Here is a 72,089-nt window from a genome sequence, read left to right on the forward strand (position 1 = left end):
AGCTATTTAACCCTTCTCTTTTGTCAAGTTGTCATGAATAGTCCTTGAGTAAATTTGTAGCAAATGAGTACGCTAGGCGTACTAGAAAGTACGCCGTGCGTACTCATGCACTTAATTTGGACGTGGACTCGCCTAGGTACGCTGGGTGTAGCAGGCCTAGATGCAAACCCTAATATTTGACTTGTGCACTATATAAGGAATGCTAAGGCTTTATCCTCAGCCACCATATCAGAGAGTGAAACCCTAAGAGAGCCTTCCCTTCATCCTTAAGCTTGTGTGTGAGTGTTTTGAGCTAAAAGTGCCTTGGTGTGTTAGTGAAGAAGAAGGAGAGGAGCTTGTGGAGGTTAGGGCTTGAAGTGCAAGTTTGGATCTGAGATCTTCAGAGGAAGGAGCTTCATCTAGAGGTATAAAGCTCAAAACTTTCCTCTTTATTTGGTATGGTGTTGCACGGACCATTTCTAGGGTTAAAAGTCCCAAAGGTGGAGACTTTATGAGTGAAAAGGACTCCATGGACCTAGATCTGTCCCATTTCAGTGATATTTGTTATATAGATCCATAAAAATCCCAACTTGATCGTTGTTATGGGGTCATGCTTGAGTTATGAGCTTTTCTAGGATTGGAAATGGAATGTTATGGGTGTTAGTGACTTGTCCAGCCATGCAAAGGCTTAAAGTCACCAACTTTATGGATTAAGCGGCTTTGAAATGGTCAGATCTAGAAGTTGGACGTGTGTCTTAACTGTTTACGACCCCAAGAGCTAAGGAGTTTGAAACTGGGAGTTACGCGGGATGTAATCCCAGTACGTGCGGCGTAGGGGATCGCGTTCCCCGTTTCTGTGAGGTCGCCGGGTACGCCCAGCGTACAGGTTTGGTACGCACAGCGTAACCCGAAGGGTTGACATTTGTTGACTTTTAGGGTTTGGTCAACTTTAGGGTCCTTGATCCATTAGAGGGGTAAAATGGTCTTTTACCCTTCTGAGAGTGCTAAGAGAGGGAGTAGTCTAGCCTTGAGAGTTGTATTGATTAAGAGTGTTTATTCCATGTGATTAGGCGGAGGCTAGGCTAGATTTTTATTGAGTTCGAGATTACCGAGTTACCCGAGGTGAGTCTTCTCACTATACTTTACCAGGGTGTAGTAATTAGAGTTATGTGACAGAGTATATTGTATGTTTTGTATGGTGTGATTTCTAAGTGATTTGTGCTATGTATGATGCAGAGTTTACAGAGTTAGGACCGAAGGTTCACAGAGTTAGGACCAGAGGGTCCATAGAGATATGGGACTGGAGGGTCCCACTGAGACACACTGACCTGAGGGTCGACCAGAGTTATAGCCTCGAGTGGCTAATGTGTGTTGTATGTAGTATTTTGGGGAACTCACTAAGCATTTCTGCTTACAGTGTTGTGTTATGTGTTTCAGGTACCAGTGAGAATCGCGGGAAGGCGCCGACATGATCAGTACACATAAGAGGGTTTTTTTTACACATTATGATCTTGGGTCGTGTTTCTATGAATTGAGATGTGATACAATGACATTTTTTATAATATTTATGAATGAAAGTGTGTTTTTAAATTGTGAAAAATTATTTGAAAATTTGGGTGTTACAAAAAAGTCCTAAACTAAATTTTATTTACAGAAAAGCACAGAATACCAGTTAAAACATCGAAAAAACCCTTTTCGGCCGGTTTCGCAGATGTTGCCGGTATTCTCTCCGTTTTCGTTAGTTTGCTCAAAATTTTGGGACTTTTCCAAAAATTACATAATAGCTAAAATATTTGGACTTTTTTGAAAATTACCATGAGATTAATAGATATTTTTATTAACAAATCATTTAGAAACATAAAAATTATTTTTATTATAAAAAAAAGAAATACATTTGTTGCTAATTTATAGGAATAAATTTGTGGTCTAAGTACTCTATTGCTTCCTGACCACTCAAACTCTCTACGTTCTTCCTCTGCATTGTTGTAGGTATGATGGTGAGATGAACTTAGTTAGCATTCCTTTAATGTTGGTGTTCCTCTTATATTGTTTAACCTAACTACAAACCAACATTCAAACCTTAAATGTTAACAACCATCGACTAACATATATCTATAAAATGTGAAAAGTAAACCGTGAATGATAATTTATATAGAAACAAGTGAACGGTTATTATCTATTTAAATTTTCATTCAAAGTTTACTTTTCACTCTCGATAGATGTGTGTAATTTTATGGTTATTACCGGGTAATGTTTGGAGGTTAGGTGATACTTAGGTTAAAGAACATAATGAAAGATCTATATGTTCGAGTAATGATATTTTCTAATAACACGTGATCATATAGCATCATGCCTAATAGCAAGTAGACTCTTATATTGGTCACGTCTAACAGAGTACTTCTCATTATGACACCACAACGATACATAGGAAGAACATAGACACTTTGAAGTGGTCAACAAATAATAGAGAAGTACATAGTCGACTATTCTATTTCTAGAAATTAGCAACAAATGTATTTGCTTTGTTTATAATAAAAAATTATGTTTATAAATGATTTGTTAATAATAATATCCATTAATTTCATAGTGATTTTCAAAAAAGTCTCAATATTTTGGTTATCGGGTAATCTTCAGAAAGTCCTAATATTTTGAGCAAACTAACGAAAAAGGACAGAATACTGGCTAAATCTACGAAACTGGCCAAAAAGGGTTTTTTCAAAGTTTTAGCCGGTATTATGTGTTTTTCTGTAAACAAAAATTAGTTCGGGATTTTTTCATAAATTAGACTAAAATTTTACGACTTTTCTGAAGATTTCTCATATATTTATGAAGAACATAAAAAAAATGGTCCATCTCTTTTTGATTTATCTAAATAATCATCATGTATATATTTTATTTTGTTTTAATTTTGTTTCATACTAAATGTATATCATATAAAAAAAATTATTCTCACTGAAAAGTACATATTGGATCCGGATTTTCAAACTAAACATTACAGATGAAGTCCAAAATGATGTATCATGAAATTTCAGAAAAACGTTTTAAATCTGAAGAACAAATTTTAAACTAAGAAAAGGTTTATTTTTATTAGAATTTAATAAAAAAAAAATAGATTTACAAAAGAACCAAGTATATTACATGACATGGACATAAAAATGTGCATCTTAATTGAAAAACGGATGGCAGAAAAGTATTACGAATTTAAGGAGTAGATAATTTTTTTATAAATGTTTAATGGAAATGAAAGAAAATACATATTATGTACCATACGATAACCCAAAATGCCATATTTTGAATTTTGTGTTTATTTTGAAAAAATGTATAAATATATGGTCCTTTACATTAATTGTCTATAATTATGAGGTTATTATTATAAATATCCCTAAAAGTTAGCTATTTATAACCACCTACCACAAGAAACACCAACCACATCCCACAATATAGAAATATGAGAAACGTATTGATGACACCCACCAATTCCTACATTGAAAAGCAATCGAATCACCAAAAAATACCGTTTTCTAACGTGGTTATCACAAGAACAAGGAACTGTTTTTGGGGTAGAGAATGGAATACGGTAGACATCCAAATAGCATTATCGTACGCTTTTCTTCATTTACTTGCCCTTTTTGCACCATTTGCATTCACTTGGGATGCTTTTTGGATTGCATTTATTGGCAATTTGCTGACAGGAATGCTAGGCATAACTCTCAGTTATCATCGACTTTTGTCCCACCGTAGTCTCAAACTCCCCAAATTGCTCGAATATACGTTTGTTTATTTTGGGCTCCTTGCTGCTCAGGTTCGTATTTGGCTTCACCATTACACTTAATCTAGTTTTGCTCAAGTTTATTAATAGCATATTATGTTGGATGTAACGTGTTGATGAATAAATGAAATACACAGGGTAGAGTTGGTTTATATTTACGATCATTTTGGACGGTCATGAATGTGACTTCAGTTAATATGTAATTTTATATGTTTATATTTCTCCTGTATATAAATAATGTCTAGTTTTAGTTCTACTTATATTATATAAGAATAACTAACTAATTGTTTATTTTATAAAAAACTTATATTCCAGTTAGTTTTAGGAAATAAAATCAAATTTGATATATATATATATATATATATATATATATATATATATATATATATATATATATATATATATATATATATAAGTCAGATCGGATGATGACTTCAATTCCGGTGAGAAGCTGTGACAACAAATCTAAGCCATTTTTTTTGGAATCGGCGGAATTTATTAAAACCACGGCTTAAATGAAAGACCAGGCACAAAAGAAAAAACAAAAACAAAACTTACAAAATGTCAAAAGGGGAACAAACCCAACAATCCCATCTACAATTTCCAAAATTATCCCTATATTTCAGCCAACTAAAAACCATAGAAATCACATTATCCGCCAACTTTGAAGAGTTCACTTGGATTTTGTTAAACCAAACATCGTTCCTTGCTTTCCACATACACCATAGAAACCCATAGCAGATAGCAATAAATATTTTTTTCTTTTTTGGACAGTTCCCCCATGAGGCAGCAAAATTAACAAAATCTGAAATCGAAAGGAACTTTTGAATAGAAACTTCACACCAATTGAAAATTCAGCGTAGAGAATCAAAAGCAATCGGACAGTCCAAGAGAATATGATCTGCAGTGTCCACACCACTAAAACACATTTGACAGGAAATAGAAGGCATGTTGATACCTCTCCTGGCAAGAGCTACTGCAGTAGGAATACGCCCCATACAAGCCCTCCAAACAAAGCTAATGCACTTGATAGGAACTAAGTGAAGCCAAACCGTGGGGTTATTTATCGGGATAGTCAATTTACTGTCAATGAGGGCCCTAAGATCGCAAACACGAAATTAAAAACCATCATCAATTAACCTTAATCTCCAAGGGCCCATTGGATCTAACAACCATCCTTATAACATCCAAAATAGATTTCAATTCCAGCAACTCCTGAGAATTGTTGGGTTTCCGCTTCCAAGCCCACGATAAAACGTCATTCACCCATCTGTCACCTAAAATACAAGTTTTCCTCTTGTCTAATGCATATAAAGAAGGGAATTTCAACCGGGAACCAGCAAGGTTACCGGTTTTTTAAGGGCTAAAAACCGCTTGTAAGCCGAACCGGTAAAAACCAGCGATTTTCTTAAGAACCGGAAAAAACCGGAGTGGTTCAACCAGAAACAAAACCGGTTTTTTAAAAATTTGGCTTACTCACGACATAGAACAAGCCGGCTCAAAGGAGCCATCCTATTCACTTAGCTATGTTGTGGAATACTCTTTTTATAAGTAAACATAGCCCTCTATTTCTATTAACCTATCGATGTGGGATGTATTTCATATTCAAACTTTATATTACCACTTCCTTTACAAGCAATTTGCACACATACTGTATTAAATATATTTGCATTATCTATTTTTTACACAACTAACATACGTATTATGTATATTTAGATATTTAGATATTTAGACTTTTTATTTTTGGAATTACTACTTTTTTTTTTCACCAATTTGAAACTGTCAATTTAATTACTACGTATTTTATATATGAACTTCATAATTATAATATAAATATATAAATCATACACATATATTTAATATACATATATACATATATAAAACACACAAACAATATATATATATATATATATATATATATATATATATATATATATATATATATATATGGTTTTTCCGGTTTTTGGGACCGGTCCAACCGGTCGGACCAGTTGAACCATCGAACCGGTAAGATAGCCGGTTCGATGTCCGGTCCGATTTTCAAAACCTTGTTCTTAGGCACAAAAAAAAAGACAATTATTGTAATTTTTGAGGATAAGATGTAAATTGAAAAGAGAGCCCAAGTCGCATAATCTGAAGACACGCGTCTGGACGCGCGAACGCCCCACTCATCAGGACACGTGTCCATTTATGAGGAAGTGGTTTTTTTTTTTTTTTTTTTTTTTTTTTTTTTTTATAGTTTTACTGACATAACTTTTTTTGTTGTTTGAAAAAAAAATCAAAAAAAACTAAAATTCTTAAAATTTAATTTTCTACGAAATAAGAACAATTATAAAAAAATAAAAAAATATATTTATTTTTTTTATATTAAAAACCCAAAAAAAAATTCCAAAAATCCTAAAATTTTAAAGGATACTTCTATTCAATATACTAGTGATTTTATTAAAAGAATTTTTTAAAAATAAGTTTTTAAAGTATTTATCCATTTTATTAGTTTAATTAAAAAAAAATATTAAACATAATTTGATCTAAAATGTAATTATTCTAAATATTTATGATTCAAAACAAACTTTTGATTCAGCTTGTTTCTGATCATTATTTTGTTATGATCTAAAAATATTTAGAATCAAATATTTTATAATCTTTAACTATATATTTTATGATTCAAAATTAAATGATTCAAATATATATATATATATATATATATATATATATATATATATATATATATATATATATATATATATATATATATAATTTTATTTAACACAAACTATATTTAATTGAATATATTATTGAACCAAAATCATATGATTAAAAAGACAATTAGATTCAAATTTTTAGTATCCAACAAAAATATGATTAAAAAAGAGTATGAATGGAAAATATTATAATCCTTAATACTCTTCTTTTTTAAAATTTTATAATTGTTCAACATTAAAAAACTCAAAACAATCTTTAGTTTAAAAAATCAAAAAGTAAAAACAAAAATAAAGAAAAACACTAGTATCTACAAGTATGTAGTAAATATATTAAAATAACAAAAAGACATAAAAAAATAATAATTAAAAAAAACAATAATAAATTAAAAACATTAAAACCGAGCATATATATGTTTAAAAAATTGAATTTTTTAATGAAAAAAAAAAAAGAATAAACCAAAATAAACCAAAATAAACGAAAAATAAATAATAAAACCCACTGAAATGACGTTTCATGGATGTTCGCCGCACGTGATGAAATCTTCGAGTTCATATTAGTTACCATGAACGTGGGTCGCATGCTAATGCACCACAGTAAAGTATTTGGGTTTGACATTTGTGCCCTTGATGAAATGGGTGGTGGAAAATTATCCTTGCAGTCCTCACCATTTTTTGAGTCCTCACCGGAACCGGACCATATAAGCACCTTAACACATGCATGGTCCATTCTTAAACATCAAACAAGCATTTTTATGAACTAACAACATCAGAAGGGGAAAGATCTATCACTCCAAGCTCCTAGAGTGGCTCAAACTCATAAGGGAACTTAATACAACACAAAAGCTATTAATCTTGCCCTAAACTCAAACCAGCATAAGAAGAAGTCAAGATAATAACTTTTTACCCCCTAAAGCTTCCTAAGAGCGTGAAGGTTCTGGATCTACAACCCCAAGGCTACACCAAGCTTGATCACCAAGATCTACTTCCTTGAAATAACACCACGAACCCTTCAAAATCACCTCCAACCTCAAGAATACACCACCAAGGGAATTAGGGTTAGAAATGAGGCTCTAATATCATTAGAGGCTGAGAAATGAGAGAGACTTGAGCTTATAAGGGTGTTTAAATAGAGCACAAGCCCCAAGAATTAGGGTTTGGCACTCTGCCAAGTACATTGGGCGTACACACCGAAGCACATGCCACTTACCATGCACACATGTGACTTATCTTGCAAACCTTTTCAACTAAGGACCATTTCTACCATTATTTCAAATTGTCCTAACTTCTTCGTCTTAGGTCCGTTTCCAACGAACCTTATATCCACGGAAAGGTAGCGAGAAGCCCTATACTTCTAACAACTCGCCATATCCTTAAAATTACCCGAAAAAACCCAAAATTCATAAAGGATCGAGTTATCAAATTACAATTATACCCTTAGGCTCCGAAAACACCATCGAACACTTGGATCACTTAAACCATAACACACACACATCTTAAAAGGGCCAACTCCTTTCTTCTCCATGGCCCTAAGCCTCATGACAACTGATGATTGGGCTGCAGCCTCGAATAATGAAGCAAATCCAAAATCGAGTGTTACAACTCTCCCCCACTTAAATTATATTTTGTCCTCGAAATTGCTCCTTACTAACACTCAGATCATACCTAACAACCCGAGGAACGTAACCAAAAATTCTGAGCATAAAACAACCTTACAAAGACAACCAGACCCAAACAGATACTTCCAACTCGAAGAAGAACAAGTCCTTATCCCCTGCAGAAAACCACTTCTACCTTTCTGAAACCTAAAATCTACATTGGTCCGACTCCCCGACAGACCGTCCACGCTAAGTCATTACTATGCAAATTCCTCATCGAATAACAGACTAAGCAAAACACTTCCAACCCCGATTGTATTGATGCTACCAAGGGAAACAAAGTCACTGACCATAAACAGCTGCAGAACACTTATACTTGATAGAAGGCTCAGATAATCCTTCGACTAGAAGGTTCATCCCTGCAACGGTTAGACTTAAAGGAAAGTTGCGCAACAGAGTCAAATCAATTACTCTAATATTACTTAATCCAAACCGTAAGTGACTTAGCATTTCCCGAACAAAAAGCTACTCCACACACACGAATCCCAAATCGCTAATACTACCCGAAACATCACACTGCCTCCTAGCTAATTTACAAGAGCAATCGAGACCTCCCTAGTCCCAAATTGTCTGCTAACTATCTGAAATACCAGATTCCTGCCCGGTTGTTGAGCCAAAAGACACCCACACAGTCACCTCACGTGACTCCCGAAAAAAATCCTTAACTGGCAATAATTACCCAAACCATCTCGTCACCAAACCCAATGTTAAATTGAATGTTACAAGACTAAATTTAGTCTTACATTATACCTGGTCTCCAACTACCTACTATTTCCTGATTCCAATTATGTTGTGGCCCTCCCACAACCTTGCGAACTGACCCATCCTGGCCTAAACCATCTGAAGAAATTTGTGAGCAAATCATAGATTTGCCACACTCTCACCGCTGCACATGGATCGGTGAAGCTACGTGTCACCCCACAGTCTTACAACACTCCCACACTAACTGTCCACTAGTGAATGCTACGAGCCACGCCGCAGTCTTACAACACTTCTACAATATCTGCTAACTAGCGAATGTTACGGGCCACCCCGTAGTCTTACAACACTTCCAATTTTCCACAGTCGCCGCCCATGGTCTTACCGCTAATCTATCAACCCGAACACATCTAGAGTCGAGCATGCACTTGACCAAACACCCAATCCGAACTCGAGTCATGACTGTAATCCTAACCCAGGTCCACCAAAAGCCTGTTATCCATCGCCAAGAAGGTGCTAACCAAATGTTGGTAAGTTCCCGAACTCCCAACTCACACAATCTTCAATCCAGACGGCCACTTGGGCCGCCTTCCTCCCCGATGGGGATGCAAAACTCATCCTAGTTTCATGCCTGCTTCTGTTCCTGAATACCTGAATAGTTCTCTCCCACCTTGATTTGACTCATCTTTTACATCACACAAGACTTGAAGGATTCCCAATCCTTCTTACCCTCTAATGATCGAATTGCTGACAACCCACACTTACCAATGCTAGTGATCCATCACTAGCCAAACCCAAAAGGTCGCACCACCCTTGAAGACCAGGTGAACACTTCTCGAAATCCCAAAAAAAATAAACCCGATAACCCCAGAAGCTTTTTGAAACATCCAAAAATCTGGTCCCAAAAATTTCAATTTAATAATAGATAAAATAGTATTTTCCCATAACATCCAAACATTTGAATGAAACCAATGTATCAATTTTCCATAAATCAGAGTAAAACATCATAGCAGAATCTCAATGGTGTGTGCGATGTAGTCATCCCGAGCTCTTCCCTTTACAAACGGAAGTACCTGAAACATAGACTAAAAACCGTAAACACAAAAGTGACTTTCCCTAAAATACCTCATACTTTACATATAATAAGCATATAATGGGCCCCGCCTAGTCATCCGGCCCTACTTGGTCATCGAGCTGAGCTCGGAAGTGAATCGGCCCCCACCCAACATGCATATAACATATATCTATTAAACACCTACACATATATCATAGATACATAGCATACAAATAGTCATCGGGCCCCGCCCAACGTCGGACCTTAGCCCAGAAAGCATATAAACATAGACACATGCAAGAGTCACAAAGACAATTAGCATACTAGCAACATAACGATAACATGGGCCGACATTGGTGCCTTCGAACCGCTAAAACCGCTAAGTAAAACTCACCTCGAATGCAGAAAGGTAGCTGAACAGATCCCGTCTCTGAATATCGACTCTATTCAACCCCCTAAACATAAAAGATTTTCTTAAGTACAACACAAAATACCCAAAAGCCCCTTATAGGTCAAACATGGTCAAAGACTAAAGTCAAAGTTAAAGTCAACGATCCGATTTGTCCTTCAACTCGCCGCATTTATCCATTAGTCTAAAAATTTAGGAGGAAACCGATCCAACTCGCCGAGTTCATCCATAACCACGCCAAGTTCGCCAGAAATCCAACATCTTAATTTATTAAGCCGACCTCCTTGAAACTAAGAGCTTTATAACTCAGCTTTAACTGAAATGGTGTCAAGAAGGGTAAAGTTTCCCAATTTACCCCTAAGAACCACCAAAATGGGTTCAAAACCCAAACCTTAGGCTTAAAATGGTAAGGACTTAATCATTAAGAACTAAATCACCAAAGGCATAGCCCCAAACTATAGATCTGGCCCTAAAAGCTAAATGAATACGTAAAGTTTCCAACTTTACACTCATGCATAACTAGGTGAGGCTCAAATGCTCAAACGAGTCCAAAAGAAGGAGTTAATGAATGCATGAAGCCCTTAAGACCATAAACTTGGCACCTTTATGCCAAAAGAGCTCATGAAGATCATAGATCTGAAAGATGAAAACACTTGGGACTTCTATTTCCCTAACAACCACCCATCCATGGCTAAAAGCATACAATCTAACCCAAGAAGAGATCTAAGAAAATACTAAGCAATGTTAGAACTCATACCCGAAATGTGATGGAAATGAAGCAAAGAATCAAGATCTGAAAGCTCCTACTTGAACCACCACCTTGCACCAAGCTTTTCTTCCTTCAATGAGCTTCAACACACCAAAAACACACCCATAATCAGCTCACAACACTCAAGGAGGGTCTAGGGTTTCGAGATTAGGGTTAGGGGCTATGGAGGCTGGGAATGAGGCCAACACCTAGGACTTAAGGTGTTTAAATAGGGTGTAAAACCCTAAAATTAGGGTTTCCTTCCCAGATGCCAACTCGTAGAGTTGAGGCACCTCAACTCGTTGAGTTGACTCATTAAAATTTGCGGCCAAAACAACTTCGACACATTGAGTTAAGGCTTCCAACTCGATGAGTCCTCCAAGAAAAAATGCAAATAATTGGAAATAAATTCATACCAGAAACTAGGCATTACAATTCTTCCCCACTTGAATTAGACTTCATCCTCGAAGCCTACTTTCTCGAACAATCCTGGGTAATGCTCCCTCATCTCCTCCTCGGGCTCCCAAGTCCACTCCGACCCCTTGAGATGCAACCACTACATCTTCACTAGCTCCACTACCTTGTTCCTCAAGTTTTTTGTCTTCCAATCTAATATTGCCATTGGTTTCTCAACATAATTCAGGAGGTCATCCACATGAATATCCTCCATGAGTACAACTGCAGAATCATCCACCAAAATCTAGTACGCATGCACGCATCATATCCTCAAGAGTCTAAATCGTCTGCTCACTCTGCTCGTCGGTCTATGGATGAAAAGTCATACTGAAATGGAGACGAGTACCCATCTCGTCATGAAACTGCTTCCAAATCTGGAAGTAAAGTGAACATCCCGGTCTAAAACTACTGATACCGGCACCCCATGGAGTGCTACCACCTCCTGAACATAAATATTGACTAGCTTCTCTGCAGAAATACTCTCCTGGATCAGAATGAAATGTGTGCTCTTGGTCAATCGATCCATAATAACCAAAATAGAATCCATTCTGCGTGCAATCATGGGAAGTTTAGTGATAAAATCCATCGTGATGTCTTACCATTTCCATACAGGAATCTCCAACGACTGCATATTTCCGTGAAGTCGCTAATGCCCGGCCTTGACTTTCCTGCAAGTCAAACACTGCTCAACAAACCATGCTATATCTCGCTTCATGCAGGGACACCAATAATCAGGGGAAGATCCATATACATCATTGTCGCCCCGGGATGAATGGAGAATCTCAACTTGTGAGCCTCCTCCATTAGAACTTGGCGCACCCTGTCCAAATACGGAACCCAAACCCTCCTGTGCAAAGTCACCAATCCGCGGATATCATAATCGAAGGAAGCGACCTGCCTCACAATCCGCTCACACTTCTGGCGCTTTTCCTTCATAGCCCCAACCTGTGCCTCACGAATCCGTTCCAGCAACGATGTAATCACTGCCATCCTAAAGCATATACCACGAATCAGAGCCGCGACAACCTTGCGGCTGAGAGCATCGGCCACCATATTGGCCTTCCCCGGGTGGTACAAGATCTCACAATCATAATCCTTCACCACATCTAACCAACGACACGACCTCATGTTCAGGTTCGGCTGATCCATCAAATACCTCAAGCTCTTGTGGTATGTGTAAATAGTACAGCGAACCTCATAGAGGTAATGCCTCGAAATCTTGAGGGCGAAAACCACAACCCCTAGCTCTAAATCATGCGTTGGATAAATCGCCTCATGAGGCTTCAGCTGCCTCGAAGCGTATACGATCATGCAACCCTGCTGCATTAATACTACACCCAAACTCATGATCGATGCATCACAATAGACCACAAAATCATCAACACCCTCTGGCAAGGTGAGAATTGTCACCTCATACAGCCGCTGTCTAAGAGTCTAGAAGGCTGCCTGCTGCTCAGGCCCCCAGCGACGTGTCACCGACTTCTTGGTCAGTCGGGTCAATGGAACAATAATCTTGGAGAAATCCAAGATGAATCTCCGATATTACCCGGCCAAACCAAGAAAACTCCAAATCTCAGATGTAGACCTCGGAACCTCCCACCGCATCACGGCCTCGACCTTGGTCAGATCGACTAGAATACCCTTCTGATTGACAAGGTACCCCAGGAACTGCACCTCGCGCAACCAGAAATTTCACTTGGATAACTTCTCAAAAAGTCTCTCCCTCTTCAATGTCTCCAGCACCTCCCTCAAGTTCTCCTTGTGTTGCTCCTGCGTTATGGAATAGACCAAGATATCATCAATAAAGACTATCACAGACCAATCTAGGATCGGTCTGCACACACTGTTCATGAGATACATGAATGCGGCAGGAGCATTGGTGAGCCCAAATGGCATCACAACGAACTCATAATGGCCATAGCGAGTCCGAAAAATTTTCTTCTACACATCCTCATCCCTGACTTGCATCTGATGATTACCCGATCGCAGATCAATCTTGGACAACTAAGATGCACCCTGATGCTGGTCGAAAAGATCATCAATCCTCAGGAGGGGATAACACTTCTTCACCATTGCCTTATTCAACTCCCGGTAGTCGATACACATCCGATGAGACCCATCCTTCTTCCTAAAAAAATGAATCGGGGCTCCCCAAGGAGAACTGATCGGCCTGATAAATCCTTTGTCCAACACCTCCTGCAACTGTATAGACAACTCCTGCATCTCGGGAGGAGCCAACTGATACGTTGCTTTGGCTATCGGAGCCGCACCTGGAATCAAATCAATCTTAAACTCCACCTGTCTCTCCGGAGGTATCCTAGGAAAATCCTCCGAGAACACATCTAGATACTCCTGCATAATCAGTACATCGTCTAAGGTCGCCTTTCCCAAATTCCAAGTATCCTTGACATATACGAAAAAACCCGAACAACCCTGATGAAGATAACGTCTGGATCTCGCTGTTTAACCCTGATGAAAACACTTGGGACTTCTATTTCCCCAAAACCACCCATCCATGGCTAAAAGCATACAATCTAACCCAAGAAGAGATCTAATCAAATACTAAGCAAGGTTAGAACTTTATACCTGAAATGTGCTAGAAATGGAGCAGAGAATCAAGATCTGAAAGCTCCTACTTGAACCACGACCTTGCACCAAGCTTTTCTTCCTTCAATGAACTTCAAACACACCAAAAACACATCCACAATGAGCTCACAACACTCAAGGAGGCTCTAGGGTTTTGTGATGGGTTTCGAGCAATACATTAATCCTATGGTGTACATGCAAACCCTAATAGCTTTGGATCTAGGTTGTCTAATGAACATGCAATTGATTATCCAAAGCCATAAACCATAGATCTAATAAACTATAACTGGAATTAGGGTTTAGATCTTACTTTTGATTGTTATATAGCAATAACAATCAATCCTTGGCTTCAAAAAGCTTAGTGCCTCAAGTGTTGCACCTCTAATGGAGTCACAAACACCACTAAGCAACTTGGATGAAGAGGGAGGAGAGAGGAGGCACCAAAAATGGTTGGAAATCCTAAAGGAATACTTCACCACATTTTTGGGGCATAGGGGCCCTTTATATATATGTAGGCTATTAGGGTTTACAGCTAGGAAACCCTAATCTGACTGCTTAAGCCCTTTATATATATGTAGGCTATTAGGCTATTAGGGTTTATAGATTAGGAAACCCTAATCTGACTGCTTAAGTCCTTTAGATAAGGGATCATATATTCCTCCATTCTCAAGATATCGTATAGACACAAGACATGAATTTCAATCATTCTCTCTATATTGTTTCCCAACTTCCGATTTATGACGACTGACAACAGACTACAATTGAACTCATGAATTTAGTCCCGGCTTGGCCAAGCGCTTAGGTGTCATCACTAAATCATCGAGGGGCCCACATGTATCGCTTTTATCCCACTTTGGGTAAAAGGAATGGATACACTTCGACTCAAATGCTCGCTTGTACTCACTAATCGAATCACACACAACAATAATTTTTATAACACCAACTTACTGGTGCGTTTACTTATCATCAATGTGCAACCGACCAACGAATAACAACTCACACATCTCGGTTTCAAGAATATACAATATTATCGTCTCACAATCACTCGTGATAAAAACCATTGAGTGATTCTCGTGAGCGTGGGTTTAATCCAATACTCTAATATTATCAAAGCACTCATGAACTCTGCAACAAGACTTGTGCTATGTCTAAACTCTTTAGACAATCTATAGACTCTTCATGACAGTCTTGCTTCATACCTACTTCCAAATTATGACCGACTGTAGAGGTTCGAATAACCCAGTTATTCTGGAAGTCAAAACATGCAAACTGAAACACAACAATAATACTTCATCCTATATGGCCCCAAACCCGTGAGAGTAAATAAAACACTTCTATTTAACCACCATATTGATTACTCACTATTTATCATTTAATGTTTCGGATAATCAACTCATTACTTGAATTACAACAACAATTGTCCCATGCTCCAAGCATCCACACTTTGTTTCCTATGGTCCATGAAATAGATCAATTGAAAACTTTTCCAATGATGCTCATTTCACAATTCCTAATCCTCATCGTTAGTGTAAGAACACAAGGTTCTTGCCACTACTAGAATATGTTAGATTCTAACAATTTATGCAACGATCCTTTCGTAAAGTCATAGCACAAAAGTCACCAAGACTTGGCCAATGAAATTACAAGGTTCTTTATCATAAATTGTTACAAAACAATTCTATAGACGTGATGTCTCTCACTCAAAGTACATTCCTTTGAACATCCTTTTTGCACAAAATTTTCTAATCTAGACATGAATTCTTAATTTCCAACTCCCAATATGGAAAAATTTCTATATTTGCCATACGACAACTCATCCTTAATAGAATCTTATCTATTCATAATAATGTCGATATAATCCATCTACTACTATACTTCCAACTACTCACAAACGACCAATCCTCAGCGAACTTTGGATTGTCCTTTGATAGTTGTATAATTATTTTAGTCAAAACCGATTCTAGTCCCTTTTCCCTCTTAATGCACTATGCATTTGGAAAATTTTAGAATGGTCAAACATTATAGCATATGCAATTGATCCTATACCCAAAGAATATGGGACACGATTCATAATGTCTTACATAAAGACGTGATATTTTGATTTTGTAAAGAGTTTAAAAAATGATGAATTTACATATTTTTAATTATTTTTTACGATAGAAGATAAACTCTAAAACAATAATTGAAAAAGTGATCATAATAATCCTAAAATAATGATATTATTTTCACTTTTACATAATTACAAACACATTTTGTATTAATATATGGAAAAAATGAAGAAAGCCAAATTTCTTCTATAGATGGTCAACTCTATTCTATTAGACAAACTCAACAACAATTTTCTTTCTGGTTAAATAATTCATGTTATTTTCTTTCTGGTTCTATCATACAGAAAAATAATTAGAGATGTCAACGGGGGCAAACGGGACGGAGATTGCATCCCCCGCCCCCGCCCCCAAAATTTTCTCGTTCCCCCGCCCCCGCCCCCGAAATCTCCATCCTTTCCACCCCCACCCCCGCCCCCGAATTCCCCTTCTGACCCCCGCCCCCGATTGATTTTTGGCTAACTTATTTGGGTTAAAATAAGTTCTTGTTTGGGTTAAAAGAAACTATTTTTTGGTTAACAAATATATATTTATAACATAATTTTACATGTTACAAACAACTTAAAAACATGTTTTTTGTTGAATTTTTGTACGTAAAAATCATTTTATTGTTTATTATATTTATATAATTAATATATGTCAATTTATATAATTTATTAACGGGGCCCCCACGGGGGTTTCGGGAAGGACTACCAACCCCCGCCCCCTCCCCCGAAATTAAAACGGGGGTTAACCTTGCCCCCGCCCCCGCCCCCGTCCCCGATTTTTTTCAACAAATCCCTCCATACGGGATGGGGCCCCCACGGAATCGGGGTCCCACGTGACTTTTTGACATCCCTAAAAATAATACATACTTTTACATGTAAAAAATAACACATATCTTTATATGCAGGGTGATCCAATTCATTGGGTAAGCATCCACAAATTCCATCATAAATATGTTGATTCAGATAATGATACACATTCACCCATCAACGGGTTCTGGTTTAGTCATATGGGTTGGATTTTTGATAGTGGATACTTACTAGAAAAGGTATCATGGTTCCATGTTTTTATTAAAATTTGAAGATATTATTGCTAAAATTTTTAATTGAATCTTATGTGCTAAAAATAGAAAACGTCCTAAAAAATTTATATTGCTTGATTTAATGCAGTATCCAATACATAAAAACGTGGAAGATTTAACAAATCAGATGTTCTATATGTTTATAAAAAAAACATACATATGGCATTTACTTGGATGTGGTGCTCTCTTGTATACATGGGGTGGATTTACATATCTCGTTTGGGGCATGGTATGATATCTTTATTTGAATTCATTGCTTGGATTTATTTTACATAATGATTTATAATATATTTCATTTGGATACTTCATTTATAAACTTATTGTGTGTGTATATAATAATAATAATAATAATAATAATAATAATAATAAAACATATTCATTAAATCCTGAACTTTAAGAGGTATAAGTTATAAATTTTTTTTTGTATAAATTAATTATGCATAAATAAACCATTAATACTTGTCAAAAATATAAAGACATGAATAAAAAAGATTATTAATAAATTCAGTTTGTAGAAAAATAAAGTCGTATATATATTAATAATTTATATTTACATCAATAATATCAATAAATAATATACATATAAGGTCTAAAAATAAATATTCTACGTCAAAGAAGTAATTTTTTTTATTACTTATTAAGTAACAATAAATTTTAATAATTATTTCCCCATAACAAACTATTAATCAGAAGAGCTATTTATCGTCACTATACACATCTACTATATATATATATATATATATATATATATATATATATATATATATATATATATATATATATATATATATATATATATATATATATATATATATATATATATATAAAAGATCAATAGAAAACCTATAATTAGGTTTAAAATTACAAGAATTCTACTTATGGTTTTGTTAAAATTATGTATTTATTCCTTATAGTTTGACTTCGAATCATTACATGTCATTTTGTGGAATAGTACCACCGTCTTCATAACTGTCAATATCGACGAATTCAACATCGCCTTCTGTAATTGTTGTTAAGTAGTATGTAATGCATGAGCTGTTAATTGTCTTGGTTCTTAGTGAAGAATAGTCATGCCACTAATTAGCAAATACCCGTGTAGTCCTTATTGTTTAATTAATTATGTATTAAATTTTTCGCTTTGAAGTTTATTAATTGATGAATAAGACAGTTAATTGGATTCAAAGTTTAAAGACGAAGAAGAATTGAACGATTATTTTTATGTATAACCGGTGATGCTTGATATTACTACATATGTTTAAAGATCTTTATTAGAGTGACTTCCATTAATTTAGTAATCCTAAATGTTATGTCGTTAATTGTTTTGGTACTTAATGAAGAAGCATTGTGTCATAAATTATAATATTCATGCACTTCTATTGTTCAGTAATTCTCTAATAAGTTTTTGGCCTCAAAGTTTAGAAGAATCATGTTTGTTAATTGTTCCATGTTTCATGTATTCTTTTCTAGAATAAATATGAGGCTTTTAACCAAAGGGCTTCTGGCCCAGCGGTATCCGGTGTTGCCCTCCTTTTTTGAGGTAACGGTTCAAGTCCCGTAAGGGACATAGGTGGAGAATTAGAAGTGGTGTAGGAGTAGATTAGATTTGGTGTTAAAAAAAAATGAGGCTCAGTTATTTTTTCCATGTAACCATAAATAGTGCTTGTGTCATTAATTGTTTTGGTGCTCAACGAAAAAGATTTGTGTTGTTATTGTCTGTCTTATACTCATGCATTCATTAATCTACCATTAATTCACTAGTAAATTTAGATACTCATGTATTAATTTTGGCTTCAAAGTCAAACCATAAGGACTAAATGCATAATTTTAACAAAATCATAAAGATGATTTTTGTAATTTAAATAACTTATAGGATACATTAAGTATGAATAAACAATTTGACATGTGTCATTTTATGATTGGTAGTCACCAATTAATCATAATTATAACTTTCTATTGATCCTAGACCTAACAATTCGAGACACGAATATACGAATCTGTGAGAGACACAACATGAAACGAATCCACGACACAAATACATCTTGAAAATTAAGATAAAATTTATCTCTTATCGTGTAATCGTATCGTGTTAATAATCTCCTTAATAAATGTATTTATATTTAATTATGATAATATTTTTCATAATTAACGCTTTTTATATGTGTCCTTAGTGTTAGAAATTGGGGTATAGTAAGGCTTGGAATTCTGAGAATTGTGTAAAACACTTTCAGATTAAAGCATTTGGGTGGTACTCCTAATATTCTTTAATCCAGGGACGACGCAACTAATTTAGAGGCTCTAAGCAAAACCAAAAAATTGGGGCCCTTTAAGTAAGCAAAGGGTTTTGAACTTGACACCTTTAGTTTTATAAACCAATGCTTTTACAACCAAGTCAAGCTTCAACTTGTCTTTATATCCCCAAAAATACGTATATATACATATGTATAACAGAATAAACTTTGAAATTGGGGGCCCTAAGCCCTTGCTTAATTTTTCATAATGTAGAGCCGACCCTGCTTTAATCGGATAAGACTCAGAGAGACAAGAATTTAGAATGTTTTGATGATAGTTTCGTCTGTACCAGAAAAATGAGACCAAAACCGAATTTATGATCTTTGTTTGAAAACTGTCATATGACAATTTCAAACTGTCATAAACTATAAAAACCGAAATAAAATGGAATTTTGGATAAGGGTCAAACAATATTTATCAAGATCACCTTTGGTCAACAAAGTAATCCCATTACACTTAAATAATATTGATGAGAACAAATCACCAACACTTAGGACACATATTGGAAAAATGATAGTTATATTTCCACGGATCCTTTTGATACATGTTTGGCTGTCAAACCAACAAATGATGGGATAAAATAATATTAATAAAACTCAAATCACTGCTATTTCTAATACTAAAGATAGTATAGAGTAAGCAGGGTCGGTCCACAGGAATACAAGACTTCTTATCTTGCCATATTTTCACACATAATACAAATAATATTAAAATGGGGGATTGTGTTTGAACTTGAATTAAACTTCATAGATAAGAAAGATTGATAACAAATGCAGTAAAAGTACATTTCGGATTCTGACCCTTATACATGTATTATGTTGAAAGATGTAATATGATTATAACTCATGTTCAATCTAGGTTAGTAAGTTGGATATTAATAAACTCTAATATCCAAATTGGCAAAAGTATTTTATTCAAAACAAGCTCTTCAAATAAAACTTCATTTAATTGATTCGATTCAAATAAGCTCTTGCATCAAATCATTAAATGACATTAAATTCTTGTACTAATTACCAACAATGTTTAACATTCCTCTTAAGCTTGGGAATATAAACATTTAATCTTTGATTGCACTAATTTTGATCTAATTACAACCAAGTAAGTGTGTGTTACTAACATCAAATCATAAAACATATACGAATTTCATAATTTGATTAACTAGATTGACTAGAACCCTAATTCATTGATCAAGTGAAAAAGAGAACCAAACAAACACATGATTAAGATCAAATCAAAGATTACGAGATGTTAAACACAAGTCAAATTCAAGTTACAACCTAACAACACATACTTAAGAATTCAGATTCGGAAATGATAATGAAATCAACCACACATGTCTAGGTTGAACTACAAATCAAACAAGTTTAAACTTCAAATTAACTTACAAAAAGGGAATTAAAGTGTTTCCAAGTGTTAATCTACTTGCCAAAGTTCTGAAAATCGCCTTCTTCCCTCCCAAAATTCGACCTAACTCCTCACAAAACCGATTGTCTGAATTATAAGAGGATAAAACCACTTTAAAACTGTCGAGACGTTTACACGGCCCGTGTAAATTAAAGGGTGCCATTTACACGGCCGTGTAAACAATAAAAGTAGAATGCTTAATCCTTCAAGGTCTTCGAAGTAGACTGCCCTTGCTAGTACGTTTACACGGCCCGTGTAAATTAAAGGGGAGCATTTACACGACCGTGTAAACTTCTGAGAAACCAAATTCTTCATTCTCTTTCTTCTGAGCTCCAAAACTTCTGTAACTTTGTCTCCAGTTCTTTTAAACTTCCTCCAGCGATTTCCAACCTTCAAAAAGTTCCTGAAATATCATAAAAGTGTGTGAATGGAATTGCATCATGAAAAATCCCAAAAAATATGCAAAATGCATGAGTTTAAACCTAAATGCAATGCACTTTTATGAACTAAAACTACAAAATGAATGCATGAAATGCACCTAACAAATCTCCCCAAGCTTGAACTTTCTTGTCCTCAAGAAAGAACAAGGAATTTAAACCGTAGAAAATAAAATAAAATAGAAGAAAAGAAATTAAAGTTAAAACTATTTGAAACTTAATGCATGAAATTAAAACAAACATGAAAAGATCCAACCCAATTACCCTGTTTTGTACCATAGTTGAGAATGTACCTGTCATGCCTTGAGTTAACTTGGCTTTAATCTCAAAATATTATATGATAATAAAGACAAGACTTTGGCCACTCCCTAGTACAACTCAACAGAATCAAAGATCACAACACTTATTCCTTTTTGATATCATCAAGTCAATTCTTGGAACAAATTATGGTCTTACTCTCATGAAATTATATGTGACAAAACATGCTCAACCATCTTTGTTTCATAAAATGTAACAATGTCCGATTCCAGCTATTTGTTGGTTAACAACAATCTTTTTCTGAAAAATATTTTCTAAAAATTCCCTAATATTTATCCATATTGGTTACAAACTTCAAACCACTTACACCAGTCGAAGTAATTAACATTCAGTCCAATGTCATAAATTCAAATCCAAGTCCAAGGGAATCTTTTGACAGCCAAGTATTTTTCCTAAACACAATATCTAATTAAACTATAAACACAACTATATACAAACTTCCTAATTACATTTTTTTACAAATAAAGCTCATGGCTTTCTTTGAAATCCGTGTAACGGGCTTCCAACCAACACATCCAAATCAAATGACCTTAGTGTGCTAGATTTGAAGAAATCCCTCGGGTTTACTTGCCCGAACCTCAAAGGCCACAAATTAGCTTTATTTACTATTATTAAGTTTATGACTATCTATGGAACCCGTGTAGCGAACTTTCAACCCAATCAATCCCAAACAATTTAGCTTTAGGTGATTAGGTGTAGAACACCCCTCAGAGTTTACTTGTTCGAATCCCAAAGGTCACAGATTAACTTAATAATAGTTTTTTTTTTTTTTTTTTTTTTTTTTATATATATATATATTTTTTTTTTATTTTTTAAGATCCATTATTATTATTATATAAATATAAATAACTAAGTTAACACATAACACTTAATTTATTTATTTGGCCGATTTCTTTATATTTTCGTCCTTGACTTTTCTGTTATGGGACATCTCACGGTCTATTACTGTGACGGACTTCTAGACATTTTTCGGGGGACTAAATGTTAACATGCAAAAACCCGTAAGTATAGTTGAAAGCTATGTCCTCAAGCAGGGTATATAAAAGGGAATGAGTAGAAATGACTTTTTAGAGCGCTGGAAGGCGGGACATTGAGATTTTGCATTCTTTTTATGAACTTTTGAATTTGACATTTTAGGTTCAATTGAGCATTACTACTCATAAGACTGGTCATATGTACCAAAGAATCGACTCATACCTACTGTTATGCTCCAGTGTTGACAATCTTCTCATTTTCTATTTTGCACAAGTAGCTTCGGGAGATGTGCTCGTGTGTGATTAACCTGCTTTTAGATTTTTCAATAAAAAGAGCAAGTAAAATCTCAAGGCACACAACTCACTTACCATCTCAACTATTTTGAGAAGATTTGGCTGCTTGGGATTGGATCAAATTTTTTTATTATTATTTTTTATTTTTTATTATTTTTTATTTTTTTATTATTTTTTTTTAAGAAATGAAAATGCAAAAATTTAGATGCAAAATGCAAAAAGTATAATAAAAATAGAGTAGAAAGAAAATCTTTTTGGTTTTTGAAATTTTTTCTAAAAAAAATGACAAAGAAAAATAATGCAATGCAATGCAATATGTACAAAATTTACATGCAACCTACATGCAACGGGATAATGCATGAATGGATGCCCCTCCCCAAGCTTACAATAAGCATCGTCCTCGATGCTTGGAGAGAGGCATAGCCGTCCTATTGAGGACCGAGCAGTTGATATGGAGGGAACTGTGAAGGATAATTTGCAGGATAGTAGGGAGGCCATTGGGGTTGAGATGTTGATGGTGGCTGCGGCTGTGTGGGGAGCACAAGAACTCTATGGATATCGCTCAGCAGGTGATGAATGTTGCGGTTGTGCTGCTCTTGAGTGGCCCATCTTTGATCCTGTTCAGCCCACCGCAACTCTTGTTGGGCCCAATGTTCTTCTTGCAAGTTACGGTAGTCCTGAAAATCAGAAGTGATTTCAGCGACACCCGTATAAATTTCTCTGACTTCCTGCTGTATGCTAGTGTAACAGTGGTTCAAACGTGCAAACTCACCCATATAAAGATTGTGTTCAGAAGAAGAAGTGGAGCGAGATGAACTAGAGGCACCAGCAGTAGGAGCAGGAGGAGGAGAGGGTGGAGGACTATGATCTACTATAAAACCTAAATTGGATCTGAGTTTCCAAGTGGTTGATGGAATGTCATTGGCTAAATTGAGTATCTTCTTGTTTCTGCTATCTATACGTAGATACTCTTTCCCATCTACTGTCCAATGAACATCCCCAGTGGGAAGGCGGTGGAAGAGATGCATTGTTTCCATAACATCAATGGATAGACGAGTACGGCCCATGACTATGTTTGTTGGGTTATTGGGTAAATGGAGGCCAAGATGCTCAGCAATAACAGAAATCATGCCTCCACAATGTAGTTGCCCACCATGGCTCGTAGCACTTCTGAGCATTTTTTGAATAACCCAACACCCAAAATGAGGGACTTCTGCAAGCTTATGAATCATACACCACAAGACTTCTAGCTCTTTCTTATTAGCCTCGCTAATCTCTTCTTGAGGGAATAAGAGAGAAGCAATGATCCGGTGGGCGACTTTCAAGACCGGATGGATAATGCTAGAAGCTTTGTCTGTGCCTGACTGATAGTCATACTCACAAGAGATGCTTCTCCAAAAATTTGTACAGTTTTGCTTAAAAATGACATTTTTTCTTCCCTTTGCTGTGTATACATCCCTTTTTTGCTTTGGGAGCACCAATCATATCATAGAGAATGTCAGCATGAAACTGATGGGTTTGATTGAGCAAACGGAAAGTCAGGAGATGAGTTTGATAGTCAAAGGTCATGGAAGACAAAAGTTCCAACATCGGTGTTTGGTAACTAACTGCATGAAGATTCAAAAGACCCTCCCATCCTATGTTTTTAAAGAGTTTGTGGACACCCTTATAGATATGTAAATCTTTGAGGGCTTGGATGTCCACAAATCTTTGAGCACCCATTGTTCTTGTAACAAGATTTGCATACAATATCTCCTGTCTATTGGTCTCAAAAATAAGACCAAATTCATAAGGGTTGTCCATGGGATGTGGATCTTGTTCATCCTGTGAAGTTCCAATTCTAGGTCTTTTACCCCGGGAAGCCATTACCCAAATGAATCAACGAAGAATTGCACACAATTAAGACAATTGAAGAACAAGAACTAGCAAGTCTCACCAAAAATCACCCAAAAAAATAATGTGGTTCTATCTAAATGCACAAAGTAAGAGTTTGGAACAATTATACCGATTTGTGCTTGAAAATGGTGGTAGGGTGATATCCAATGCTTCCCCAAGCTATCCCCAAGCTTATCCTACAAGAAATTTCAAGCATTAGGTCGAAATTTTTAAGTTAAAAAATTCTAGGGTTTTGCTCAAAAACCCCAAAATCGGCCATGAGAGGTTGAAATAGATGTGAAAGATAAAGAAGATGAAGAAAAGAGAAGAATTTCATACCTTGGAGCTTGATTTTTGATGCAAAATTGAGGAAGATTGAGTGTTTGGAAGGGTTTTTTCGAAGGGGGCAGTAGGGAGAGAGGGATTCGCAGGTATTGAGTGAAGAATGAGTTAGAAAAATCGAGATTTGACCTTAAAATCGTTCAGCCCTGTTTTTGCGTTTACACGGCCCGTGTAAATGAAAGGGAAGAATTTACACGGCCGTGTAAATCCCTGAATCAGATATACCGTGTTTAATCGTTTACACGGCCCGTGTAAATGAAAGGCATAAGTTTACACGGCCGTGTAAACTTCTGAGAAGGCCAAAAAATTTGATTTTTTTCACTTTTTGAAATTGCAACCCGCTAAACCTCTACTGCCCGAAAAATGATTTTTAACCCTCTTTTAGCATGAAAAACAACTTGGAAGTTTGAAAACAAAGAAAATACAACGAAAATATATGAAATGACAAAAATACCCCCGGGTTGCCTCCCGGTTAGCCGCCCCTTTTTAATGTCTTTGGCTCGACTTGGACCCCAACTATTTGTCAATTTTCATACTTTGGATCCATTACTTCCTCTACCTCTTCATTCTTGACTTGAAATCCTTCATAATAAGGCTTCAAACGGTGACCATTTACCTTAAAAATCTTCCCGGTTTTCTCACTTGTGATTTCTATTGCACCATGCTCAAAAACATTAGTGACAACAAATGGTCCCACCCAACGGGACCTTAATTTACCAGGAATCAATTTAAAACACGAATGGTAAAGTAGTACCTTTTGACCTTTGTGAAATACCTTGCGTGTAATCATCTTGTCATGGAATGCTCTGGTCTTTTCCTTATAAAGAACCTCATTCTCATACGCTTCATTGCGGATTTCCTCAAGTTCTTGTATGTCCAGCTTCCTCTTCTTTCCCGATTCACTTAAATCCATGTTGAACTGCTTGATCGCCCAATAGGCCCTATGTTCCAACTCAACGGGTAATCGACACGGCTTTCCAAAAACAATACGGTATGGAGACATTCCAATTGGAGTTTTGTATGCAGTGCGGTACGCCCACAAAGCATCATCAAGGCGTGTACTCCAATCTTTCCTTGTTGTATTCACGGTTTTCTCCAAAATGCCCTTGATTTGTCGATTGCTCACCTCAGCTTGTCCATTTGTTTGTGGGTGGTATGCTGTGGAAACTTTATGAGTGACACCATATTTCTTCAAAACACTCCCGATCATACGATTGCAAAAATGTGTACCACGATCACTGATCAAGGCCTTTGGAACACCAAATCTGGAAAAAATGTTAGCCTTCAAGAAATCTATCACAACTTTTGAATCGTTAGTACGGGTAGCCTTTGCTTCCACCCACTTGGAAACATAGTCCACATCCAAAAGAATATAAATAAAACCCGAAGATGATGGAAAAGGTCCCATAAAATCAATGCCCCAAACATCAAAAATTTCACAAACTAATATGGGATTTAGGGGCATTTGATTCTTTGAGCTTAAAGAGCCCATTCGTTGACATTTATCACAACTTGAACAAAAAACATAAGAGTCATGGAAAATACCTGGCCAGTAAAATCCACTCTCTAAAACTTTTCTTGCAGTCCTTTGAGGACCAAAATGTCCTCCACAAGCATAAGAGTGACAAAATGTTAAGATAGAAGGTACCTCATATTGATCCACACATCGTCTAATCATTTGGTCAGCACAATATTTCCACAAATATGGCTCATCCCAAACATACCTCTTGGCTTCTTTCTTGATCTTGTCTTTTTGCCATCGAGTCAAATCTGGTGGAAATTGATTCGTGACAATGTAGCTCACAATATCGGCATACCACGGGGAAACTTTTGCTGAAAATAGGTTCTCATCGGGAAATGCATCATGAATGGGAGTTGAGTCATTGGGAGAAACAATCCTGCTAAGATGATCAGCTACAAGATTTGACTTTCCGCTCTTGTCTTTGATTTCAATGTCAAACTCTTGCAAGAGTAATACCCATCGAATGAGTCTAGGCTTCGAATCCTTCTTTGCAAGTAAATACCTAATAGCTGCATGATCAGAATAAAAAATGACTTTAGAACCTAACAGGTATTGACGAAATTTGTCTAAAGCAAAGACAATAGATAACAATTCTTTTTCAGTTGTTGAATAGTTGGCTTGTGCACTATCAAGTGTTTTTGAGGCATAGTAAATGATATTAGGAACACGGTCTTTTCTTTGCCCTAACACTGCACCGACTGCATGATTGCTGGTATCACACATGATTTCAAAAGGCAAACTCCAATCCGGTGATTGAAGTATTGGTGCTGTTATCAACAACTCTTTCAACTGATCAAAAGCTTGCTTGCACTGTTTGGAAAACTCGAATTCTGCATCATTTTGTAGGAGCTCACACATGGGACGAGATATCTTGGAAAAATCTTTGATAAAACTTCTATAAAATCCTGCATGACCAAGAAATGAGCGCACCTCACGAACACAAGTGGGATAAGGTAAAGATTTTATGACATCTATTTTTGCTTTGTCCGCTTCTAGACCCTTAGAAGACACAATATGACCTAGTATGAGACCTTTGTCAACCATAAAGTGACACTTTTCATAATTCAAAACAAGATTGGTCTCAATACATCTTTGCAAAATCTTTTTCAAATTACCTAAACACGCATGAAAAGAATTACCATAAACTGTGAAGTCGTCCATAAAAACTTCAATGATTTCCTCAACAAATTCCGAAAAAATATTTACCATGCACCTTTGAAAAGTGGCTGGAGCATTGCAAAGCCCAAAAGGCATTCACCTATATGCAAATGTTCCGAAAGGACATGTGAAAGTAGTTTTTTCTTGGTCCTCAGGTGCAACGGGTATTTGATGGAAACCGGAATATCCATCTAAGCAACAATAATGTGTTTTTCCCGCTAACCTTTCCAACATTTGATCAATGAAGGGAAGTGGGAAATGGTCTTTCCGGGTTGAGGAATTGATTCGTCTATAATCAATGCAAACTCTCTACCCATTTTGCACACGGGTGGGGACTAACTCACCTTGATCATTCTTTGTAATGATAATACCTATCTTCTTCGGCACAACTTGGACCGGACTTACCCACTTACTATCTGATATAGGGTAAATCATTCCCGCATTCAACAACTTCAAAATCTCCTTTTTCACGACCTCCATCATTGGAGGATTCAGACGCCTTTGAGCTTCTCGGGAAGGCTTGTAATCTTCTTCCATAAGGATTTTGTGCATGCAAAGTGAAGGACTGAGCCCTTTGATGTCGGCTATAGTCCACCCAATTGCTTCCTTATATTCCTTCAAAGTCGTGACAAGTTCTTCCTCTTCTTTTGTTGACAACTTGGTGGAAATGATCACTGGCAAAGTTTCTTTGTCTCCAAGATATGCATACTTGAGATGCTCGGGTAAAGTTTTGAACTCCAATTCCAGTGCCTGCACAATAGAAGGAACAAGTTTCTCATTAGACATTGGTATTTTCAGCTTTGGAACATCAAACCTCATTTTCTTCTTCTCATCCATGCAAGACACAACCTCCATAATCTCTTTATCAATTGTAAATTGATTGACAAGTTTTTCCACTCTTTCCTTTTGAAGATTCCTGTCTAAAATGAGAGCTAACACATCAAGATTAGACAAATCAAAACACTCCTCTGTCAATGGTTCAATGACATCCACAAAATTCAAAGATGAAATATCACTTGGATATCTCATAGCATCATAAATATTGAAATTTATCACCTCCCCATCAAATTCCATGGACAATGTATCATCATAAACATCAATTTTCGTCCTAGCTGTTTTCAAAAAGGGTCTTCCTAGGAGAATTGAACTCAAATTTGGTGAGTCATCATCATCCATATGAAGGACATAAAAATCTGCTGGAAACACTAGTTCATTCACTTCGACTAACACATCTTCTAGCACACCTTTTGGATGTACTAAAGATCTATCAGCCAACTGAATGATTACCCCGGTCTTCTTCAATGTGCAAATATTTAAAGTTTTAAAGATGGAAAATGGCAAAACATTGATAGAAGCTCCAAGGTTTAGCATAGCTCGTGGAACATGAAGATTACCTAATTTGCAAGGAACCGTGAAAACACCCGGATCCTTACATTTTTGAGGTAATCTTTTTTTTGTAACACTGCAGACACATTTTCTCCTACTTTGACAGTTTCATTCCCTTTCAGTCTTTTCTTAGATGTACATAATTCCTTAAGGAATTTTGCATACCTAGGGACTTGTTTGATGGCATCAATAAGAGGAATATTTACCTCTACCTTCCTGAACATCTCCATGATTTCATTGTCTTCACTTTCACGCTTTGACTTGTTTAATCTTGAAGGAAATGGAGGAGGAGTGACTTTTGCTTCAATAGGAACTTGCTTGGAAGGTGTTTTTGACTTCTCTTCTTCTTTCTCTAGCTCCATCTTTTCTTCTTCTTCAACCATCTTTGGACCTTCATATTCTTTTCCATTCCTCAAAGTGATGGCACATGCACTATGTTTTGGATTCTTCTCGGTTTGCGCGGGTAGTTTGCCTTGTGACTCCAATTTACTCACAGAAGTGGCGAGTTGAGTAATTTGTTGCTCCAAAGTCTTGATGCTCGCTTTGGTCTCATTTTGAAAGGTTTGAGTACTTGTGGCTAAACTCTTAACAATGTATTCCAAAGACATTCCCGATCCGCTTGAACTACTTCCTTGATGCATGTTTTGAGGTTGGTATTGATATTGATGAGGAGGTTGAGTTGGCTGGAAATATGGTTGATAATTTTGTTGGTGATGCATTTGATTTTGAAATGTGGGTCTTGGTTGATAAGGTGGTGGTCTAGGCTGAAAATTGGTATTAGGTTGATGCCAATTTGGATTGCTTCTTGGCTGGAAGTTTCCTTGTTGTTGACTTGAAAATCCCATATCTTGAACTGGCTCGACATCTTCTTGTAACATGGGGCACATGTCAGTGGGATGTCCAACTTGTGTACAAATGCCACAAGGTCTAACTGTTGGTGGTTGCACGCCCTTGTCTTTTGCAAGCATCATTACTACCTTAGTCAACTCAGAAAGTTGACTTTCAATTTTTGGAGTAGAAATTTCTTTCACCCCCCCTTGGTGCATCACTGTACCACTCTTCTTCTTGGACTGTATGCTTGGACTCTTCTGCCATGTTTTTGATAAGAACTCTGATTTCTGTTGGAGTCTTATCAGCTATAGATCCACCACTTGATGCATTGAGTAATCTCCTATCCCAATATGACATTCCTTCACAAAAATACTGCAGCAACTGATATTCTGTAATCCCATGTTGTGGACATCTTGAGCACAATTTCTTGAACCGTTCCCAATAAGTATGCAAGGCTTCTCTCTTTTGTTGGTTGATGCCAATTATCTCTCTACGTAAAGCTGAAGCTCTCATTTCTGGAAAATATTTATCCAGAAACATCCTTGCAAGTTCATTCCATGTTGTGACTGACCCCGGTGGTAAGTCATACAACCACTCCTTGGCTGAATCTTGTAAAGCAAAGGGGAATGCCCTTAACTTGATTTGATCTTCTGTGACTTCATGTGGCTTCATACCCACACAAACAACATGAAATTCCTTAAGGAATTTATGTGGGTCTTCATTCTCAAGACCGCGGAATGAGGGTAACAAATGGATGAGTCCAAACTTGAGTTCAAAGTTGATTGTTGCAGGGTAATTTATGCACAAAGGTTGTTGGGTGACATCTTGAGTGGCCCATTTTCTAAAGGTTTGTTCAGGTGGTGGATGTGGAGGATTTTGATTTCCTCCATGGTTGTCTGCCATGGTAGGAGTAGGTGAAGATGGTGGGGTGATACTTTTGGATGTTGGAGAGGATGTGGTTGATGGATTTGATGAAGAAGCTCTGGATTGTTGTTGTTTCTTTAAAAGTCTGGCTTGCTTCCTTCTCTGTTTAGCAAATCTTTCTATCTCTAAATCAACTGGTAAAGGTGTACCTATGCGAAAAGATTATGGCATAAACAATTAGTACTACCGTATCCCTGGCTACGGCGCCAATTTGTTTGGCTGTCAAACCAACAAATGATGGGATAAAATAATATTAATAAAACTCAAATCACTGCTATTTCTAATACTAAAGATAGTATAGAGTAAGCAGGGTCGGTCCACAGGAATACAGGACTTCTTATCTTGCCATATTTTCACACATAATAAAAATAATATTAAAATGGGGGATTGTGTTTGAACTTGAATTAAACTTCATAGATAAGAAAGATTGATAACAAATGCAGTAAACGAAGTACATTTCCGATTCTGACCCTTATACATGTATTATGTTGAAATATGTAATATGATTATAACTCATGTTCAATCTAGGTTGGTAAGTTGGATATTAATAAACTCTAATATCCAAATTAGCAAAAGTATTTTATTCAAAACAAGCTCTTCAAATAAAACTTCATTTAATTGATTCGATTCAAATAAGATCTTGCATCAAATCATTAAATGACATTAAGTTCTTGTACTAATTACCAACAATGTTTAACATTCCTCTTAAGCTTGGGAATATAAACAATTAAACTTTGATTGCACTAATTTTGATCTAATTACAACCAAGTAAGTGTGTGTTACTAACATCAAATCATAAAACATATACGAATTTCATAATTTGATTAACTAGATTGACTAGAACCCTAATTCATTGATCAAGTGAAAAAGAGAACCAAACAAACACATGATTAAGATCAAATCAAAGATTACTAGATGTTAAACACAAGTCAAATTCAAGTTACAACCCAACAACACATACTTAAGAATTCAGATTCGGAAATGATAATGAAATCAACCACACATGTCTAGGTTGAACTACAAATCAAACAAGTTTAAACTTCAAATTAACTTACAAAAAGGGAATTAAAGTGTTTCCAAGTGTTAATTTACTTGCCAAAGTTCTGAAAATCGCCTTTTTCCCTCCTAAAATTCGACCTAACTCCTCACAAAACCGATTGTCTGAATTATAAGAGGATAAAACCACTTTAAAACTGTCGAGACGTTTACACGGCCCGTGTAAATTAAAGGGTGCCATTTACACTGGTATATGGTGTAGGGTGTTATACCCTTTTTATCTCTTTCATTTACAATATCGGTGTAGTGTGTATACACAGTTCCATATCCTCAAGATACCCTCCCATCTTCTCTCGATAAAAGCCACAATTATCATTGGAACTTCCAGAAAAACACCCACCTCCGATCAATTCCATTCTGAGACTAAGCTCGCTCCAAAAGGCCCTCACACCACCGCCCCTCCATCATTTTCAAGAAACCCTCCTACACCATCTGATAGAAAGCACTAGATTGGAAGCCTTACTTGTCACTGATGATGAAATTAAGGTCAAAGAATTCCTGAACTAATCAAATATTGAACTCTTCAACATCGAATCTTGAAGACGACATCGTCGATTTTGCTGGTGGTTTGTTAAATGCTTTTACAGTTGATTTTATTTTTCACGTGAAAGAAGAGGGAATGGTTTCCGATAATGGTATGGGTTAAAGGTCTCCAGGGTGGGTGTTGAGGAAAATGGGAAGATAAAGGGGCTACTCTTTTAATTATTACAAAGGATTACACTGAGGGGCATAATTGTTCATTAACTTTAGAAATATGTGGATGAATCAAAAATTAATGTGGAATTATCAACTCCCTTGGACCCCGCCAGGGGCCGCCGCCCCTTGGACCCCGCTCCCAGGGGCACTGCCCCGGGACCCCCGTTCATTTAGGGGCTTCGCCCCTAAATGACAGTGTACTTTGAAAACTTGATCAAACTTAAACAAATGTGTACTCCACACCTTCCTTACTTGTTTAATATTTATCAAGATCACCTTTGGTCAACAAAGGAATCCCATTATACTTAAATAATATTGATGATAACAAATCACCAACAAACCTCCCCCATTTAAGTGTAATCTTGATTAACTTAAAATGAAACATAACACCAACAAACTGATGCATAAATGAAATATCATGATGATTGAATTTCACCTTAGTATATTACACAATCCAAATATTCGAATATTAGGGTGTCACTAAGGATTGAACCCTTTCTATCCATAGTGAATACATGAAGATAATACACACAACAATTTACATTCTCATAAGTTCTAACTTGACACTATATTTTACTAGCTGGTGTCCCATCCTTCAATAAGCATATCAAAGCCAAGTCCTAACTTCTTGAAGCAGCTAAACTTCATGCTTATATAAGTAGTCCTTTTATTCTTGCACCTACAAATGAAATTTTTCAAAAGAAATATTAAGAATATAAATTCAACCTCCTTTACTTGCAGTACTGAACACATACCTTGGGATGATGATAATAATGTGTTCCAATATTCAAATATCAAGCTTTCCACATTGAATTCAACATCTAATATCACATTAGATGGGAATTGGGTATCTCAATCTAAAAGATTTTAAGTGGACTTTAAACCCATCCCTACAGCCGCCTTGTGCACAAGATCTGTTGCTAACCCTTTGGTTAGATGATCGGCTAAATTCAACTGTGTTCTTACAAACTCCACAAATATCACACCAGTCATGATGAGCTCACGAATCATGCTATGTCTTACACCTAAATGTCTAGACTTTCCATTGTATACTTGACTATAAGCCTTAGCCAAGGTTTCAATACTATCACATCTGATAGAAATGGTAGATATCGGTTTGGGCCATAATGGAATTTCATAAATCAAATCCCTTAGCCACTCAGCTTCTTTACCAGCAGCAGACAAAGCAATAAACTCAGACTCCATGGTTGAGTTAGTAATACAAGTTTGTTTCTTAGATGCCCAAGAAATGGCACCTCCTCCAAGAAGAAACACCCAACCACCAGTAGAGGAGTGATCCTCTAAGTTGTTAATCCGGCTGACATCTGAATAACCTTCTAAAACAGAAGGATATCCACTATAAGTTAAACCATAATTCATGGTCCCTTTTAAGTACTTGAATACTCTACTCACGGCTTGCCAATGATGTGAACTAGGATTACTAGTATATCTATTAATCCTTCCCACAACATATGCTATATCAGGCCTAGTACTAATCATGGCATACATTAGACAACCAATAGCCCTTGATTATTCTAGTTGAGACACTGGAGGTCCTTTATTAGGTAGAAGCTTAAGACTAGGATCTATAGGAGTGCTAACAGGAGAACAATTCTCAAAGTTAAACTTTTTCAACATCTTCTCAATATAATGAGATTGAGAAATTGAAATCCGATTGTTTCCTTTTCTAATTCTTATACCAAGAATTACTTCAACCTCCCCCATGTATTTCATATCAAAACTAGATGATAAGAATTTCTTGGTTTTATCAACTTCTTCTAAATCACTACCAAAAATCAACATATCATCTACATATAATCAAATCATGACTCCTTTACCAGAAGTATCAAATTTGCTATATACACACTTGTCAGCTTGGTTTAATGCAAAAACATTAGACAAAACAACATCATCAAACTTTTGATGCAATTGTTTTGGTGCTTGTTTCAAACCATATAATGATTTCTTCAACTTGCACACTTTGTGTTCATTTCCAGGCATCACAAACCCTTCAGGTTGTTTCATGTATATTTCCTCATCCAAGTCACCATTCAAAAATGCAGTTTTCACATCCATTTGGTGAATCACAAGATTATGTATAGCTGCAAGAGCTAATAATAATCTAATAGTAGAAATTCTAGAAACAGGAGCATAAGTATCAAAGAAATCAATGCCTTCCTTTTGTCTAAAGCCTTGGATAACCAATCTGGCTTTATACTTATCTATTGTGCCATCCACGTTCATTTTTCTTTTGAGGACCCATTTACATCCTAATGCCTTGCATCTAGGAGGTAAATCAGCCAATACCCAAGTATTGTTATGCATGATAGAATCAATCTCATCATGAATTGCCTCTTTCCAGAAATAAACATCCCTAGAAGCTATAGCTTCACTGAAAGTCTTTGGATCCTCTTCAATACTAAAATAATATTGATGTTGAGAAATAGTCTCATTTCTTGTTCCTTCAACTAAATATAGTTGAAAATCAGATCCAAAAGACTTAGCTTTTCTAGCTTTGGTGTTTTTCCTAGGTTCAGGTACAGAACTTGCACCACCAGAAACATCTTCAGCTTGAGTAGCACTCTTGCTGGAATATTGATGAATCATGTCCCTTGGTCTAGGTATAGATGTAAATCTTTCTTCATCAAAAATAGATCTTGACTCTATCACTGTGTTTACAAATAAAGAGTCATTAGATTCTAAAACATAGAATCTATATGCTTTGGAATCCTCATCATATCCAATAAAGATACAATCTATACCTCTCTCACCCAACGTTTTCCTTTTGGGTTTAGTGAGCCTTACAACTGCTCTACAACCCCAAACTTTGAGATAACTCAAATTTGGTGCCTTTTCACACCAAATTTCATAAGGAGTATTCTTACTCCTTTTATTTGGAGTTCTATTCAAGATGTAACATGCAGTTAACATTGCCTCACCCCAAAACCCTTCACTTAATCCATAATAGGACAACATGGAATTAAAAATTTCTTTCAAAGTCCTATTCTTCCTTTTAGCTACACCATTTTGTTGTGGTGTATAAGGAGTTATGGTTTGATATATTATTCCAGTTGATTCAAAATAAACTGGATCATAATACTCACCACCTCTATCAGTACGCAAGAATTTTATTAATTTATTTTTATGAAGCTCAACTTGTTGTTTATAAATTTTAACTTTATCAAGTGATTCATCCTTAGAATGTAGCAAATAGACATAACAATATCTAGATGCATCATCAATAAAAGTAACAGCATACTTTTTGTTTCCAAGGGAAGGTGTTGCATGGAAATCACATAAATCACTATGTACTAAATCCAACACCTTGCTTTCCCTAACAACATCTTTGAAAGGTTGTCTAGTGATTTTAGTTAGCATGCATGTTTTACATTTTCCATTATTTTTCATATCAAAAGCTGGAATTAAACTCAATTTAGACATGTCTTTTAATCTCTTGTAATGAATGTGTCCTAGTCTAGCATGCCATAATTCATATTTATTAAAATTATTGCTAGTACTAGTAGAAGCCATGCAACAGAATTATCAATAAAAGGATAATTAATATTTAGCCTAATCATTCCATTACATACATATCCAAATCCCATAAAAGAACCATGTCTTGACAAGATATACTTGTCACTTTCTAATACTTGTTTGTAACCACAATTATTTAATACAATTTCAGACATGAGATTCTTACGAATCCCTGGAACATATAAAACATTGTTCAAACACAAACATTTCCCAGAAGTAAAAGTAAGTAAAATAGATCCTATGCCCTTGATTGGTTCAGTTGCAACATTTCCAATTTTCACAACAGATCCATCATCAATTGGTTGAAAGTTATTGAACCAATATAGATCTTTGCAAACATGACTTGTTGCTCCTTAATCAACCCACCATGCAACATTATCATCCTGCACATAAAATGTTTCAGAAATCATAGAAATATAATTCTGAATATAGTTAAAATTCGGCATGAAAATAGAATTCTGACCTTGTTGCTTTTCTGGATCCTTGGATCCACTTTGTCATGCACCATCCTTGTTCACTTTACGCAAATGACAATCTCTCTTGAAGTAACCTGGTTTGTTACAATTCCAACACACCACTTTATCCTTCTTGTTGGAAGACTTGTTATCCTTTCCTTTAAACTTCCTTTTTCCATTAGACTTCTTTTGATTCTTTGACCCTTCTCCATTCACCATGTTCACAGAAGAGGAACCAACTTGGTTCTTGCCTTTGGGATTTTTATCGAGTTCTTGAGTCCTTAAGGACTCTTCAATCCGTAAATGGCTTTCAAGTTGAGTCAAAGTCATTTCCTCTTTGTTATGTTTCAGATTGTGTTTAAAGTCCTTCCAGGAAGGGGGTAGTTTGTCAATGATCACAACCACAATAATGGCTTCATCCATTTTCAGATTGTGTTGAGCAAACTGTCCCAGGATCCTTAACATTTCATGGTATTGTTCCATAACAGGCCTGTAGTTAATCATCTTGTAACCCATAAAGTTACTGACAAGAAACTTCTTGCTAGAAGCATCTTCATCCATATACTTGGATTCAAGAGAATCCCATAGTTCTTTTGCAGATTTGAAATTTTGATAGATATCAAAAAGAGAGTCAGACATACCATTGAGAATATGACCACGACATATGTAATCATCATTTTCCCACTTTGATCTTCTTGTTGTTGCCTCCAAAGGTTCATCTTCAACAGATTATGGTAAGACTGGCATGGGTGCACTCAGAACATACACCACTTTCAGAGTGATAAGGAGAAACTTCATCTTCTTCTGCCATCTACGAAAATCTTTCCCTTGAAACTTGTTCAAATTTTCAAACTTACAAGTCATTTCCTTCACAGAATCACCACTTAAGGCTTGGAATTCTTAGAATTGTGTAAAACAATTTCAGATTAAAGAATTTGGGTGGTACTCCCAATATTCTTTAATCGGATAAGACTTAGAGAGACAAGAATTTAGAATGCTTTGATGATAGTTTCGTCTGTACCAGAAAAATGAGACCAAAACTGAATTTATGATCTTTGTCTGTAAACTGTCATATGACAGTTTCAAACTGTCATAAACTATAAAAACTGAGTGTAATCCCAGAGACCCTGCCCCCGGACCCCGTTCGTTTAGGGGCTTCGCCCCTAGATGACAGTGTACTTTGAAAAGTTGATCAAACTTAAACAAGTGTGTACTCTACACCTTCCATAATTGTTTAATATTTATCAAGATCACCTTTGGTCAACAAAGTAAGCCCATTACACTTAAATAATATTGATGAGAACCAATCACCAACACTTAGGACACTTATTAGAAAAATGATAGTAATATTTTGTAACATACACGTTCTAAAATTGTGTATTGTTATTATTAAAAGTGAATAAAATTGAGTGTTGAGTTCTAACAGATAGTTTTTACTAGAAATGAAGTAAAACTATGTTTAGAATCACTCATAAAATATTGGAAGTCTTATGAGATTCCAATGAATAGCCCAATAACGAAAATTTAGCAAAAATATAAAATTTGAAATAAGTAAAATTTTACTATTTGATGTTGTAGAGAATCTCGTTAGAAGTGTTTAGGCGAAAACCTCGTCGAAATCCGAGTTATAACGAAGAAGTTATGACCAATCGAAGATCCGCGACAAAACTGACACGACGCCGAATGACGTAAAAAGTGAGTTTTTGATAAACTACTTTTTAGCCTTAGTAATCTAAATGAAAGTCGTAGTATTCGTTAAACCGAGAAGTTCAATAAAAAGAACGCCAAAATCTGACTTCGTATGAGGAAGTTATCATTTTTCGAAGTTTCAGCTTAGCAGTAGACAGCTAAAAACTCGAATTTTAGATCGAGCGATTTTTAGCCGACACAACCTAAACGAGAATTGAAGGTCTCGTCATTAGTAGTACAACGGTAAAAAGTCTGACGAAAACGGATGTCAGATGAAGAAGTTATGAATTTTTAACGGATTTTCCTGTCCCGGTCTATTAAAAATAATAATATTAAAATAAAAGTCAAAATTAGCCGACAAAGTATAAACTAAAGTTGTAAAGCATAATTTTACCTACGCGTGCATATAAGAACGTAAAAAACGGAGCCCGTATGCGAAAGTTATGGATTTTAGAAGATTTTGGCTCAAAAACCGAGAAATAAGTGGATAATATCGGAAATTTTCGCATGGTCAACACTAAGCCACGTCACCTCGCATGAATAGTATCTGCTCTACCCGGATCCGACGCGTGTTGCCTTCCGATTCTTCTGAAGCTGCGGCCCAACCAGCTTCAACGCGCCTCGCCCCGTGTCACCCTTCCGAGCCTCGCACCTGGCTGCCTTGCATATGCGACGTCTGGCGTCCATCCCTCGCATCCGAGCCAGCTGCTGCATCCAAGCCCTGCTGCTGCGCCCTCTGCTTTCACCTCCTGATGTCGCGTGTTCCTTCTGCCAGCGCAACATCCGAACCTCGGCCCTATAAAAGGAGGGCTGCGAGCCTTCCCGGGTAATCTTTAAAAATTGCCATATTTCACCACTTTTTCCATATTTTCTTCATATTAAAATTCCCCAAAGCCCCGGTATCGATTATAACCCCTGAAATACGCCACGAAGTGCCCGAGAAGCTCAGGAAATTTATTTTTTCGGTTTCGAAGCTTTACCTTCGCAGAGCCCGGTTTTCAAGAAAACTCCCGGTTTTCAACGACGAAAGTCATATTTAGAGCCGAAGTGCTGCCCAAATTATTATTTTGACCCCCGGTTAATTCAAGGTGAGTTCAATATATAGGAACAATTGTATGTTATGTGTTATATGTGCTATGTGCTTTTCAGTGTCATTATTCTGAGTTATTTTCCCGTGTTATTTTTATTCGCTATTTTTAATAGCAAAGTTATACCTTTGACCATGTGATTAGTGAAAGGACTTAGATTCACGGTGGTACTGGTATGTAGCCTCTGGCCATGTAGAACATGTCTCATAAGAGAATGACTTCTATGCTATGGCATTGGCAGAAGGTTAGATAGGACTGGTATGTAGTCTCTGACCATGTAGAGCATGACTCCGTAAGAGAATGAACTCTATTCTATGGTATTGGCAAATGGTTAGACATGGCTATAAGCCTGAAATCTACCGAAATGTTAATCATAAATTATATGTCTTCTGTGCCATTTGGGCCAAAGCTTTATTGATGCATATCAAGTATTGAAATCGTTATGTCTCATTGATTGTAAATCTTTGAATCAAATCTTGAGTTGATATTGAAAGCCTGACATATGATACGCATATGCTATTGTTGTTCTTGTTCCCTTTTGCTTCTGTCATATTGGTATATATAAGACATAAGATTATAATGTATCTATTTATTGAATTCACTAAGCGTTATCGCTTATCCCTCTCAATGTTTAACAATTGCAGGTGATGAGTATCCAATATAGTTTTATAGTGCTGAAAGATTTAGAATAGTTAATACTATTTCTCTGTATTTTAAATGTTCAAGTATGTATATGAATAGTAGATTCCTGGGTAGATATAAAATGTAATAAAACTTAGTCGTTTTGTATCCAATCTTTTGTAATCACTTTATCAATATAAAATATTGTTTTATAAATATGCATGTAGCATGTTTTGAGGAAGTAACTTAAGAATAATGTTGGAATAGTATGAAAGTTTGGGTCTTTCAGAAATACGAAAGTTGGGGTCTTTCAATCATGGTATCAGAGCAGTGGTTTAACTGAACTAAATACCACGAATTGGTATTTAGACTTAAACTATTGGAAGTTCAATATATGAACGGATTCATAATAAATATATGGATACAAACCATAGGAAGTACTTAAGTGGGGGATTGGGTAATGATAAACCCTAGTATTTTAAGATATTAAGTTACTTCAGAATTTTCAAAAAATTAGTTTAAGTGAACTAGGAATTTTGAGAATTTCTAAGCTTAAACAAAAATTGTTAACTAAAGATGATACGATATGTATCTGGTATATTTTAGGTTGAATACCTAATGGATTCAAGCACTAGAATATTAAGAAGAGATATGCCTTATATTCTAATATGTGCTAAATGATAAATGAATATAGCATGCCTTAGGGTGCTTATCTATAATTGCTATTATTTGAGAAAGTTTAAGGTCTGTTGCCGACCTTGGTTTAGAAATTTTTATGTTCAGAATTCTAAGAATTTTCGTAATAGAATTTTTCGAAGTGATAAAGAGAGTTATGATAGTTGACATCGATAAGTTTATAAATAAATGATCGCGAGATATCGTAAAATAATAAATATGAATTGTTATCGTAATAAGTGTATTAATACCAATATAGTGGTAATATACATTTAAAGTATGTTTGATATATAATAACAACTTTGGAAGAAAGATGTGCGTTTGAAACACTTTTGGGTAAGATAAATGTGTTGGTGCAGATCCACGAAGTTGTTCCACCGCTATACAGATTGAAGAAGTGATTGTTTAATAGAGTCGAAAGAACCAAAGATGGTGATCAGTACTTCGGCAGTATCACAATTAATGTTGTGCAAGATTTAGAAGAATTAAATGAAGATCAAAAGAAAGGCTAATGAAGTTTTCAGACTCAATAGGCCAAGAATTTGTGATATAGTATGTAGTTTGAGTAGTAACCTTATAAAAGATGTTCAGACTTAGTATTTAATAATACTAAGTGATGATTGACTTCTATCCCATCCTTATAGAAGTTTCATTGTGTGTTAATCCGACTTTAACATACAAGATTGGGATGGTGAATTGAGTCATTTAGTGGTAAAATGCTAAGCAACTTACTTGTTTAAGTAAGGTAGAATGCTTAGTTGAAGAAGCAATACACTCATAATATTGTATGAGAAGAGATGTTGTAGTCAGTAATTAACAGAGAACCAAGTTGAAGCTAGTAGAGCTTGTTGAGATGCAACCATATTGCATACTTCCTAGGATAGACTCCTATGAAGTAGACTTAAAGGAATACACCTAAGAGAAGAAGACTTACTCATATACAAGAATGACGATGACAAGGAAGAATAATGAAATAAAAAAAATGTGCATGGTGAATTATATGAGTTAAGAGATGATGCAGGTATTTGGAAACCCTTTGTCTTCATGCTACAAGAGTAAATTTAGGTATTGCATATCTTACAGAGTAGACACTACCCGAGAAAGGATTTATACAAAGAATTTGGAAGTGAAATTCCTATTAACCTAGGAAAAGTATTAAAATATGCTAGATCAAGCATATGCAGGAGAAGATTCCTACAAGGCGAATATAGTAAATCCAAGATATGTTTGATAGAAACGTGAAATCCTTAATTGAGTCTAGAGGAAATTGTTGTATGTACTTGTTTGAACACATTCATGTGTGATAAGTCGCTTTGTGAAAACTTTTGAACAGTAACTTGGGAACTGCAACACAATACTTGGGACGAGTATGAGTAGGTGTGAATAGTAGTAGAGGCCTATACTATTGGAAGCACAGGACTCACACTTAGATCAGGGAAAGTCACAAGGTTACCAAGGAGCTAGTAATTGATTCCATTTTATTCATGTATATCGTTACCATCGTTTCGGTAATGACTTAGAAGATGATTGTTTTTACGACATTAGTGGTCATATCAAACCGAGTCTGAAATAGACAAGTATGTTACATGGTTCAGAGAACCAAGATCGATGTAACATCCGAACTAATCCAGGAGATTGAAATGAAAGATAATCAAGGCAATCAATAGAAGTATCGCAATCACTGTTATAGTAAATAATTTTGTAGCAAGAAGTGCTACATACTAGAATATGATTATATTACATTAGAACATGAAGGAAGACGAGAGTTTGGTTCTTTGTGTGTCTCTTACGTTATGCAATTGAAACTCATTAGAATATGACCATTCGATTTGTTGTTGTAGCAAAAGTAAAAACAATATCTTGGGTTTAGTCTATAAACCAAAAAGAAGCTGGAGTCTGCAATGAAAATTTAGTTTTAACTCAAAGAATGGGATCGAAGGCCCAATAGAGAATGATGAGCGGGTGCAAGTTTGAACACCGCTAGTAACTAAGAAGTTTGAAGAATTTGACAATCGTTTGGAAAATCAAAAGTTAAATATAGTACATTTTAGATTACCACAAAGGAAGTAAGTTAAGACTCGAATGTTGTGACTAGTAATTTTCTCGTAAACTCTAGATCTGCTCACATATTATTTGATTTCAATGCCTCAGATTCTTTCGTGCCTTATAGACACATTCTTTTCAGATTACTTGTTACACAATTGTCCAATCATGTCATATAAATGACATAGGAAGTATATCATTACTTGCTGATAAAGTCTATAGAGATAGTACCATAGGAATTGAAGGTTATAATCTTCATGTTAACCTAATTCCTATCTCCTTGCCCAACTTTGATATTATTTTCGGCATAGATTGGTTATCAAAGAACCACACAGAACTCTTGTGCTATGAAAAGATGCTCCAATAGAGAAATTCGCGCAAGTATACTTGGACGGAATTGTGGCGAGATATGGTGCACCACTAAAGATTATTTCCGATTGTGATACTCGTTTCACTTCTCACTTTTGGGCGAGAATGAAGCATGAATTAGGATCTCGAGTTGCTCTTAGTACAACTTATCATCCTCAGATAAATGGTAAGGAGAAGAGAGCAATCCAAACAGTAGAAAATATACTGAAGGTATAAACAGTACTGTATGAGCGTAAATGTCATACTCAAATATGTTGGCATGACGTAGGACAGAAGATCTTTGGAGGCTCTGAAATGATTCAAGGCATCACTGACAAGATACAAATTTTCCAAGAAAGAATGAAAGCGGCCCAGGATCGACAGATGTCCTATGTAGAAAAGAGGAGACGAACCGTAGAATTCCAGGTGGATGATTTAGTAACACTGAAGGTATTTCATGAAAAGGCGTTATGCTACTTTGGAAGAAAGAACGGTTGGTAAGCAAGCATACTACTTGGAATTGCCTGAAGATTTGTCAAGTATACATGATGTGTTTCATGTGAGTTATTTACATAAATGTTTGAGCAATTATGATGAGACAGTTCCATTTATCTGAGGTGAAACTGGATAATAAGTTAAGTAGAAGAGATCCTAAATGAAAGAACGACTAATCTACGTAATAAAGAAGTGAAGTTGGTACTTCTCAAGAGGAAACACCATCGAGGCTCAAATTATGCTTGGGAAAAATAAGAATGAAATAAGAGTGAAGTATCCGTAATTGTTTTAATCGTTATGATTTTGGGGACGAAATCCTCAAAAGGAGGAGGTATTTGCGACATACACGTTCTAAAATTGTGTATTGTTGTTATTAAAAGTGAATAAAATTGAGTGTTGAGTTCTAACAGATAGTTTTTACTAGAAATGAAGTAAAACTATGTTTAGAATCACTCATAAAATATTGGAAGTCTTATGAGATTCCAATTAATAGCCAAATAATGAAAATTTAGCAAAAATATAAAATTTGAAATAAGTAAAATTTTATTATTTGATGTTGTAGAGAATCTCGTTAGAAGTGTTTAGGCGAAAACCTCGTCGAAATCCGAGTTATAACGAAGAAGTTATGACCAATCGAAGATCCGCAACAAAACCGGCACGACGCCGAATGACGTAAAAAGTGAGTTTTTGATAAAATACTTTTTAGCCTTAGTAATCTAAATGAAAGTCGTAGTATTCGTTAAACCGAGAAGTTCGATAAAAAGAACGCCAAAATCTGACTTCGTATGAGGACGTTATGATTTTTTGAAGTTTCAGCTTAGCAGTATTCAGCTAAAAACTCGAATTTTAGATCGAGTGATTTTTAGCCGACACAACCTAAACGAGAATTGAAGGTCACGTCATTAGTAGTACAACGGTAAAAAGTCTGATGAAAACGGATGTCGGATGAAGAAGTTATGAATTTTGAACGGATTTTCCTGTCACAGTCTGTTAAAAATAATAATATTAAAATTAAAGTCGAAATTAGCCGACGAAGTCTAAACGAAAGTTGTAGAGCGTATTTTACCTACGCGTACATATAAAGAACTTAAAAACGGAGCCCGTATGCGAAAGTTATGGATTTTAGAAGATTTTGGCTCAAAAACTGAGAAATAAGTGGATAACCAGCTTCCCGGATCTGACGCGTGTTGCCTTCCGATTCGTCCGAAGCCGCGGCCCAACCAGCTTCCGATGCGCCTCGACCCGTGTCACCCTTCTAAGTCTCGCACCTGGCCGCCTCGCATGCGCGACGTCTGGCGTCCGACCCTTGCATCCGAGCCAGCTGCTGCGTCTGAGCCTCACTGCTTCGCCCTCTGCCTTCGCCTCCTGGTGCCACATGTTCCTTCTGCCAACGCACCATCCGAACCTCGGCCCTATAAAAGGAGGGCTGCGAGCCTTCCCGGGTAATCTTTAAAAATTGCCATATTTTACCCCTTTTTCCATATTTTCTTCATATTAAAATTCCCCGAAGCCCCGGTATCGATTATAACCCTTGAAATACGCCACTAAGTGCCCGAGAAACCCGAAAAATTTATCTTTTTGGTTTCGAAACTCTACCTTCGCAGAGCCTGGTTTTCAAAAAAACTCCCGGTTTTCAACGACGAAAGTCATATTTAGAGCTGAAGTGTTGCCCCAATTATTATTTCGACCTCCGGTTAATTCAAGGTGAGTTCAATATATAGGAACAATTGTATGTTATGTGTTATATGTGCTATGTGCTTTTCAGTGTTATTACTCTGAGTTATTTTCCCGTGTTATTTTTATTCGCTATTTTTAATAGCAAAGTTATACCTTTGACCATGTGATCAGTGAAAGGACTTAGATTCACGGTGGTACTGGTATGTAGCCTCTGGCCATGTAGAACATGTCTCATAAGAGAATGACTTCTATGCTATGACATTGGCAGAAGGTTAGATAGGACTGGCATGTAGTCTCTGACCATGTAGAGCATGACTCCGTAAGAGAATGAACTATATTCTATGCTATTGGCAAATGGTTAGACATGGCTATAAACCTGAAATCTACCAAAATGTTAATCAGAAATTATATGTCTTCTGTGCCATTTGGGCCAAATCTTTATTGATGCATATCAAGTATTAAAATCGTTATGTCTCATTGATTGTAAATCTTTGAATCAAATCTTGAGTTGATATTGAAAGCCTGACATATGATACGCATATGCTATTGTTGTTCTTGTTCCCTTTTGCTTCTGTCATATTGGTATATATAAGGCATAAGATTATAATGTATCTATTTATTGAATTCACTAAGCGTTATTGCTTATCCCTCTCAATGTTTAACAATTGCAGGTGATGAGTATCCAATATAGTTTTATAGTGCTGAAAGATTTAGAATAGTTAATACTATTTCTCTGTATTTTAAATGTTCAAGTATGTATATGAATAGTAGATTCCTGGGTAGATATAAAATGTAATAAAACTTAGTCGGTTTGTATCCAATCTTTTGTAATCACTTTATCAATATAAAATATTGTTTTATAAATATGCATGTAGCATGTTTTGAGGAAGTAACTTAAGAATAATGTTGGAATAGTATGAAAGTTTGGGTCTTTCAGAAATACGAAAGTTGGGGTCTTTCAATCATGGTATCAGAGCAGTGGTTTAACTGAACTAAATACCACGGATTGGTATTTAGACTTAAACTATTGGAAGTTCAATATATGAACGGATTCATCATAAATATATGGATACAAACCATAGGAAGTACTTAAGTGGGGGATTGGGTAATGATAAACCCTAGTATTCTAAGATTTTAAGTTACTTCAGAATTTTCGGAAAATTAGTTTAAGTGAACTAGGAATTTTGAGAATTTCTAAGCTTAAACAAAAATTGTTAAGTAAAGATGATACGATATGTATCTGGTATATTTTAGGTTGAATACCTAATGGAGTCAAGCACTAGAATATTAAGAAGAGATATGTCTTATATTCTAATATGTGCTAAATGATAAATGAATATAGCATGCCTTAGGGTGCTTATCTATAATTGCTATTATTTGAGAAAGTTTAAGGTCTGTTGCCGACCTTGGCTTAGAAAATTTTATGTTCAGAATTCTAAGAATTTTCGTAATAGAATTTTTCGAAGTGATAAAGAGACTTATGATAGTTGACATCGATAAGTTTATAAATAAATGATCGCGAGATATCGTAAAATAATAAATATGAATTGTTATCGTAATAAGTGTATTAATACCAATAGAGTGGTAATATACATTTATGTTTTTATCGTAATATCTTCTTTCTCATACGATGAATGATATACCTAAACTTGCAAATATAGTAAAACTTTTAAAAACATCCAAGGTTGTCACTATCTTTGATTTTTTATTTCAATATTCATTCCTAAACAGTCTAAGATGACTTTTGCACCTATAATTTGTTTTAATATTTTGTTTTATACATTATTAAGACAAAATTATGTAAATGATACAAATGTTTATAAAAATTAACTACTTCAGTTATAGTTACGACAATGGTTCTGATGGTTATAATCTTTTATCATTTTTGTGACAGTGGTTCCGATGATTATAATCTCGTCTTACATGAGTGATTTCTTTTATTCTTTATAGTAAAAACTCAAAATTATTAATCAATTATTTCAAATAAATTATTTTAAATAAATTATTAAGTAAGAGATATTTTTTACTTATATAAAATGATAATCATTGATTTAAATAAATATATGAAATTATATCACCTTATCATATATATTAATTTTATTTATTTTTTATTTTAATGCTATTAATTTAATGTAATTAGAGTGTGAAATTTAAATTTAGAAATTTGAAATGAAGAATCAATTATTAATTTAATGTAATTAGAGTGAGAAATTTAAAATTTTAAATTTTAAATTGAGAATTAATAGGTTGATATGTGACATAATAGGTGACATATAACATTAACTAATTGTGATACATGGGTTAATTTAATTAAAAAAATTAAATATAAGGATCAAAATATTTGAGAACTTTGAGTTTATAAGAAAATAAAAAAATAATGAATTATTATAATGAAAATATTTTTTATCTTTTAAATTTAAATAAATAAAAGAAGTTAATAAGCTTGAATTTTGGAAATTTTTAAATTAAAATGTAAGTTAATTAATGAAATTGATATTAATATATTATTATATTTATTGTAATTATTACATTAAAATATTAGAATTTAATTCAAAATAACTATAAAATTACATTTGACAAAATTGAATGAGAGTGTAACAAGTAGAAAAAAAAAACATTCATTTATTAGAAAATATGATGATTTTTAATATTATAACACTTGTCAATAAAATAATAAAATTATTAATTTATTAGAATAGAGAGATTTTTACGACAATGGTTCTGATGGTTCTAATTTTTTTACATGGGTGATTTCTTCCATTATACATATAAAATAAAATTGTAATTTTTTTTAGGGATAATGACTTGTAAGGGTAACGAACTTTCGACTTTGTTCATATTTAGTCACTAAACTTTTTTTCGTTATCTATTTGCCACTGAACTATTGAAATTGTTCACATTTTACCCTTATGACCGGTTGTTATCGGTCATAAGGGTAAAATGTAAACAATTTCAATAGTTTAGTGGCAAATAGATAATGAAAAAAAGTTTAGTGACTTAATATGAACAAAATCGAAAGTTCGTTTCCCTTTAAAAAAGTTTAATGACTAAATGTGAACAAACTACCTTTTGTATTATGTTTTAGCAAATTATTTATTTTTGTTAAATTCTAGAAAATGAAGAAATCTATGAAAAACCGAAACCGAAATAAAAAACCAATGGTTTGGTATTTTCCAAAATAAAATATCAAATTTCCAATCTGATTTTGGTTTTATAGTAAAATGAATCATTCTCATCGATGTGAATTATGACCACTGATTTGACATCCAGAATTAAAGAACATACAAAGAACACGGTGATTTGGGTGTTTAAGAGATGCATTCGATTATGAAAGGTGTTTATAAAAAAAATATCTAGATCTAAATCTATATAATTAACACACTAACACTCTCAATGTTACATCTCTCAAGCACACCTCTGTATATGATATGAACCCACCTTATATAGAGGTGTTTATATGTATCTCTCTTTCTCTCTCTCTCTCTCTCTCTCTCTCTCTCTCTCTCCTATGTCACAAGGCTACTTTACCACATGCAAGTGGGTCTACAAAAGTCAAATCATTTACAAAGTCATACATGGATAACTTTGTACCCAACATTCTCCCCCTCAAAGTTAGGAATCGATGACCTGCTTCAAATCATCCCAACTCGAGCAACTTCACGAATCGAGCCTCAAATGTGACGCATGTAGAGATGAACACCAAATCTTTAATTCTTCCATGACTTTTCAATCTGTGTTCTAGAATGTGAGACCATACAAACCGAGCATCAAAGGGTAATTAGAAGTTTCTCATTCTCCAAAAAATTACCCAAAATTTGAGCATTTATGCGCACTCCAAAAATCTTCAATAAGTCCAAACCCATCATGAACCGAAATCATTTCCGAATCTCCAATCGGATTATTTCATAAACTTCAAATACTCGAGGTCACTTCGGTCTTCAAGTCCGCATAATATGAAAAATTCAACTTTTGACTTTCCATATCTAAATCTCTCCCCCTTTTTATAATAAAAATGATTATAAAACCAAAAAGGGAATGAGAAAGAGCTCAATTCAGAATTTTTCTATCCAAAACTCCCCCTTAACACATGACATAAACATTTTGCTTAAATCCGGAAAATCCAAAAAATTTTCAATTTTCAGCTTCGTTCACGGACCGCCTATGACAGAATTTTGAAATTGACAATTTCTACCCAAATTTTTGTCAAATGCGATCCGTGAACGAACTTAAAAATTGAAATTTTTTTGGATTTTCCGGACTGAAGCAAAATCTTTATGCCATGTGTTAAGGGGGAGTTTTGGATAAAAAAATTCTGAATTGAGCGCTTTCTCATTCCCTTTTTGGTTTCATAATCATTTTTCGACTTTAAAAAGGGGGAGAGATTTAAATATGGAAATTTGAAAGTTGAATTTTTGTAAAACCAAAATCAGATTGGAAATTTTGATGTTGTATTCTGGAAAACACCAAACCATTGGTTTTTTATTTCGGTTTCAGTTTTTCATTTTTTTTAATATATTTTTCGGGGTTTTGTTTTTTTTTTTTTTGTTTTTTTGTTTTTATTTCATAGATTTCTTTATCAACAAATGTTGTTATAATTTAACAAAAATAAATAATTTGCTAAAACATAATACAATAGGAAGTTTGTTCACATTTAGTCATTAAACTTTTTTAGAGGGAAACGAATTTTTGATTTTGTTCACATTTAGTCATTAAACTTTTTTTCATTATCTATTTGCCACTGAACTATTAAAACAGTTCACATTCACCGATCATAAGGGTAAAATGTGAACAGTTTTAATAGTTCAGTGGCAAATAGATAACGAAAAAAAGTTTAGTGACTAAATGTGAACAAAATCGAAAGTTCGTTACCCATTCAAGTCATTATCCATTTTTTTTTAACTGAGTGCAATTAAAAAATATAAAAAATAATAATAAACCCCAATACCCCTTTCTTTCCGTCCTTGGTAACGTTGACACCATCACATGCCTATACCTCACCTGCCCTCTTATTCCATCCAAACTCCGTTGGTGAAGAGCTGCCTTTACCCACCCAGTGGCGGAGAGAATTGGGGGGCTGCAGGAAGCTCTGCCCCTTGATTTCTTTGAAACTTTTTGAAAGGCTAGATATATTATGTACAAAATGAGACCATATCTATTACTTAATAATAATCAACCCCTCTCAATTATTAAAAAATAAATGATTACCGTATATAAATAACAATGGCGGTGAGAGTTGTGACCAAAATTAAAGATCACGTCTGAATTAAAACCCACTGCCTCCACCCCTATTTCTTATATTTAATTGGCCATTGATTATATACCTATTTATCTCAATTCACCTATTTATCTAAATTCGTCAGTATTATTTATATGCAAATAGATTTTATAATTAAAGATTAACTAAGATTGTTGGGACCTATTTTTATTCCACCATTATGTTTAAAGAAACTGTTTTCGGATTCACAACTACATCACCAAGAGTTCAATAATTTAAATAAATTTTAATTCTTATTACATATATTATTTTTTGTAACTTGTAAATAATAATTTAATTATTATTGATAATTTGATTTATTATAATTATAGGGTAAATCATGAATAAAAAAAGAACCATCTCATCGATTTTTTTTTGTATTACACACAATTGCATCTAGTTAGTGATGCTAATAAAAATACATTAGTGATACTAATAAAAATAGATACGTTCCTATATATATCCAAACGTTTTTTTTTTCTTTATCATTTTTTTTGTGAATTTTATAAACTCTATTATGATATTTTAATATAAAAAATATTTTAAATTCTTTAAGATGTTAGGCCCGTTATACCAAAATCTTGGCTCCGCCCCTGTATCCACCACCTTCAGGATGTTCACGATCCCCGCTTACTTTTCTTTCTCCTTTATTTTTTCCTCTGCCTTTGCCTCATCAAAGAGGAGAAGAGGCGGAGCTGAGAAGTGCCCAAAAGTTCAGATGATTAAGGGGTGTTGGCTACAAAATATACACATACACATACAAAAGATGGCAATCCTGTTCTTCTTTTTCTTTCTTTGATCAAACCTGAAAATTAGATTTGAAGAAAAAAAGGGGTTGTCTGTAGGATGAAAAGGAGGAGAGCACACGAATACACTTGCAGACCTGCAAATCAACATCTTCATAGGTTTTTCTATTTTCTTCCATGTATTAATCGACTAAGAAAAACAAAGCACATATAGAACCAATGAGATAGAGACATGCAAACAAATGCTTTCAATGCTCTTCAATTTCATAAAAAGAACATTTTTTTAATCTATATTTATGGTGTATGCAGGGTGTTAGAACGGTATGGTTTAGCCATATCACGTTTTTTGTGAACTCCGTTTGTCACATATGGGGAAACCAGGCTTGGAATACCGGTGATCTCTCCAAAAACAACTGGTATGTTTATAAATATCTAAATAATCAATACTAGCAAGAATCTATCATAAATGATTGTTCAAATATTGTGAAGGTGGGTAGGAGTGCTTGCCTTTGGGGAAGGATGGCATAACAATCATCATGCATTTGAGTATTCAGCTCGACATGGATTGGAGTGGTGGCAAATTGATTTTACTTGGTACATTATACAGTTTCTTGAAACCGTAGGGTTGGCAACCAACATCAAAGTGCCGACTGATGCCCAAAAGCGTAAAAAATTATTTGCCATTTCTAATAATACCTATAAATGATTGATCCTTATGTGCATAACATAAATGATACATTTAAATAAAATAAACGTCAATATATGACTAAGCCTACGTCGATTAATGTATAATTTAAGCCTATGTGGATTAATGTATAATTTATGGATTTGTTTATTATTGCAAGTCTTTGGTCAATATAAAATTCACTAATTTATATTTCTTTCATTTTGGTTGCAAATAAATCTTATAAGTTGAATGCAGATATATTCTATAATCTCGAGTTTTGATATATTTCATTAGTATTGTTTCTTTTGTTAAATAAATACATTTAAAAATTGATTAAATTTGACGTTTCAAAATAATAAAAAACTAACAAAGAATATGCACAATATCTGTTATAGAAATTAGTCGAAAGCATATGAACATGAAAAACAAACAAAAGGAGGTATTAACCAAAACTCTAAATTTGAAAATGAAAAACACAACCCATATAAAAAATTTCTAACAAATAATTCGTTTAAAATGTTGTATCCAATTTTGTAATGCAAACAACGCATATAACATGAATCAATGGCATAATATAGTTCTCTAAAAAAATTACAAGCATTTATGATTAGAAAGAAATACCCAATTTCATGCTCTTTCCTCTTCGAACAACGAATCCGAGGATAGGGATGGTAGACCAAGCGTGAAGCAATGACTTGGACAACACACTCGTGTGACTTGCTTCTTCATAAGGCAACTGTGATTATATAAGATGCATCAACCCGGGGACATCTTCTGCTTCTCGTCTATTACCTTCAAACACATAACAAAACATTGCCGAAAACATTACATATATATTTGGATATTCAACTTGTCTTCTAGTTTGACTCAACTAATAACAAAACCTACAAAGCATGAACTCTTAGCCAGCCAGGGTCATATCATTTGGAAACTACACACAATCCACATTATAGGTAAAGTCAGTAAAACATATTAGATCATTGATGTCACATCCACAAAATTTCAGTAAAATTTAAACATTCCAAAACAATGTTTTTTATTAGGAGAGTTTACAAAACCGTTGTTTCCAAAACATTTATTTAAATCCGGAATCATTTACACATAGTTTTCAAAACATTCACATTTTCAGAGTTTCCCAGAAACCATAAGTACAAAACGCGAGGATGTCTACGGTCACAACTTCGCCTTGCCAAAACATCTGAAGAACCTGAAACAATAAACTGAAACTGTAACCACAAAGCTTAGTGAGTTTCCCCATAGCACCGACACACAAACACAACAACACGTATACAAATAAAGAGCATGCATACAGAGTCATCAATATGATTGGACCGCCTTACCAGGCCTTCAGCCTATTTGGACCACTCTTAGAGCCTTCAGCATGTCTGGATCGCCTCACAGGGCCTTCAACCTTTCTGGGCTGCTCTTAGAACCTTCAGCATGTCTGGTCTGCCTTGTTAGGCCTTCAGCCTGTCTGGACCATTCTCCGGGCCTTTGGCCTGACTGGTACGCCCCGATGGGCCTTTACTCTATCCGGGTCGCCCTGGGTATGTTGGCCTTCAGCACAAAAGCATGCCCGCCTTAACCTAACCACACACACACAAGCCATGCCAACATATAACAAATAAACATACATATAATGTACATATATAAAAATTACCGGGTTTGTTGACTGGAAGCACAAAGCAGCCCAGTCTCAACCCAACCATACTACATCAACACATGCTACTAGAGAACATATAGTCAAGACAGATAACATGCAAATCTAACAGATCACTAAGCATAACATCATCCCATCTACCAGGATACCGATCTAACAGATCATAACAGCATGGCACATACTATCTAATAGGATACCGATCTAACAGATCATAACAGCATAATAACATCCTATCTACCAGGATACTGATTTAACATATCATAACAACATGGAAACATCCTATCTACCAGGATACCGATCTAACAGATCATAACAGTACTCAATCATAACAGTTTTCGACCCTGTTTGTACAGTGAGGAAAACTCACCTTGCAAGTAGTGCTGACTGATAAAATCCAACTCTTGAATCACGGCTTCGAACTCAACGGCCTACAATCACCATGTGACTAACTCTATCAAAATCCCGAATTACCAAAATACCCTTAGAGTCAACCTTGGTCAAAGTCAGAGTCAATAGTCAAGGTCAACAGTCCATGTTGATCTAACTCATCGAGTGCGTCTAGCAACTCGTCGAGTTCCTTTAGTGTTCAGAAAACCGGGAAAAACCCTGGCCAACTCGCCGAGTTTGCTCAGTATCCAAAAGGCGGGAAAACCCGATCCAACTCGTCGATTTGGCATAGCAACTCATTGAGTTTTCCTAGCCTTAATGCATTCAGACACTTCCAAGCAAAACCAAATCCCCAACCTATAGATCTGGTCACTTAGGACTGAAATACGACGTAAAGTTGCTACCTTTACGTCCATGCATGGCTTCAAGAGGTCTAAAACACTCAAATATGGCTTATCAAAGGACTTAGCACATGAAGGAGGGCCAAGACTTGATAAAGTTGGCAAATTTAAGTCTTTGGAGGCCATGAGATGTCCAGATATGAAGTCTTAGCTTCATGACATGCTCAAATCCAAGATTGACCCCAAAATAAACTAATAATTGTCATAAACTTTCACATGAAGAGATCTAGAAAAAGGGATGATCAAGATAACGACTTTATACCTCCAAGTGGCTACAACAACATTGAAAATATTGGATCTAAAGCTTCTCTCTTCAGCTATGCACCACGAACTTCAACTCCTTCAAGAAAAACACCAAAGAACACTCTATAAACTCTCACACACTTAAAATGGAAGATTAGGCATGATTTAGGGTTTCTCTGGACTGAAGGGATGATAAGGGAGGCCAAACATGAGATTTAAGGCCTTTAAATAGGGTGCAAAACCCTAAAAATTAGGGTTTCATCTTCAGCCTTCAACTCGTTGAGTTAGGACCTTCCAAATCGTTGAGTAGGTCTTATAATTGACGCAACCTTCTTAGTTTTTACACGACGAGTTGGGGCCTCCCAACTCGTTGAGTAGGCTTTGTAAACTGCATAAAATCCCTAGAATTTCATTCTTGGAAAATGGGATGTTACAGTTGAACCCATCACAGGTTGAGTTAACTATGAATTAAAGCCTATAGTCATTCCTCAAATTAACCTACCAAATAGTCAGGGTTAGTCCGTTGATTTTGAAAGTACTATGCAAAAAGTAAAAATTAGCCCCTACTTTCAGTATATTTTTATATAAAAATCATTAATAAGTCAATAATTGTTATAAAGTTAATCAAAACAAAAATTATTACTAATACATCATGTACGTAAAACAAATTGTAGGTCCCCTAAAAGACACGACTTTGTGAGGTTAAATAGCTTTAAATTTCCATAAAACAACAAAAAGTTTCAAAGTTTCTATTGGGTATCGATACAAACAGAACCCAAGACACACCAAAGATGGATTGATACCGATATATAATTCCAAATTTATAAGAAAAACCCAAACTTGTAATTTCAAGTTTAGTTGCTGTAGTTGGAGGATTCACGCATACCAAATAGTAGACAACAAGATGCAAAACAAATCGGAGGATTTACCTTATAACAAAAATTCAAAAGTCAAGTGGCAGAGCAGGTGGATATTTAGAAGGGATAATGACTTAAAAAGGTAATATATTTTTCGATTTAATCACATTTGGTCACTGAGTTTTTTTGGTCCACATTTACCCCTTTAACTTATTAAAACATACACATTCAATCCTTATAACCGGTTACTCCAGGTTAACCGAGAAAAATGACTTAATAAGGTAATATATTTTTCATTTTGTGTACGTTTAGTCCTTAATATTTTTGTACATACTTAGTCCTTAATATTTTCTTGTTGCAAAATAATTCCATTTTTGTTTTTATACTTATTCAGTACTTATGAATGACTTCTTAAGGGTTTTTCTCACAACATCTTACGTGGGACAATCATTGATGAGTTGTTTGGGGTCGTTGATGATTATGTCAATTGCAAACTCGACTTCTTGGTTTCTATAGGTCTTGTGGTTTAGCTTAGGTTTTGTGTTTTGAACGTCACAACTTCTTCATATGATATCAGATTTTAATGATCTTTATATCCACATGTTCGTTTTTTGGGTCTACTGTACCTTTCGTTAAGATTATTCCCGTTAAAATGTAATATATATTTATACTTATGGATTTATAAAAAAACACATCCATACATGAATTCATAAAAACATATGGATATAAAGATTGTAAGTAAAAAATATTACTTTTTAACGGGAGTAATCTAAAGGAAAGTTGTAGTAAACTAAAATACCAACGCATGGATATAAAGATCATTAAAATCCGAGATCATATAAAAAAGTTATGACGTTCAGAATACATGATCTAAGCAACGAAATAGTCAAGATTGTGATGGACATAAGTATCAAAAGACCAAAACACCTTATTAATGATTGTTCCACGTAAGATATTGTGAGAAAAACCTAAAGAAATCATTCATAAGTACTGAATGATAAAAGCAAAAATGAATTATTTTGCAACAAAAAAAAATTAAGGACTAAATGTGTACAAAAATATTAAGAATTAAATGTGTACAAAGTGAGAAATATATTACCCTATTAAGTCATTTTTACGGGCTAGGAAGGTCAAACCTCAGACCGGCTGACATTTTGATTTTGGATGGGTCGGAGGAAAACACGCATGTGTAGATCTTACAGGGGTATCCCCTATCGTGGGCCCGATGGCTGGGGGTTTCACAGCGGGACATGTTGCTTTAAAAGCAGCCACATGCAAAGTCACCAAACATGAGAGATCGTGCATGGAAAATCAACACGTGTTCATACCATTTGCATTTCATACGTTTGGTTTCCTCACACCAGATGCGGTATAGCTTCTTAAAAGAGTAGAACGAATCAAGCATAGTAATGTTATATCCCCTAGATCTTCGAATGTTTTCTTTAAAAGAATTAGCTTTACCATTCAAAAAGGCTTAGCGGCGCAGCTTGTTGCCCGTTTTCCATCTCACTCATTGTACGATGACAATTAAAATACAACCTGGAATAGCTAGTCATAAGGACTGAATGTATACAGTTTAAAAAGTTGAAGGGGGTAAATATGGACAAAAAAGAAACTCAATAACCAAATGTGTACAAATCGAAAAATATATTACCCTTTTAGTCATTATCCCTAATTACAACGTCCATGACAAATTACACGAATAGTCGCGCTGCTTTGATTTTTTTCTACTTTTTTTATTTTGGATTATGTCAAAAGAAAGATTTTAATTATCATTACCCAATTTGTTTCCTTGGTGCTCTAGATGCTACCTGTTTCAAAATTTGTTTTACTAAAATTCCTCAATGGAGTTGTTTTTTCTTGACCACATGGATTCCTCTATTCACCATTCGTAATCGAACCCTTTATGTTATTATTCTGATATCGTTTTATATGAAACAACTTTACACTATTTAGGCAATATACTACTAATAATTTCACCCAGCCTATATATGGAAATATCATGCTAATAATTTTACCCAACCTATATACGAAAAAAGTTATTATCGAACGAAAATTAAAAAAATAGGAAAAATGAAACATACGTCCTATGAAGTTTGTAGGGTTTACCCTTTTAGTCCCTAAACTATTTTGATGACTTTATGAGGGAACCAAGTGCTTTTTGTCGGGCCGATTAAGTCCTTTTAGCCAAAGTAAAGGAGTCACCCGGTTACCCCTTTGCCACATTGGCATTTGTTGACCAATTCACCTGAATTGACTTTGAATTTTTCCAAATTGTTAACCAAACTTGCCACATCATCAATTTTGCTCTGTTTGAGTTCTTTAATTTGGAGAGTTCAAGGAGGCTTCTTTGATGGCGGTGCTTTTGACTAGCCCTTACTCTATCAAACCCTATTCATCGCAAAATCAAATCTCACAGAAATTAGACCATGCTCTCGTTTGTCTCATTTTTCTAGCAAAAAACATGAAAGGAAAAGGGCCAAGGCGGATCAATAGCTTTAAAGGGGGTGTTTGTCTTTGAAGTCGACCGGTAAGGTGGAGGGTGGGACAGAAACCGATTTCTGGAGATCAAGCTTTTAAATCGACATTGTAGAGACCGAAAACGATAGCAATAGCCATAGGGATTGTTCTGGTGACCTCTAGATTGTTGCCTTCCGGTCCGACCAGTAGGAATACAAAGGGGAAAGAGACAGATCGGTGATGGAAAGGCTACAAACACTGACAGAAGGAGGTGGGGAGGTCGATTTCCGGTGGCCTTCAACTTCGATTTGGCCATCGTCGTGGCCGATCTGGTGTTTGAGGGTAGAAGCGGCTCAAAAATGGGTGTTTGTGGTGGTGTTGCTCGGCAGGAAGAAGAAGGGATGGGCCTAAGTTTTGGTTATACCAAGAAAAAATCAGAGTCTTAAGGAACAAGATGACTACATAAGAAGTTGATGCGTTTAGCCTTCATATCACTAGAACTCTATGCATTTAGATATAAGATATGCATATAAAAAGAAATATAGAAGATGATATTGTGTATCTATATACAGAGAGAGAGAGAGAGAGAGAAAAAGAGAGAGAGAGAGAGAGAGAGTGAGGTGGGCCCTAAATTTGTGTATGTACCACCTAAACCGACTAAAACAAGTAAAAATACTAAAAAGACAGGTTTCCGACTGTTGGAATAATATTCCTTAAAGATCGATAGATTCAAACAAATAAACAATAAACGAAATAACAAGAACACAAGAATGATTTGAAAGATGTCGAATGATTAAAATTTAACACCCCAGAAGAGCTCAACAAAGAACTTCAACTGTAGAGGTGTTTAGGGTGACAATACAAAACGATAATTATACAAAACACCAGCCCATGACGCAACACATAATACTCAACAATCCCCCCTTTGCGTCAATGGAGCCGAGAGCTCAGTTCGGTTGAGCTACTACCGTCTTCTTTATAGTCTTGAACACACCCGATATAATGGCCATAAGAGTTTGTCTAAAAGTAATATACCACCGAAGCATGTCTGTGAAGTTCTTCTTATCTGACTTAGAGTTCGCCTTGCACCGATGAATGATTTTATAATGTGCTCTAGGTAGTCAGTTGAGAACAAGTGTTTGTCTACCAGAGCAAATAAAAACTTTTCTCCTTTAGCTCTTGTAAACATAACCGTTAGGTGAGTAGAATTGATTTGACCGAGAGTCATTTTGTTGACGTCTCCTGGTTTTGCAGTTGGCTTCACCGTCGGTTTCTTTTTATGGACATTGGCCACTTCTTAATCCATTTTTGCTACTTCGTGAATATAGCAAGCAATCATTCGCTTTAGGTGCTCCAAAATTGGTCCATACTCCTTTGCATTGGTAAGAAGAATATTGAAGAGTAGGATCCAATCATGTGGATTCAGGTTGGGAAGATCTGCAAGGGAGATAACCGACACCGAGTTAACCGAACCTTGGGTTATCTTGAAAGAAATGTTGATAAATTTCCCTGCAGGTGATGGCTTCAGTACCTTCACAATAATAATCTTCTATGCACTCTAGGTCAGATACCGAGGCTGGCCGAACTTGAGATAGAAATCGATCAGTTCACGGTCTAACTGAGGATGAGGAGAGGGAACTTCAGCAGTTGAATCAAAGCAATGAAAAACAAATGCCTTTCAGGTGATAGGCATATCGAACTGTGAATCCCTTGTATTATCACATTCAAAAGAAGTCATAGGTTCCATCCAAAGTGTGCTTGGAGACTCTATAGCTTCCTTGATCAGCGTTTCCTTTGTCCACGGAGGGAACAACATCTTCTTGGAACTGAGTGCATCATCCTCTTCTTTCTTTTTCTTCTCTCTCTCCTCAACTTCCTTAGCAACCCGAAGGGTTTCATCAATCTCCGCATCCCTCTTTTTACGTTTTAGGATCTCGGAGATGGTTTCTTGATCCTCATCACTATCATCGTGTTCACCAATAACACGCTTTTTCTTTTCTTTGATACCAGAACCCGAAGCTAAATTATCCTTTGGTTCGGTTTTGACCTTCGGTTTAAGAGGAATTGGATGTTGCTTTTCTTCTTCCCCCCCTTGTTGAGGAGGAACAATTCTCTCCAAAACACCCTTCATTTCTCGTAAGAGTTCAAGCGAAGGAAGGATTTTGGAGGTTAGATGATTGCGAATGGTGAGCGTGAGAATAGTATCATGAGCTTGAAGCACGTTGTGCAGTTGGGACAGAACATCACCAGCACAACTGCGAAACACAACTCTTTTGGTTTTTAGCAAGGAGATCTCACGTTCTGCTCTAGCAAAGTCAGCTTTGAATACAACATTGTGAGCACTTTGTTGTGCAAGATCCTCTCGGAGTTGCCTTTCGAGGAGAAGACCAGCTGTGAGCTTTTCAAACCGAGAATCAAGGGAAGACAAGAAGGTCTTGTTATCAGCAGAGATGTCAGAACGGACAGTCTCAAACTTTGTCTGTTCAGTTTGAAGGAATTGAGAAAGCGAACCGATTGACTTTGTAACCTTAGCAGCATTAGAATCCACATGACCCTTGAAAGAGTCAAGAAAAACTTGAGAATCACAGAGAAGATCTTTAACCTCAGAAGTGGCTCTTTTGCACATTGATGTAGAATCATCCACCGCCGCAGTACATTTATCATTGGATTCAGTATATTGATGAAGACTTGTATCCATGATTGCCTTGAGAACAACATCATTGTACTTTTTGGTGGAATCGATCAGTGTATCAAGTTTTTCATGAACACTATCGATTTGTTGCTTGGTTGCAGGAATGGATTCGTCTTCTTCACTTGGGATTTGGTAATGGCTATAGTAAGTGGATTCGAATTCAAAATCAGCTCCTCCAAGAACTGGACTGGAATCAGCAGAATGTGTTGGGGAAATTGGTTTAGTTGTGACTTTTGGGGGCTCTTCATTCTTCGCCCCCCACATCAGATGTGTTGACGTTCACCGAAGGATCTTCGGTAGAGGTGATGATAGGAATTGGTATGGAAGCGGTGATGATGGGAGGAGAAGTAACAAGTGGTGGTGAAGAAATCGTTGAAGCAGGTTGAGATACAGGTGTAGGTGGAACCGAAGTTGGAACACTGGTCTTGGGTGGAGAGGAAGGGGTGTAGGAATATGAATCATTTAAAACTTCCACCGGAGTTGGAGACCGAGGAGGTGTGTTTCCCCTGGGTGAACCCTCATGTTGCTCTTCCTCTTCTTCTCCTGCAGACTGCTCTTGTCTCTGTTCTTGATGTGAAGGAGAAGGAGTTCACGCTTGACGAGCCATTTTCTTGATTTTCTTTGGTGCAGAGGAATCACCCTTCTCAGCCTTTCGTTTCTTTGCCTTAGTCGGTTTGGAAGAGGGTTCTTCTGTTGCTTCTTTCTTGACGATTGCCTTCTTGCCTCGCTTCGCCAGTTTCTCCACCTCGTCCAATGCAACTTGCATCTCTGGAGTTAATTGACGAGGGATTTTGGGAGGAAGCATTTTATAATCAGAGATGAGTTTGCTTTTTGAAGAGACACACCGGTACATAGTCTCTAGAATGGAGCCATTGTGCAAGAACTTGGTTGGATCACACACAATAATCTTCTTTTTATGAAAAGAGGAAATAAAGGAAAGTAAAGAATCCTTAAAGGCTGGTACATTGAGGGATGTGATAGCCCATTGTGCGACGATGGTCCAAAATCTTCCACATGAAATTTCAGAGTGCCTGGTTGAAGAGGATAGACTCTGTACCAGTTGGGACCATATCAACGACCTGTAGTCCAGGTTAATCCCATTGTAAATTGCATATATTATGGTCATAAAGCACTTGTTGGACCCATCAGAGCCACCAACTCGTTCAGCCAAACCTATATGAAGAAGGGTGAGCAACCCATTCCATTGAGGAGGTAGGCAAGACTTCTTGAAGTTAGTGAAAGTTGTAAGGACCTCTGTGTATCCCATCTTGTAGAACATCGATAATAGTTGAGTTGTTGTGATGAAGTCCGGTGAGATGACGGAGGCATCGACTGCAAGCCCTAGAAGAGAGCATAATCGTACTTTGGAAATCGAAGCTTTGTGAGAATGAATCTGGAAGAAGATACGCTCCTTGATTTTATCGTATGTTGCCGTGGAGTAAACTTGAGATAAGAGGGACATGGGAACAGATTCCACTTGAGTCAAAGCAATGACAAGAGGAGAATACTTTAGGCATTCTACAACTTGAAGCATGTAATGATCATATAGGAATGGAGTCATCTGAATGATCATATTTTGGTTGGGTTTGATTGAAAGCAATGATGACGACGCCGTTTGATCCTGAAGAGATGAAGAATCCACCATTGTGGAGCTTTGTGAAGAAAATGAACAATTTAACAAGCACCAGTTTGGTTGAGAGAAGTGGAGTGTGATAAATGGTACAATGAAACTAGAACCCCTTTATATATGGTTGCCAGGAGAGAGAAAAAACCGTCTATAATGATGAAACGATCTCTAAAAAAGCACCTGGAAAAGCGGGATTTGACAACATGGTTTTCCCCAGATATATAGCATGCAACGAAGGTTTAGGAGCCATTTCAAATTCACGCGCCCAACTTTGAACTTATCCACAGACACGTGGGAACGTCGCATCCATTCGACTTCTTCAATCCAGTACTCATTTAAAGGCCAGAGTCCCTTATCACTTCCATAATACATTTTAATGTTTAGAACCGAAAGTGAAACCACACATAATTGTCACGAACTAGAGTTTTGGAAAATCAAAAAGATCTTCGTGCATCAGAGTGTTAACCTATAAGAAATAAATCAAATAAGTGTATGGGATGTGAGTGATGTCAAATATGACATAAAGCTGAGGATCCCGAGCATGAATCTCTTCCTTCAAAGTCAAGAGAGACTTGAAGTGCTTGTGTGGATTCCCGTGAGAATACGATCAAATGTTTGTTAAGAAACATTGAAAGGCGTCTTTTTAATCACAGGCTTTAGAGGTTTCTAAGCTTCAACCGAACTTCAATGCTTAATATAAGACCGAATGTTGGAAGAAGTACTTGTGAGACCAATGTGGTCTGTTGAACAAGTAGGTTTGATAGGTTGGAAGTAACATAATTTAGAATAGAAATCTCAAAAAGAAAAACTAAACTGGATCTTTTGGGAAGAAATGTATTGTTGTTAGACAATTTCATAAAGATCACGCAAGAAAATAAAATGAGACTTCTGCAGGTAACAAGTTAAAGCTTGAATATTAAAATTCACCGTCAATTCAGTATTGGTGTTGGATGTAGGGCCTCACTCAGCACGTGGTGTATGTATCTAAGATCATAAACACATACTTTGTGTAACCATAAACCTCAGTGGTAAATCCAGAGAGTCTCAAGGGTTACATTGATGAAACGAAAGTAAATGGAGAATATAGAGGAGGTGGTTAAAGAATTTAATGTACCCCTGCTTTTAAAGAGTGACATAGCAAAAAACTCTTGACTCATTTGAGAAGAGTAGGGTAGCTCGGGACTTGACTGAATGATACAACCTAATTGGGAAGAAATGATAGGTGTAAATCGAATCATTAAGGCCTCACTCAAAGTTTTAAGAGGATTTAGACTACATACAGCAGCATGCATGTAGGGACATCTAGCTAGTTCATAGTGAAAAATGACATACCAGCCCCTCTACGAGTCCATAAGCTTTCTTGGCACTTAATACCTTGCAAGGAAGAAGAGAGAAACAAACGACATAAAAGCAAACAAAAATTGATAAAACAAAAATAATAAAATCTTTTTGAAATTTTGGATTTTCTTAAAAAAACTTTAAAACATCTTAGAAATAAAGAAAAAATAACGGACGAGAAAAATAGAGTGCAAACATATACAACTGAACCTTCACCTTAAATAATAGAAGCTAAATAAACCGAGCGATCATTTCATTTTAGTCCCCGAAAAATTAAGGAGCCGAAATGAGCAGAGCGTTCAGTTCATTTCGGTTACCTAAAATTTCGGAGCCGAAATAGACCGAGCGATCGGTTCATTTCGGTTCCCGAAAATTATGGAGCCGAAATAAGCAGAGCGTTCAGTTCATTTTGATTCCCTAATTTTAAGGACCAAAACAGACCGAGCGTTCAGTCAATTTCGCTTGCCTAATTTTTCAGAGAGAGGTTTGAGGATTCGGTACCAACTCTGCTTCCATCATACCCAGACCTTGCAAAATTTTGTTGAAGCTTGCTTCTGGTAATGCTCTAGTGAAAATATCTGCAAGTTGATCTAAGGACCGTACGAAATGGACTTCAACGTTGCCATCTTCAACATGGTCCTTGATGAAGTGGTACCTAAATGCTATATGCTTTGTCTTTGAGTGCTGTACCGGATTGTTACATATTCTTATCGCGCTTTAAGAATCACAATAAAGCGGAATCTTCTTCATACTTAATCCATAGTCTCTAAGTTTACTTTGTATCCATACTACTTGTGAAGTACACGAAGTGACAGCTATGTATTCTGCTTCAGTTGTTAAGAGAGACACACATGTTTGCTTCTTGGACTGCCAGCTAACTAGTTTACCATCAAGGAAATGGCATCCTCCAGTTGTGCTCTTTCTATCTAGACCACAGCCACCCAGATCAGCATCAGAAAAGGCTTGAACAAAGAATCCGGATTTGGCTGGATACCAGAGACCGAGCGATGAGCTATGCTTCAAATATCGGAAAATATTCTTCACTGCCACCATGTGAGGTTCTCTAGGATTAGCTTGAAACCTGGCACAATAATAGACAGAAAACATAATGTCCGGTCTACTTGCAGTTAGATATATAAGAGAGCGTATCATTTGACGATAGAGAGTCATATCTACAACAGGCTTTTCCAGAGATGGTGTTAACTTGGTGCCAAACGCCATAGGAACCTTCACCTTCGAATCTCCCATCATTCCAAATTTTGCTAACAGATTCTTCGTGTATGCCTCCTGGTTAATAAAAATACCTTCTGGTCCTGTCTTATATTCAATCCAACAAAAAAGTTAATTGGACCATTGCGCTCATTTCAAATTTAGTCTCCATCAGTTTCCTGAATTCAATCGTTAAGTTGGGATTCGTGGAGCTGAAGATGATGTCATCGACATAAATTTGAACTATCATTAGATGTTCACCTTCTTTCTTGCAAAAGAAGGTTGGGTCAACCGAACCTTGCTTGAATTTAGACAATTTTAGAAAGCGAGTTAAAGTTTCATACCAGGCCCTTGGTGCTTGTTTCAGTCCATACACAGCTTTATCTAACACATAGGAATGATCGGGGTATTTCTCATTCACGAACCCTGGTGGTTGCTCAACATATACCGTTTCTTCTAGTTCTCCATTCAGGAAGGCACATTTTACGTCCATTTGAAAAACTTCAAAGTTTTTATGAGCAACATATGCTAGAAAAATACAAACCGATTCCAATCTGGCAACAAGAGCGAAGGTCTCCTCATAGTCTATTCCTTCTTCTTGGCAATATCCCTTTACCTCCAGTCGAGCCTTATTCCTTATAACATTGCATTCTTTATCCATCTTGTTCCTGAAGACCCACTTCAATCCAACCACAGAAGCATCCTTTGGTGTGGGTATTAGTATCCAAACACGATTACGTTCAAACTCATGAAGTTCATCTTGCATAGCCTGTACCCAATCAACATGATCAAGTGTAGTGTTGACTGTCTTTGGTTTGATTTTAGAGAAAAACGAATTAAATATGCAGAATTCAACTTGAGAAAATAATGCAGTTTGCTTCGCTTTCAACTGAGACTGTGTGAGAACCCGTTCGGATGATTTACCAATTATTTGAGTTTGAGGATGATCCTTAGTCCATTTTGTGAGAGGAGGGAAGTTCGGGTCTTTAATAGGATCCAACTCTGCATTAATCTCTTCTTTAAATTTTGATTGATCGTCTTCGTGCTTTGCATTTGCATTCTCTCCCTCAAATGGTGAAGTGTGTTCCTTGTCGGGTTCGGGATCCTCCCCCTCGGTTGGAGTTGGATTCTCTTGTTCGGTTGTATGAGATACAGATGAGCCCTCCCCCTTGAATACTACACTGTTATTTGGAGGTTCATTGGAGGGTTGATCATCAGTTTGTTTTGGAGTATCCTTTGCCATGTCTTTCGCGGCATCTCCGATGATCTTTTTCAGATGGTCGACTTTGCTGCCTTCTGCATTCGCCTCTGAATGTATAACTTTTCTGGTTCATTAATTAGCCTCATATACTCTTCAAATAAATTTGCAATAGGAACCGATACTTGTCCTGATTCAGAAAATTGTTCACCCATAGCACTTTCATTTGCATGAACTTTCTTTATGTAGTTGTCATCAAAGGTTACATAATAGGTTTCCTCAATACGTTTGGAGTGTTTATTTAGAACCATATAAGCCTTTGAAGTGAGTGAATAGCCTAGGAAGATTCCCTCATTTGCTTTAACATCGAACTTGTTTTGGTTCTGAACACGTGAAAGAACTTGAAATTGGGTTTTTGATTGTCTAGAATCTCATACAGAGTGACTGAGAATCGCTTGTTAAGTAAGGATCTGTTTTGAGTATAACAAGCAGTAGCAACAGCATCAGCCAAGAAGTATAGTGGGAGAGAAGCGAAGATTGGCATGGTTCTGGCTGCTTCACATAAGGATCGGTTTCGTCTTTCAACGATTCCATTATGTTGTGGAGTGTAGGGAGCAGAGAAATTGTGAGACAATCCCTTGTCGGCCAGAAAGTCTTCAAACTCTTTATTCTTGAATTCAAGCACATTTTCGCTTCTGATGTTCCTTACCACTTTTCGTATTTGCAGTTCAACTTGCTTGATGAACGCCTTTAACTTGGGAGTCGCTTCTGATTTCTGTTTAAGAAAAAAAACCCAGGTGAAACGTGAAAAATCATCTACTATAACAAGAATGAAGTTACTACCACCGATACTTTCAATTGCTGAAGGTCCACATAAGTCAATATGTAGAAGTTCAAGAGCTTCAACAATCTTGGTATTGATACATGATGGATGGCTCTTTCTGCTCTGTTTACCCAACTCACATGCTGCACACAGGTGTTCCTTATCAAACCTGAGAACTGGAAGTGCTCGAACATGATCACCAATCACGAAATTATTAATATCTTTAAAGTTTAGGTGCAAGATTCGTCGGTGCCATAGCCAGCTTTCATCTGAATTCGCCTTAGACAGCAGGCAAATCGTTGGTTTTCCTTTAATTGGACTGAGGTTTAGAGGGTACATTTCTCCTTTTCGTTCAGATTTCAACAGGACTCTTTTGGATTGTTTCTCGACAATTTCTGAACCTTCATCATCAAATGAGACTTTCAGCCCTGTACCCAAAACCAATTGCGATACACTTATGATGTTGTGCTGTAATCCTTCCGCATACGCCACTTTGTGAATTTTCAATTCTCTGTCGGTTATCGTTCCATATCCTTTGATTGTTCCATAAGAGTTGTTGCCATACTTCACGCATCCACCATCCTTATGGGACCGAAAATCCCTTAACTCTTCCTTTCTCCCTGTCATGTGACGTGAGAAACCATTATCTATGTACCATTTGTCATCAAACTGCTCGTCACTGATAACCTGCAAAGTTAAGCAGATTTAGGAACCTAAAGTCTCTTGGGTCCTGGTAAGTTTTTCACAGAAAAAGGAACAACAACAGATATATCAACAAGATAGGTTCTCTTTATGAGTGTTGTTTCGTCTTTTCTTTTGATAGTGTACACTTTTATTTTATTTTTGTTTTGTTTAAATTTCAATGTGTTACATGGTGTTGTTATGGTTGGATTCCTTCGTGGTTCCTTAGGGTTGGCTTCCTTTTTATTATGATCGACTTCTGCTTTAGAGTCAAGCTTTCCTTTCCCTTTAACATCCTTTGTTGAGTTATGTTTCTGTTGGGAAGAACCGAGACTTGATCTTCGGTTCTCAGTTTTGGTGTTGGGACCGAACCATGAAGTTTGGTTCTGAACTCTGTTATTGAAACCGAAACTGGATGTTCGGTTCTGTCCTTTGGAGTCGGAACAGATACTGGATGTTTGGTTTTGAGATTTGGAGTAGTAAGAACTGGGACTGAAACTATTCTTTCTTTTGATCTCCAGTTTGTCATTTTCTATGACATTTGCTTCTTTCTTTGAGGGAACATAGTTGGGATTTTGAGACTGCCAAAACCTTTTTTGCTCATTCAGATTCTTCATGTACCTCTGATTTCTTTGACGTTTCTGTTCAGCTAACTCCTTCTACGATTTATGGATGTTGAAGCTTGATTTCTGCTTTTCTTTTTGAGCTTCGGTTGAATTGGAAGATATATTTGAAGTCTTCTTTGATTCTTCAGGTTTCTTTCTCGGTTCTTCAGGTATATCTTTGGTTCCATTTGTGCTTGGTTTGTCGAAGCTTGAGGGTTTGTTGATTGGTTCAACAACATATCTACCCTTCACCCTCCATGAGGTGTGCTCGGACAGACCGATTGTCTCATCTGCATTATCGATAGGAGCAGACCAAAAATAGTTTTCACAGCCTTTAGCATTGTCTTTGTCAACCAGAATTTTTAGTTCAGTTGTTTGTTTTCCAGTGACCCCTGTGACAGCATAAACCTGATTTGGCACAGTTTGAACCTTCTGGTAAACCACTGCCTTTTCTTTGAGTTTCTTTGACTTATCCCATGACAAACGAGCATATTCAACTGAATTTTCAGATATTAGAGGTTTCTCATTTTTACTTTTCATGAACTCAGAGCAACCAACTTCGTCTTCCACCGAAATTTCACTCATCTCACTATCCTCATTAAATTCAGACGTATTTTCTACATTCATTTTATGTTCGGTCATTAATTTTGAGTTTGAAGAGTTAAATGATTGTAAGGTATTTGTCTTGATTTTCAGCTTATCATTTTCGTCTAAAAGCCTTTCAAGCATGCATTTTTTTTCTTTTGAGTCAATGAAAGAGTCAATTTTGTCCAGACCGATTTTATAAGTGATAGAAGTCTCTTCTAAGGACATTATGGATTCACATTCAGCAATGACCTCATCCTCCTTAAACTCATGGAAGGGTAAGATCATCTTATGAATCTTTTTCCCTATTTCACAGTCTAAGTGTAATTATGTAATATTTGTATATAAGCGTTTAGCAACTAAGCAAAAAATATTTCTTTGTTTTAAAAACTTCAAATTGTCGCTTTGCAAATAGATAATCTCATCCCTAGCCCTAATAAACTCCGTCTCCTTCAGCTCAATCCACATACGTCACTCCTCACTCTTCGATGACTCCCTGCTCAGTTGGTCAGTTAGGTTAGAGTTCGTTAAGCGAGTTTGCATGAGACTACTATTGTGATTAGCGAATTTAAATTTAAGTTCGTTTAATTCTTCTTCGTAATTTGTGATGGGAACTTTAAGATATTCGAGGATGGATTGTACCTTTTTGATCAACTGATCACAGTCGTTGATCTTTTCACTCATGGGCTTTGTAGGGAAACACTTGTCCTCCTTCAAGTTCGGCTCCTTACGGTCATTTTCTGTTGGTACTCCCACAGTCACCATCAAGCACTTCCCAGCCGAACCGTGAACTTCCTCTCTTGCCACATATGATTTTCCATGCATAGACTTCCTCACTTCTTCATCCTCAGAGTCTGTTGACCGGACTTTAACGCCTCCGAACTCATCACCGACTATATTTTCTTGCACAATTAAGTCATTCATAGAATTGTTAGTCGACCACTTTTTCTTTAGCTCTTCCAGCTTTCGCTCATGATAAGCCTCATCTTCATCACCATTCCCTTTTCTCTGCCACATTTCGTAACATGCAATCTTTGGCAAAGTGATTCTTGCCGTGACAATAATTGAAATCGTATCCAGAATCTCCCACTAGCTTGCTTTCCTTCTTATCATCATCTTTTTGTGAGACGTTCTTTGATTCTTCTTTCACCTTCTTGGAGTTGTAACTTCCTTGCCAGTTTCAGTTTTTATTGGTAGGAAATTTCCTTCTTGCAAACTTCTTAGGATTGTATACCATCATTTCATATTCTTCGCCTGTTAGGTCACAATCAGACAAATTTGAGTCATCTTCTTCTTCTGTAGTATTCTTCACGTTTGAGTAATGGCTAACGAGCCCATGCTTGACACTGCCTTCGCTTCTTTTGTCACTGTGCTTTCATGAGATTTTAAAATTCCCCTTAACTTCGCCAACGAGTAAGACTTGAATTGTTCATGAGCCTTTACAGTTGAGACCACTGCCATCCACTCAGGTCTCAGGCCATTCATAAATGTGACCTTCTGCTCAATCTCCTTTCTTTCAATACCATGCTTCATCATCTTGCTGAGCAGATGATTGTAGCGATCAAATGTCTGAAGAAGAGTCTCATCAGATTTTTGGGCAAAAGCACCGAACTCGGAGAGCAGCAGGGTTTGTATCGAGTGCTCCAGATCTTCATTAGTCGAATACAATTCTTTCAGTCTGTCCCATATCTCCTTTGCGGTAGTGCATGAACACACCAGACGGAAGGTGTTGGCTTGTAGGGAAAATTTGATCATTCTTAAGGCTTTAAGATTGCACTGCTGCTTTTCTTTTTCATCTTGTGTAATCTTCTCCACGTCCACTAAGAGCTAATTGTACTCTTTTTGAGTCTTCATTGTCCTACTTGTTCCGGCATGAACAAACGGACCAACTGTAATAGCTTCCCAGATGAGATACCCATTGTCTTTAGATTCGACCACGTAATCTTCAACGTGATGCGCCCACACTTCATAGTCTTGAATATAAAGAATGGGGACTCTTATGGATGATCCAATGCTATTCGAGATGTTGATGGGATTGCTTTGAGAGTCTTCATGCGACATAATGATCTTTTGTTCTGGATCTGCTAGAATCAGACTTGTAAACTTGAAATTATATATATATGTATATAATTTTTAAACACAAAAAGCTTCTCTCATCTACATATTTCTTTCATCTTTAAAAAATTTCATTTTAACCAAATATGGAGCAAAACCCGAAAACTTCGCCTCCAAACACAAACACATCCGTCTCGATGGGGTTCACACAATACAGGAGTTATATGAACCTAGTAGACTCAAACTTACTGCTTCAAGGGAACTATTTTAATCCAAACCCACCCCAAATGCAATTTCATACATTCCCTTACATGCAATTGAAATCAAATCTTCAACAAAACATTTTTGGTACTTTTGCTTCCATGCAACAAATAACCACACAACCACCACCAACAGAACAAACACCAGAAATTGTGCCGGAAACAAAAGCGGAAGCCAATCAGAAAAGAGAGAGGGAAAGGTAAAAGGAAAAAGAAAGGGAAGGCAGTTGCAGCAAGTGAAGAAGAACCTCCACTATCGTGGACATCAAAGGAGGAGTACGAGTTAGTAGTGACGTGGTGCAGACTTCATAGAGTCCAACTGTAGGAAATGATATGCGAAGAGTTGGGTTTTGGGAAGTCGTGCTCGGCAAATTCCACACACTTATGAAGAAACAAGCATATTGGAATATCAATACGCTTGGTAGGAAGTGGACTCCGATTAGTCGTCGGTGCACTAAGTTTAATGGGATTTTCATGAGAGTAGAATCTCAAAATCAAAGTGCTACGAATGATTTTTATGTGTACAGAGTTGTACGGGAACAACATCAAGTCGAAATCGGGCACACTTTCGGGTTTGAAAAATATGTGAGATTGTCAGTCAAGATCCAAAACAGATTAAGGCGCTAACATCGTTGAATGCACAATCAAAGAGGTGTCATAATTCTAGTTCGTTTGGTATATCTGACACACGAACTAACATCGACCTCAACGCTGATTTAGATGACATTCCCGACGACATCGAAGAGATATCCCCCCCCAGGCCATGCTGAACTGTCGGGTGTGACATCCCTATTTTCACGGCCAGAAAAGACCAATTTGTTTATGCTTTGTTTAAAAATCAGAGTAACATTTTAAATAAAAGAGTTGCAGAATTTGTTCCCAAGAAAAATATGATAAAGATTTATCAAAGAATTTCCGTAGAAATGTATTTCATTAAAAGACTCGGGATGTCATGTTCGATACAGATCAAAAGCATAAACAA

At 36.0% G+C, this 72,089-nt stretch overlaps 1 protein-coding gene across 1 annotated transcript; it reads left to right on the forward strand.

The window, feature by feature from the left end:
• Positions 1-3,398: 3,398 nt before the first annotated feature.
• LOC145052752 (delta-9 acyl-lipid desaturase 1-like) lies at positions 3,399-52,203 on the forward strand. The gene is made up of 5 exons (XM_079000622.1): positions 3,399-3,781; positions 17,055-17,195; positions 17,317-17,457; positions 51,669-51,775; positions 51,849-52,203. Exons 1-5 carry the CDS (start codon positions 3,428-3,430, stop codon positions 52,063-52,065), a joined length of 960 nt encoding a protein of 319 aa, XP_078856748.1. The 5' UTR covers positions 3,399-3,427; the 3' UTR covers positions 52,066-52,203.
• The last annotated feature ends 19,886 nt before the right edge of the window (positions 52,204-72,089 follow it).

The sequence above is a fragment of the Lactuca serriola genome, chromosome 5, assembly GCF_051521515.1.
Source record: "Lactuca serriola cultivar US96UC23 chromosome 5, Lser_US96UC23_V15, whole genome shotgun sequence".
NCBI classification, from domain to species: domain Eukaryota; kingdom Viridiplantae; phylum Streptophyta; class Magnoliopsida; order Asterales; family Asteraceae; genus Lactuca; species Lactuca serriola.

What these genes read in the sequence shown, in the direction of transcription:
- LOC145052752 (XM_079000622.1), top strand. Translation starts at nt 3,428, where the DNA reads ATGAGAAACGTATTGATGACACCCACCAATTCCTACATTGAAAAGCAA. An exon ending in CATATCTCGTTTGGGGCATG is followed by an intron (nt 17,458 to 51,668) that starts GTATGATATCTT and finishes TGGTGTATGCAG; the next exon opens with GGTGTTAGAACGGTATGGTT. An exon ending in GATCTCTCCAAAAACAACTG is followed by an intron (nt 51,776 to 51,848) that starts GTATGTTTATAA and finishes AATATTGTGAAG; the next exon opens with GTGGGTAGGAGTGCTTGCCT.